Genomic DNA, 54,978 nt, shown 5'->3' with positions numbered 1-54,978 from the left:
AGAGGAGAGAGAGAGAGAGAGAGAGAGAGGAGAGAGAGAGAGAGAGAGAGAGAGAGAGAGAGAAAGACACATAATCCTCTGGCTCAAAGTGACAAGGACATTCATTAAAAAGTTTGGCAAAGGCAAATCTCTCACTAGCACATCTCATCACATCTCTCTCTCTCTCTCTCTTCCTCTCCTCCCCAAAGACCAAGCACAGCCTGTGTGTGTGTGTGTGTGTGTGTGTGTGTGTCGGCCTCTGTGTCAGCCCAGCTCACCTCAGACAGCATGGCGTACTGCCCCCTCCTGGCCATGCCGATACTGAGCAGGTCATAGATGGAGGAGGCGTCCTGGAGGCTGGCCTGACGAGCCTCGGCCTGTTCCGGCGACCGGCTGATGACCGCCTCATTGCTGGCCTGGAGGGACAGACAGGAAGGAGGGTGAGCAGGAAGAGGAGGAGGACGAGGGATAGGAGGGGAGGACGAGGGACGGACGGGAGCGGAGAGACTCGGGCGGTGACGTTTGCGCTCTTAATGGTACGTTCCTTCGGTGAGTGTGATGTGATGACGGGGAAAAAAACGTCTGCCCCAAAACTGTCCTCCAATCTTGGTCCTTACACAATGCTGTGATGACAAAACACACAAACCCTGTTGTGTCTCATCTGAATGCGATGGGAAGGAGATGTGGACGAGTATAAGTAGAGCACACAGAGAGGAAAGAACCATCTCTCTCTCTCTCTCGCTCTTCCTCTCCTCCTTAAAAACCTCAAGTACAGCCTCTGTGTGTGTGTGTCTGTGTGTATTGTGTGTGTGTGTGTGTGTGTGTGTGTGTGTGTGTGTGTGTGTGTGTCTCACCATGGATTCTGTGATGAGCAGCAGCAGCACGGCCTCCTCCACCACGTCTTGAGGACAGAAGCAGCTGCAGGGACACAGGAGGCCAGGAATAGGATCAGAAACAGGAAATCAAACACACACACACACACACACACACACACACACACACACACACACACACACACACACACACACACACACACTCCTCCCCTGGTGCTAGATCACAGGGAGTGTCTTGTTTCTGTCTCACCTGTGGCACTGTAACACAACCTGGACCACCCGGTGTGTATCACTGCACAACCCTCTCTCAGGTGTCTCACACACACGCACACGCACGCACACACGCATGTGCACACACACACACACACAAACCTCTACACAAGCACACACAAAGCACAATCTACATCGAGAGAGTCCACACACGCACACACACACAAACACACACACACACACACACACACACACACACACACACACACACACACACACACACACAAAAGCAATCCCTCCAAGGGTCTACTTTTTGACAACTCCCCCTTAATTTCTCTCTTCCCCTCTTTCACCTCTACCTCTCCCATTCCCTCCCATTTATCACCTCCTTCATATTTCACCTGCCCCTCCTCTCCGCCCACCGCCCCGCATCCCTCCGCGTCCTGAGTCATCCCCTCTCTGGATGGGTCCCGGGTCGAAAACCGACACATTTACGAGACACAGTCACGGCCCCCCTCCGGTGATGTAACGCGCGAGAGGGGCGATGAACAACACGGAAAGCGCGGCTCCTCCTCAGGGCGAATCCTCCGGCTTTCCGCTCCTCGCCTGATCTCAGACATCGATTCAGCTCTGTGCTCGTGACGAGTGTGGGTGGGATCAGTCATACGGGGCTGACTCAGTGTAGCGTGTGGGGTCTGAGGAATGAGCACAGCATCTCCCCGCAACCCATCCTGTTGTGTAGGAGCAGGGGGCAGCTGCAGCACCGGGGGGCCAACTCCAGTTCTTCTTTCCATTGCCTTGCTCAGGGGCACAGGCAGGAGTATTAACCCTGACATGCATGTCTTTTTGATGGTGGGAGGAAACCCACGCAGACACGGGGAGAACATGCAAACTCCACACAGAAAGGACCTGGGACGGCCTGGGGTTCGAACCCAGGACCTTCTTGCTGTGAGGCAACAGTGCCGACCACTGGGCCACTGTGCCACCTTCTCATTATCTTGTCTTGTCTTCTCTTGTCTTGTCTTGTCTTATCTGATCTTGTCTTATCTCATCTTTAATCCCTCCCCCCTTTTCTCCCCGATTGTATCACTTCCCACCCACAGACACAGCCAATTGTGTCTGTAGGGACGCCCGACCAAGCCGGAGATCTGATCTGATCTTATATCTTATCTTATCTTATCTTATCTTATCTTATCTTATCTTATCTTATCTTATCTTATCTTATCTTATCTTATCTTATCTTATCTTATCTTATCTTATCTTATCTTATCTTATCTTATCTTAACTTATCTTATCTTATCTTATCTTATCTTATCTTATCTTATCTTATCTTTCAAAGACAAAGAGTGAATGAGAAGATTTAAGGCAGAATGGAACAAAAGAGAAGCAGAAAACTTAAGAGCGACGGAAAAAAAAAAGAGGGGAAATGAAACGTAGAAAAACAGAGCAAGACAAACCCGTCAGTGATATAGCGCTGGGGTGGTTTGACAGTAGGATAGACGGCGTCTTTGGAGGCGGCAGCTCCCTCTCTGTGGAGCCAGGCAGCGGGCGGGGGACCCAGGGGGGGCCAGTAGCTGTCCTCACTCACCGAGCTCAACAAAACCTCCGCTAACTTCCTTGCTGCAGACTAAGAGACACAAGCAACACACAAATGCTACAAACTGCACAGCGGTGGAGAGTCATGCATCGGTGAGATGTTGCGACACAGCGCTTTGCAGGCACTGGGGGAATTAAGTGTGCTTGGCTGATATGCTTGAATTGCACAAAACAAGCTTTTGTGTGTGTGTGTGTGTGTGTGTGTGTGTGTGTGTGTGTGTGTGTGTGGGTGTGGGTGTGGGTGTGTGTGTGTGTGTTCTCCTGGATCACCACCTTGCTGTGGTGCAGAAGCTTGGTCCCACGGGCTATGCCATCCGGAGCTTGGCTCCTGGTAGGGTCACCCAAGGCGGGTAGGTCAAGGGGGAGGTTCCAGCTGAAGCACGATTCAACAAAGACCTCAACAGCGGAACTGGCGGAAGATGTCTCCAAGTCACAACGGCAGTGAAGGCGGTTAAAGGCCGCAACAGAGGGCGGTCCCCAATCATCTGGGTTCTCCATGCCATTGGACTCTGCCCCCCCCCCTGCCAAGGACCATGTGGTGGCTGCAGGCACATCAGCCACTCCACGTCTCATGTGCAGGTACGCTCCTGCAAGGGAGTCAACCCATAAGCATCCTGGGTCAAAGCCCTGTGGCAACCAGGAAGAGGTGTCAGGGGCAGGACAGTGAAGATTCTCAGCCCCTAGCCACAATCTGGCACACGGGCTGCTGGTCCTGATGGAATACCGGCAGAAGTGCTGAGGGCAAGTGGACCTACACTCCTCAGGCATGTCCATGCCCTGCTATTTAAAATATATGAAAAAGAAAAAAAATCCCTTCGCAACTTGGGGACGCACTCATTATCTCTATCTTTAAGAAAGGGGACAAAGCGGAGTGTGGTAACTACCGGGGCACTTCCCTGCTTCCCACCACAGGGAAAGCTCTGGGTAGGGTCTTGGCCAAAACACTCCTCCCAATATCAGAGGAAATTCTGCCGGAATCCCAGAGCGGTTTTTTGTCCTAACAGAAGCACCAGAATCCCAGAGCGGTTTTTGTCCTAACGGAGGCACCACGGACATGATTTTTACCGCTCGCCAACTCCAACAAAAAGCCAAGAAACCTTTTCAACCGTTGTACATGGCCTTTATAGACTTAACCAAAGCGTCGATTCCTCCGTAAACCGCCAGGCCCTCTGGCTAGCTCTGTCAAAACCAGGCTGCCCTGACAAACATATCAGAGTACTACGGCCACTACATGACAATATGTCAGCTAGAGTACTCAGCAGTTATGGAGACGAGACAGAGTCCTTCAAGGTCCACACAGGAGTTAAACAAGGCTGAGTCATTGCCCCACCCTGTTCTCTGTCTCCATTGCCACCATCCTCCACCTCACGGGTCCCAACCTGCCTCAGGGATTCGAAATAATGTACAGGACTGATGGGAATCTTCCGAATATTAACAGATTCAGGGCTAAAGGTAAAACCACCATCACATCCATCACAGAGCTGCAGTATAACGATGACAACGCCTTAGCGTCCCTGGTAGAAGAGGAACTAGAGAGCATACTGGATGCATTTGCAAAGGCATACAAGCAGCTTTGCCTGGCCGTTAACATAAAAAAGATTCATATCCTCTACCACCCCCCCACCCAACAGAAATATGCCTGCTCTGCCCCTATCCATCTCTGTAGACAACAGCGGACTCAAAAACGTGGAACAGTTCCCATATCTTGGCAGCCTTTTCTCCTCCAAAAGCCAACACCGACATCGAAATACACCATTGTCTCTGTTGTGCCAGGCGGGCCTTCTCAAAATTGAAAATAAAAGGAGGGGCGGGGTTTGAAAACCTCAACTTTCAGGCCAGAACAGAAATTCTGATATACAAAGCAGTAGTGCTGCCTACCCTACTGTATGGGTCAGAAACATGGACCACATATAGCAGGCACCTGAAGGGCCTAGAGGCATACCAACAGCGATGCCTCGGGAAGATCCTTAAGATCAGCTTGGAGGATAAGGGCACCGACTTCAGCATCCTAGAGGAGGCCGACATGCCTACTATAACTGCCACCATCGCAACTACATCAGCTGAGATTGACTGGCCATGTCCTCCGCATGTCTGACTCTCGCCTAAGTCCTTTACTCTCAGCTTGTGACCAGATGCCGTGCCCCAGGAGGTCAAAAGAAGCGATATAAAGATAACCTCAAGGCCCACATCAAAAGGTTTGGCATCGACCTTAGCACCTGGGAAAAAGCAGCAAAAAATAGGGAGGCTTAGAGACTGGCTGTCAGCCTGGAGACTCAGGGGTGCTGCGCTCTACAACCAAGACCTCCACCGTGCTGCTGAAAACAAGCACAGACTCAGAAAGGAGCGAGCTACCAGAAAGGCCCAAACCACATCCTCAACCACTCCTTCACACCCTTGCCCACACTGCCCACAAACTATGGAGCTCCAGGATCAGCCTCTATGCCCACCTGAAGGGCCATACAGACCCAGGAGGACAGTCGTACTCGACTCCGAGTGACCACCGATGATGATGATGATGATGATGACAATGATGCAAGTGTGTGTGCGCGTGTGTATGTGTGTGTGTGTGTGTGTGTGTGTGTGTGTGTGTGTGTGTGTGTGTGTGTGTGTGTGTGTGTGTGTGTGTGTGTGTGTGTGTGTGTGTGTGTGATTTCTCACCTTCCTAAAGCTTTGAGACCCCCGCGACTCCACCACCCTGAGGACCCGACGCAACTGGTGGGCACCCTGTGCCAGATGACTGACACACACACACACACACACACACACACACACACACACACACACACACACACACACACACACACACACACAGGTGCAATATGATGTAATGTATAAGACTAGGCATGATGTGGGAAAATAGTTCAGTAAGGACAGGCAAGCAAATGCACTACAGCAGATCAGTAATCAGATGAGGCTGGATTCATGTCCTCCTATAGTAGTCCCTGTTGTATAGAAACAGTGGAATAGGAAGCTCTAGTAAACAACAGTAACGTTGTTATAACTGCTTTACATATGCTACCCAGCCCAGTGGCTTTGCGGGGATATTTTATTCAGCCCTTTGCGGTACAAGCTGCAGTAAAGCTTCCAACTCAGGAGCAATGTCGACACCTGCTGGTCAAAAGATAAAGTGCATCTGTCAAAGCGTTCTAAAAACCCCACTCTCCATTTCCCATTTTCCTCACTTGCTGTAAAACAGGAGTAGCTAATAAAGCCTGAGGTTTTTACTATGACAGACAACAATCAATAGTCCAGCATAGATCTTGCATGACCAGTGTGGTGTAGTGGAAAATAAAGTCCCATCAACGATCACCATTAGACAACTGTCAACATATGCAACTTAAAACTGTTTTCATGTAGAATATGTGTTTTCTTCACCATGCAGCATCTTCACAGGAAGCACAGAATTTAAGTTTAGATAGATTTGCTTGTATATTCCTGTCTTCAAGTCCCACTCATGTGGCGAATCTCCTGGCGTTGGACTGGTCAGTGGCAGGGGGCCAATTTCAGCAGATGATGTGGCGTACTGCTGTCTGTTCAGCTGGTGTACACCCTCTGCTAGTTGACAGTTTTATTGACCTTTGATTTGATATATTCCATTAATTCCATATGGCTCAAATTGTGGGAGGCAGGGTTGATTGAATCCTAGCTTACTTGACAATACGTCAGCGCTACAGGTACTGGTACGGGCTGTAGACTTACTTGAAGAACCACGTGGCTATCCTGTTTTCCCTTAGCTGACCCTCAGCAGTCTGACTGAGGCTGTTGCGTGTTGTGATTCAGGTTGGAGTGTGTTGTGATTCAGACATTCAACATAAGTCAGCGCTCATTACTGGTTAGGTTGGTACACCCAAAATTACATCACAGACATTTAATTTGATGCTTCAGTCAGTCAGTGTGTGTGTGTGTGTGTGTGTGTGTGTGTGTGTGTGTGTGTGTGTGTGTGTGTGTGTGAAGGGCCAATGACTCACCCTCTCTGCAGCAGGCACAGGTATGCGCTCTGCAGCGCCGCCTGCTGGAAGAAGCTCAGGTCCATGTCTGCAGGAGGAGGAAGCAGACTAATCTTGGCTGTCTTTGTGTGGGGCGTCGTCACCATCTGGTAGTACAGAGTACACCAAGAATAAGGTTTGCATATTTCAAGAGGAACAAAAACACTTCAAGAGGAACAAAAACACTAAAAGTAAGCCAAGACTCAAATGAGCCAGAATTCTTTTCAGAGGTCCTCTGCCTATGCTAGCAGGGAGGCGATAAACCAGTCCTTTAAGTTAGAGATAGACCAAGATCGGCTTGCAAAAACAATTTTTCTGTCACAATGTGCACCAAACAGGAACTATTAGCACACACTGGTGGTAATGTGATCTTTTACCTACGCAGTATGATTCTTCAGTGCAACACTACAACTACTACTACTACTTTCGGCTGCTCCCGTTAGGGGTCGCCACGGCGGATCATCTGTTTCCATCTCTTCCTGTCCTCTGCAACCTCTTCTGTCACACCAGCCACCTGCATTGTCCTCCCTCACCACATCCATAAACCTCCTCTTTGGCCTTCCTCTTCTCCTCTTCCCTGGCAGCTTCATATTCAGCATCCTTCTCCCAATATAATAATCAGTTCATCTCTCCTCAACACATGTCCAAGCCATCTCGAGCTTGCCTCTCTTGCTTTGTCTCCAAACCGTCCAACCTGAGCTGTCCCTCTAATATATTCCTCCCTAATCCTGTCCTTCTTCGTCACTCCTCAATGAAAATCTTAGCATCTTCAACTCTGCCACCTCCAGCTCCACCTCCTGTCTTTTCGTCAGTGCCACTAGAGACTCACTACCAACAGGTCACAGAAAGTTGAATCAGTTCATCTGGACACAACGTTTATTGAGAGAAACGTTTCATCACAAGTGACCTCTTCAGTCTCCACTGACTGCAGGTGTCCCCACCCTTATAAACAATACAGCTGCATAACGACCGAAACCAACGATCGGTTTCATATGCAAATAGGCGTGAGCGTTAACTAGAGCTACAACGGCCACGTGTACTATTCACAGAGGGTTGGGGAATAGCTGTAGCCACAGCATTGTAAGATGACGACAGATGTACTCTTAGCCCCCCCCCCACTCCCCCCGGTTCAAGGATGGTTGTTCTCTCCTCACATAGATGGCCTCTTTGACTCCCCCGCTCAAACCAGCGTCCCTCCCAATCAAGGATGTGCTCATCCTCATCCTTGGAAGAGTGGCCTCTGGCCTGTAGGTGGGTGTAGACCGTGGAGTCCTGGCCTGGACGCGTTAGCTCTCCTGTGTCGTGCCTAAGAGTGCATCTGTCGCCATCTTACAATGCTGCGATCGCAGCTATTTCCCAATCCTCCGTGAACAGCACACATGGCCTTTGACACTTTAGTCGATGGTCACGCCCATATTTGCATATCGCTGGTTTCGGCCGTTATGCAGCTGTGTTGGTTGTAAGGGTGGGGGGGCACCCGCAGTCAGTTGAGCCTGAAGAGCATCGCTCAGATGAGTGATGAAACATATGATAAACATCGTATCCAGATGAAGCGATTCACCTTTCTTACTGAGCACGCATGGAGACACCATCAGCAGATGGTCTTTATTGGGGGTTTCGGGTTTTACATTGTGCTAAGATACATCTCTCTTTAATTTCTCTCTCCCTCCTTTGCCTTGTGCTTGATCCTCACATACTCTCGGACTCCTCCACCCACCCCCTCACCCCCCCCCCCACACACACACACATATCGAGCAGAATAAGGAACCGAAACACAAACATAACTGGTCTCTACCAGTTCACCCGCGTGCTTCCTCGGGTTTCTCTCGTTGAGTGAACCGACCCACCGAGGATCTTTGTTTCTAACACGGCGCAACGACGAGAACCAAGGAGAGACCCTCAAAACGAGGACGCAATACATTTTGAGTGACCCTGACTCCGACGAGCAGGAAACCCTTCAGTTGCGTGAACGCTGACCCACAACTTGAGGAAAAGCTTGCATCACACACACACACACACACAGATTTTGGCGAGCCACCTTGTCCAGCTCCTGCAGGTAGCACAGCGCAGCATCACAGGCCCTGAGGTAGCAGGATAGACTTTCCTCTTCTCTCTCTGACAGGCGGACACGGGACACGGCGGACACCGTCTGATGATCCAGAGACAGACCTGTCAAACACACAAAGAGATAGAGACAGTGACCGGCTGGCCATCGGCAGTCGCTGGCGGAGGACTGTGGGGCGTGGTTGTGTATGACTTTGGCTGAACGTTAGTTCTCGTCGTTTTTGAGCATCGGTCCATCTTGTCCTTTGAATGAGTCACGACCGGAGGAATCCAGGATGGCAGCACCGGAGGTTCATGTGAAGCCACGCGTCTGAGCTCCAACCTCGGCTGCCTTGAAGGCAAACACAGCAGATTTCCAACGCACCATCAAGGGTGTAAACATCCGAGCGCTCGGGTAGCGTAGCGGTCTATTCCGCTGCCTGCCAGCACAGGATTCCCGGTTCGAATCCCCGTGCTGCCCCCCGGCTTGGTCGGGCGTCCCTACAGACACCATTGGCCGTGTCTGCAAGTGGGAAGCCGGATGTGGGTATGTGTCCTGGTCGCTGCACTAGCGCCATCTCTGGTCAGTCGGGGCATCTTTTCAGGGGGGAGGGAGAATTGGGGGGAATAGCGTGATCCTCTCACGCGCTACGTCCCCCTGGTGAAACTCCTCACTGTCAGGTGAAAAGAAGCGGCTGGCGACTCCACATGTATCGGAGGAGGCACGTGGTAGACTGCAGCCCTCCCCAGATTGGCAGAGGAGGTAATTGGCCAAGTACGATTGGGGAGAAAAAAGAGGGGCGGGGGAGGGAGGATGTAAACATCACACCCCTTTCCAAATGCTCATAAGATTTGTTTTTTGGCTGATGAGTACAAAATAAAATTAAATACTGATGACTATAAACTTGACTGTTGGCTAAATTACAAAGAACAATAAGAGTGTTGACCTCTGAACTGGTTTTCTGGGGAAATAGTGAAAGCGGTGAATTTTGGGTTGCAGAGATTATTCTGTCGGGGGTTTTCACGGCGTTCTTCTCTATTTTAAGCGATCTCCCTTCCTCATCCCAGAAATGCGTCACCGGTGCTTGGCAATATGCTTACTAACCATATTGTGTGGTCTAGCTCTAGTATGTAAATATATGGAAAAGTGGTTAAAAAAAATCATGGAGGTGTAAGAATTGTTTTTCCAAGCGTTGAAATATAATGATAAGTGATGCATTTCCCAGATATATCCCTCCCTACATGTGCACTCTGCACCTCCTGCATGCCGAACAGTGCTGGAAGAGGATTTTATCATCAGAGTCAAGGGTCTGAGGATAGACGGTGTCATCCATTCGTCATCGAGTGTATAGATCGATCTGTTTGCCGCGGTGGGTATCTAAATCCCTCTGAGGCTGTAACCATGGTTTAGGGCTGTGTGAATAAAGTTCACTCCCCTTGAATGTCAGGAGTTTTGTACATTTTTATATCAGCTGCCATTTGATTGACGTCAAGCCCGGATTGTGTAAGATCTAGTTCGCCTCCTTGCCGTGGTGGAGACGCTTGCGTGTACCTACTACTACTACTACTGCTACTCTCGGCTGCTCCCGCTAGGGGTCGCCACAGCGAACAATCTGTTTCCGTCTCTTCCTGTCCTCTGCATCTTCCTCTGTCACACCAGCCACCTGCATGTCCTCCCTCACCACATCCATAAACTTCCTCTTTGGCCTTCCTCTTCTCCTCTTCCCTGGCAGCTCCATATTCAGCATCCTTCCCCCAATATACCCAGCATCTCTCCTCCACACATGTCCAAGCCGTCTCAATCTTGCCTCTCTTGCTTTGTCTCCAAACTGTCCAACCTGAGCTGTCTCTCTAATATACTCGGTCCTGATCCTGTCCTTGCTTCTGGCAGAGCTGTGCTGCTCTGGAGCGCATCCGCAGGTGACGGATAGTGGAGTGCTCCCTCAAATATGGGGGACAGCTGCAAAATAAGCAGGCTTACATGACAAATAAACAGTCGCGGACCAACAGTGGCGGTTGCTACCAGGGCGCAGTGGGCCATTGGGTGGCACTGGTGGACCTATAAAAAGCTGCAAAGGCCCCATAACGGCACTGTGACAAGGCGTTTGAAGGTCGCCTTTAAATAGACCTGCTCTACACTGGGCAGCAGCAGTGTAGTACCTGTAGCTGGCGGACGAGCCAAACCGTCTGGCCAGTGGTAGCTCAGGACAACAGGAGACATGCTGGAAACAACGGTCTATTTTTACCGAAAACCCAAAATACGCTTAACAACACGAAAGCAATGGCGGACAGTTGTTGAGCATGTTTTTCGGTGGCCAACATCATAGCTGATGATGCCAGAGGAAGAAGAAGAATCCTGTCCTTCTTCATCACTCATTGCATGTACCAGTGATCCCAAAAGCTATGCCGTCTGGAGCTTGGCTCCTGGTAGGGTCACCCAAGGTGGATAGGTCAAGGGGGAGGTTCCAGATGAAGCGCGATCCAACAAAGACCTCAACAGTGGAACTGGTGGAAGATGTCTCCAGGTCACAACAGCAGTGAAGGCAGATGAAGGCTGCAACAGAGGGGGGTCCCCAATCGTCTTGGTTCTCCATGCCATTGGACTCTGGACACCCCCTGCCAAGGACCGTGTGGTGGCTGCAGGAAAACCAGCCTCTCCATGTAAAAAGCTGTCACACGCAGGCGTCCTCCCGTTATGCAGCTCCAGGATTAACCTCTACACCCACCTGAAGACCCAGAGGGACCCAGAGGGAGGACGGTCATACTCGGCCCCAAGTGACCGCCATTGATGATGATGAAGATCTATACAGTGTAAGCTGTATATGTAAGAGCAGAGCTTACAATATAATCCCTCTTTAGTGTTAAATGCTAGTTCTTTATGGCAGTATGTGAAAAATTAAGTAAATTAACTTTAGTCTACCTGCAATAACAATATATTTTGATTATTTTAATGGAATTTGGGATTATACAAAATATTTTTTGATTAAATGTCACAATGGCACCCAAAAAGGTAAATAAAGCTAAACCAGTAAGTCTTGGCTTATTTAGTGGGGGAACACAGTGGTGTATTGCAGTGCCGCTGCAGTTGCTCGGCGGACGAATTAAGATCGGTGTCTCCTCACTCATTTTGTGCAGCGCTCCATCTTGTGTCCACTCGTCGTCTTCGTTTGCTGATGAACAGTCGCTGTTTTGTTCTAAGGTGTGATCCCGCGGATCATGGCGCTAAAACCGATTCAGATAGAAACGTGTCATTTCTTATTTTCCCTTTCCGGTGTGACGGTTCATCTCAGTGGCGGACACACATCGCTGCTGGGTGAACGCAGAGGAAACAGTGGACAGGGTTGTTTGGTCCAGATGGCGGGCCTGATGTCAGTTAGTGGACTTATTGGTATAGAAATTAGAGAGAGCACTAACCTCCCACACTGCAGGAAGCCAGCGAGGGACAGGGCCCTGGGCCAGACGCCAGGCCTGATCAAATAAGCAGACATCTGCCAATAGATGAGGCATCATCATCCAAATATTCAGATCTGACTACATTCCCACAGCAATATGTCCTAGTTTAACAGAGAGGAGGGGGGAGCCATGCGATGTTGGAGTCATGTCCGCGTCCAAATAAAACATGTTAAAGGGATTCATACAGGATCTTCTTTCTCATGGGGGTGTGGGGGGGTCTCTTTCAGATGGAGTACATAGAAATTCCACCATAAAAATCATCATGATTACCATTTGGTGGGTTTAAAACACAGCGAACCAGAGACAGAAGAGCTACTTTTGCTCGGCTGCAGTTGGAGGAGCCGGCTGAGAGATGACGGTCATAGCAGGAACACCGTGTGACTCGTGGTGATGATGACTATAATGGCGATCATGATGCATGAGCGTGTTCTTGATTCTTCCTTAAATGCGATTGATTATCCGGTGTCACGAGGGCACTGAAGACAATTCCTTCAGACCCTCTTGTGACGTCCGCTGGGCACTTCCTTCGTGTCGACTCCAACGTCTCAGAATACACAGATTCTGTGAACTGTACTCCAAACTTGAACAAAAACAAAACAAAAAAAAAAAAAACCCTCCCAATATATCATCCGAGGGAAATTCCAGTTCTTGCTGGCCCCCTGCACTTTCGGTGAGTCAGTCCGCTAGGCTGAGCGTGAGCAATAGGAAACTTAACCCAACAGTGTTATTCATGGACACAAAGTCAAGGGGCGATGCTGGTCTTTATAACCTTTCCATCAGTATGGAGAAGTGCTCGGAGACACACTGGTTCCAGTGAATCTATTTCCAGAGAGGTCAGCTATATTACATTACTCTGTGTTAATACTCGCTCCTATTTTGCCAGTAATTGCTCGTTAACTAGTCTGCAATACAGACGTGTTCACATGCACACACGTAAATGGACTGGAAGCGTTAAAACACAAAGCCCATCTTTGTCAAAAAAAAAAAAAAAAAATCAGGGCCAAATCTAATTGTCTGATTTGCCATTACACGCTAAATAAGATATAATACATAATCAGCATCATTCACTGGTCAGTTCCCTTTTCATGAACAGAGGTTAAAAATTCAATGATCCTGAGTTAAGACTAGACTCCGGACAAATATAACTGGCCCATCACGATAACAATCTGTCTAATCACACTGCATTTCTTTTCCAGCCACATTTCTTTTTCCTAATTGCATTTCAACAAGCTCTCATCAGCGCTTTCTTCCAAATCCATACAAGCTGATTGTAATTTTAGACCTGTAATACATTCTGGGAAGGGATTTGGGAATGAGATCATCAGACAAAAAACATGTTAAAATTCTGCAGTCATGTTTTTAGGGAGAGCGGTGCCGGTTTACAGGGCCTCTTCTGCCGCTTTGGGGGCAGAGTAGGAGAACTCAGGACCGAGGTTAAAAAAAAAATGACACGAGGTAAATCCAGGACACCTACGGTCTATCTGGTCGGACACAGAAATACAGACTAGTATTATGTGAAAACAGGGCCAGGCAATAATCCAATATTATAGATTATTGTGTTTCAATGGTATCGTAGAGGTGACGAAATTCATATACTGTCATATCATGGTGCATAATTTGGTGTCTTAATGATAATGAGAATCTGCTACCCAAAATGTCTCACACAATCAGATCTTGAAATATTTGAGGGAGTATTATTTGAAAACTAGTTTTGGCTTGAAATCAGGGCCATCTGTAGGGGGTGGGGGGTAGGGGGAATGTCAAGGGCCCAGCTGCGATGGGGAGCCCATGGGGACCAGTAATAATCTGGTTCATCCTAAATATAAACAATGACAATGGCAATACTTGCCATTGAGTGTGAACTGGCTAAAGAGCATGATAGCTAGCTAGCTAGCTAGCTAGATAGACTTTAATCCATGTGGGGGAAATTCATGCTTCTGCATTTAACCCATCCCAGCACACACACTGGAAGCAGTGAGCAGCCGCCGTGCAGCGTCCGGGGACCAACTCCAGTTCTTCTTGCCATGTCTCGGTCAGGGGCACTGACAAAGTATTCTAGCATTTGAATCCTCCTGATGTGGTTGATCTCTGGCTTGTGCCTATGTCCATGTGTTGTTTATTCATGCCTATGAGCTATGTGCCTTGTTGTCTATGTCGGTGTTTGTGTGTTAGCTTCCTGCTCTGGTCTGTACTGCACTTCGATCAATGTGGGCTGTTTTTAAATGTGCTCTGTAAATGAATTTTACTTGACCTTACTATTAATCCCATGCATGTCTTTGATGGTGTGTACAAAGGACTTTCCACCCAGCAAGACAAGGTCGATGGCTGTATAAGAGGCATTGATGAAGGTAAACACTGTATTTTCTACAAAGAAATGTGTGGTGTAAGTGTAGTAGATCTTTGTTGACCTTGGTGTGTTTAAGTGTGCCAAAAAGTTATATTATGGTGTGTGTGTGTGCGTGCATGAATGCGTGCATTCGTGCGTGTGTGCATGCGTGTGTGTGTGTGTGTGTGTGTTTGTCTTCTCCTGGATCGTAACCTTGTCGTGGTGGAGAAGCTTGCGTGTACTAATGATCCCAAGAGCTATACCGTCCAGAGCTTGGCTCCTGGTAGGGTCACCCAAGGCAGATGGGTCAAGGAGGAGGTTCCACACAAAGCGCGATCTAACAAAGACCTCAATGGGGGAACTGGAGGAAGATATCTTCAGGTCACAATGCCAGTGAAGGCGAATGAAGGCTGCAACAGAGGGTGGTCCCCAATTGTCTTGGTTCTCCACGCCATTGGACTCTGGCCACCCCCTGCCAAGGACCATGTGGTGGCTGCAGGTGCATCAGTCTCTCAGCGTAAAAAGCTGTTATACGCAGGCATCCTCCCGCAAGGATCAACCCATAAACATCCTGGGTCAAAGCCCTGAGACAATCGAGAAGAGGTGACGGGGGGAGGACAGTGAAGTCTGACAGTCCCCAGCCACAACCTGGCACACAGATGGTGGGTGTATGATCAGTCACTAAGCCCTGGCACTGAGGCAGAGGGGCTTCTCGGTTGCTGCACCTATGACTGAGCAGCCCTATTTAGGATCCGTTCTGCTCACCCCAGTTGGGAATGGGGCTACAAAAGGCACCCTAAGCATAGTCTGCATCATACCTCCTCTCTGGACCATCGTATCCAGAGGGATCACAACCATGTGGTCAGAAACAGGAACTTGTAGTATATTTTGGAGCCTGGAACATACATGGAACCTCATGAACAATCAATCTAGCGATTGACCTGAATGGTGTACTGTCATCATCGCCTGAAAGCTGAGGAGATTCCAGATTGATATTGACGCACTCTATGAAACCCGATTGGCCGACCAAGGGCAGCTGAAGGAGGAGGAGGGTTGTTACACTTTCTTCTGGGGAGGAAAAGCAGCTGATGAGCTGAGGACCCATGGTGTTGGCTTTGCCATCAAAAACAGCCTTATTTGCAATCTTGCTGAGCTTCTACTGGACATCAGTGAATGACTGATGACAATACGACTGGAACTTGTAAATAACCAAAGCATCACTGTCAGTGCATACGCTCCAACACTTGACTCACAAGATGAAGTAAAGGAGACCTTCTATGCTGACCTGGATGATGTTCTCACCAAAGTCCCCAAGGAGGATAAGCTAATCCTGCTTGGTGATTTCAATGCCACAGTGAGATGAAATTACAACTTGTAGAGAGGCAAGGAAGGAGATGGAAACACAAACTCCAATGGCATCCTGCTGTTAACAATATGCTCAGAACACAGCCTAACCATCATCAACACACTCTTCCACCAGAAGAAAAAATGTAAAACAATCTGAAGGCACTCTCGTTCTAACATTTGGCATCTCATTGACTTCATTATCATCCATCAAAGAGGCCAATGAGAGCTACATAACACCAGAGTGATGATCAGTGCAGATGACTGCTGGACTCACCACCGCCTTATCTGCTCCACCCTGTCCATCCATCTTCATCAGAAAAGAAGGGTACAGAAAAAGCAGAGCCGCCCAAAGCTCAACCTCTAGTGAATGACTGATACCTCCTCTTGTCAACAGTTCCAGACTATGGTCATCAACGTCCAAGCAGTATCCAGATGATATTGAAAGCCACTGGAATATGCTCAGGATTGCAGTCACTGGCACCTGTAAAACCACTCTTGGAAATAAGATGAAGAACCACCAAGATTGCTTTGATGAGAATGACCTGGAAACACAAAGGTTAATCAACATCAAGAGGCAAGCCTTCACCATCTGGAAGAATGACATCAACTGCCAAAATAAACGAGCTGCCAATGAAAGAACAAAGTCAGCCATATAAAGTTGGATCAGGAAATTATAGAACCAGTGGTGGACAAAGAAGGCCATTGAGATCCAATACACTGCAGACTCTGGGTATACCAGAGGCTTCTTCGCTGCTACTAAAGCAATATAGGGTCCCAGCCACTGCTGTCTAATCCCCCTTTGCTCCAAAGATGGGCACACACTACTAACAGACAACAAGTCAAAGAGAGTTGGAAAGAGCACTACTTGGACCTTTTAAACTGGGACTTTAGCCCTTAGATTGATGCTCTCCAACAACTCCTTCAAAAACCCAAAGAGGAGGACATGGCAGCACCACCTAGTCTAATAAAAGTCCAGGATGCCACCAGGAAGATGACAATCAAAAATGTTGCTTGTTCTGATGGAATACTGGCAGAAGTACTGAGGTCAGATGGACCTACACAGCTCAGACATATCCATGCCCAGCTATTTTAAATATGGGAAAAGGAGGAAATCCCTGTGCAACTTAGGGATGCACTCATTATCGCTATCTTTAAGAAAGGGGACAAAGCTGAGTGCGGAAATTACTGTGGCATTTCCTTGCCTTCCACCACAGGGAAAGCCCTGGCTAGGGTCTTGGCCAACAGACTCCTCCCAATGTCAGAGAAAATTCTGCCAGAATCCCAGAGCAGTTTTGTCCTAACAAAGGCACCATGGACATGGTTTTTACTGCTCACCAACTCCGAGAAAAAGCCCAGGAACAGAATCAACCATTGTACATGGCCTTCATAAACTTAACCAAAGCTTTTGATTCTGTAAACTGCCAGGCCCTCTGGCTAGTTCTGTCAAAAGTAGGCTGCCCTGACACATATATCAGAGTGCTATGACTACTACATAATAATACGTCAGTTAGAGTACTCAGCAGTTATTGAGACAAGACAGAGTCCTTCAAGGTCCACACAGGAGTTAAGCAAGGCTGTGTCATTGCCCCAACCTTGTTCTCTGTCTTCATTGCCACCATCCTCGCCCTCACAGGTCCCAATCTGCCACAGGGAGTCAAAATCATGTACAGGACTGATGGGAATCTTCTGAATATTAACAGATTCAGGGCTAAAGGTAAAACCACCCCCATATCCATCATAGAGCTGCAGTACGCCAGTGACAACGCCTTAGTGTTCCTGGTAGAAGAGGAACTACAGAGCATACTGGACACCTTTGTAAAGACATACAAGCAGCTTGACCGGCAATTAACATAAAAAAGACCCATATCCTCTACCAACCCCCAACCAACAGAAATATGCTTGCTCAGCCCCCATCCTTCTCTGTAGACAACACCAGACTCAAAAACGTGGGACAGTCCCATATCTTGGCAGCCTTCTCTCCTCCGGAGCCAACATTGACATTGAAATACACCATCATCTCAGTTGTGCCAGCCGGGCCTTCTCAAGATTGAGTAAAGGGATTTTTGACAACCATGACCTTCAAGCCAGAAGAAAAATTCTGTTGTACAAAGTGGTAGTGCTACCCACCCTACTGTATGGGTCAGAAATCCGGACCACATATAGCAGCAGGTACCTGAAGGCACTCGAGGCATTACCAACAGCGATGCCTCAGGAAGATCCTTAAAATCAGCTGGGAGAATAAGCACACCGACATCAGCTACCTCGACCTCGAGGAGGCCAACATGCCTGCTGTAACTGCCATCATCCCACTAAATCAGCTGAGATGGACTGGCCATGTCCTCCACATGTCTGACTCTCACCTCCCAAAACAAGTCCTTTATTCTCAGCTTGTGACAGGATGCCGTGCCACAGGAGGCCAAAAGAAGCGATATAAAGATAACATCAAGGCCCACATCACATCAAAAGGTTTGGCATCGAGCTTAACACCTGGGAACAAGCAGCAAAACACAGGGAGGCCTGGAGACCGGCTCTCCACGAGGTTGCTGGGAGCTGCAACCATGTCCTCCATTATGCTGCTGAAAACATGTGCAGACTCAGAAAGGAGCGAGTTACCAGAAAGTCCTGAACCACATCCTCAACCACATCTTCACACCCTTGCCCACATTGCCCCAAAATATGCGGCTCCAGAATTGGCCTCTATGCTCACATGAAGACCCACAAGGACCTAGAAGGAGGACAGTCATACTTGACCCCAAGTGACCATCGATGACAATGGTGTGTGTGTGTGTGTGTGTGTGTGTGTGTGTGTGTGTGTGTGTGTGTGTGTGTGTTTGTGTGTGTCTATGCCTATGTAGTCCCCGTTATTGAGTAAATCTCTTTCAGTTTACATGTATGTAATTAGTAAGAAAGAGAGAGCATGTGCATGCGTTGATATGAGTAAAGGAGTTCTTTGTTTTGTTTGTTTTTTTGTTGGAGGGGGGATTTTCAAGGGCCCAGCCATTTCTGTGGGTGGGCCTGCTTGAGATACTTTAAATCAGAATCAGAATCAGAATCATATTTATTGGCCACGGAAGTTTGCACACACGTGGTTTGTGTGTGCAAACTCACATGACGAAAACCAGAGTCTGAAACCAGACTCTGGGTTTTGTGACTTTCTCAGTACATTATTAAAGAGTTCAACGTGATGGACCTCAGTTGGATTCTTTTTCATGGTACTTTTGCATGTTTAAGCAGATATTGTGATACATGTTGCATAAAATTCCCATTGATCATCATAATAATTATATCGTCCAGCACTACTTGAAAACCTGTTGTGTCACTTGCCTTATGTGACTCCACCACTAATCTTTTCATCCACCGAGCAAGACCAATTTATAGTTTACTCAAGAAACTCATCTTTTAAATCACCTGTTTCAGGCTATTAAACAACTTGCTCGTTTTGTAGCTTTCCGGTAAGTTTTGAGAAGCCATGGGCACCTTTAATGATGAATGCCTCGGCCAGCAGGCGCAGGTGGTAGATAGGCTGGTCGTCCTGGGTCAGGTCTTCAATGCCCACCCTGGCACACATGCCCTGGGCGTCCCTGTAGCGGCCCTGGACATAGTGGACCTTAGCCATCAGCAGCAGAGCCTCATTCAAGTACCGGGGCTGGAAGGATGGAGGGCACCAAAAGGTCACTGAATGACAACAGATTGCACCATTTCTTTTTTTTTGGACCCCCCCCCCTTTTTCCTCCCCAATTGTACTTGGCCAATTACCCCACTCTTCTGAGCTGTCCCAGTTGCTGCTCCACCCCCCTCTGCCGATCCGGGGAGGGCTGCAGACTACCCCATGCCTCCTCCGATACATGTGGAGTCGCCAGCCGCCTCTTTTCACCTGACGGTGAGGAGTTTCACCATGGGGACGTAGCGCGGGAGGATCACGCTATTCCCCCCAGTTCCCCCTCCCTCCTGAACAGGCGCCCTGACTGACCAGAGGAGGCGCTAGTGCAGCGACCAGGACACATACCCACATCCGGCTTCCCACCTGCAGTCACGGCCAATTGTGTCTGTAGGGACGCCCGACCAAGCCGGAGGTAACACGGGGATTCGAACCGGAGATCCCCGTGTTGGTAGGCAACAGAATAGACCGCCACGCCACCCGGATGCCCCGGATCGCACCATTTCTATGAAAAGTTTTGCTTAACAATCCCACGGCTTCATTGGTTCACTGATAAACACAGAGGTCAAAAGACGTACTCGAAAAAACTCATGTGGTCCTGGACAAGCATGGCAAAACACAAAGAGATGAAATCAAGAGTTACTTTTACATTCCAGCAAATTCCACTGATGATTTCAGTGTGATGATTTCGTGGGAGATGTCATTTTGGTTTCAGAGTGAAAGAACAAGTTCTAACTCCTGTCAAGTTTACACCAACGATGGTAGAAAAAAATCAACAGTGGCACGCACATCTGTGGCTTTTCACATCGTAGGACTTGAACAACAAACTTCATTGTTGTGCCACCATCATATCAGTCTGCCGCACAGCTCCAGCACCTTTATTTACATGCTGAGCTTATCTAACTCTGCCAGTTTCCCAGTTGTAAATATCCCAGATTCACCTGCCAAACAATTTTGGTATTACTCCATATACAAACTACTACATAGGAGCAAGTAAAATCAATTGATATTTAAAATGTTTTTTTTTTAAGTTCAATACATGTCATAAAAATCCATCCATCCATTATTACCGCCTATCCTGCTCTCAGGGTCGCGGAGATGCTGGGGCCTATCCCAGCAGTCATTGGGCGGCAGGCGGGGAGACGCCCTGGACAGGCCGCCAGGCCATCACACAGGGCCGACACACACACACATACACACACTCACACCTAGGGGCAATTTAGTACGGCCGATTCACCTGACCTACATGTGTTTGGACTGTGGGAGAAAACCAGAGCACCCGGAGGAAACCCACGCAGACACGGGGACAACATGCAAACTCCGCACAGAGGACCGGGATGACCCGCCAAGGTTGGACTACCCCGGGGCTCGAACCCAGGACCTTCTTGCTGTGAGGCCACCACACTAACCACTGCGCCACCGTGCCCCCCTTGTCATAAAAATGAAAGATGTTATTAATTTCATACAGAATGGCTGAAGCTACAGAATAAAGCTACGGATAATAGAGGAAGGGGAGAGGTAGATTTAGACACTGACGGAGAGACGGCCGTGGCTGAGGATGGTGTTCAGATGCCCTTTGGCCTGGGTCAGCTTGGGCTGGTTCCTGTCAATCAGCGGCGTGGAGCTTCTTAAGAGGTCCATGTTTTCCAGCAGACACTCCTCCAACAGGGCCTCGGCCAATAACAGTGTCCCGTAATCATCTGGGGGCGGGAGTCAAAGGTCGCGTTAAAAAATAAACATCATAAGGGTGAACCAGTAGATGTACGGGTGGGTTATGGGGGCGGTAGAGTTCATGTTCAGAGGTCATTTGGCCAAAAAAAAAAAAAAAAAAAAAACAGCCCTCCATATTCAATTCAAAACAACATTTCTCAACATCTCAGCACGAGGAGTGGCCTTCATATACCAGGATCCACATCTCTACTCGTAAACTACTCCGTCCACGTCCCAAATCGCTGCTCATTTCACAGAAACAGTTCCAACACTATAATCATAACATGATATCGGTAAAAGTAAGCTTCCCCCAGAGAGCCGAGTGGTCGGCCTGCCATAAACGTCCCTCGGCCGGCACACAAACCACCGATTAAAACCTTGTTGTTTGTCTTTTACCTCGGTGTGTGTGCGCATGTGTGTGTGTGTGTGTGTGTGCGTGTGTTCTGACGCCAAACCTATGACCAGTGTTTATGATCCGTCAGTTTTATCAGCATGGCCAAGGGCAGAGAAACAGTATCAGCGGAGGGGAGGAGAGCGATAAATAGCAGCACTTGTTTCGGCCCCCGTGTACAATGTAAGCTCTGTAATGATTTGAAAATAGCTCGGGCCAAGTCTTTTGGAAAACTTGCAGCACCCCAATAAGATAAGCCAGAGCGGTGCCGAGGGGGGAAATAACACAGTTTCGCCCTAATCAAACACTAGCTGCACTTAATACTGTCTTTTAAGGCCATGCCGTGAGGATTTTTATTCGCTCGCATCAGCTCGGCCCCTGTAAACCGTTGCACGCGGCGTAATTGAAATGTATCTTGATTTTGGCCCCTGCGCGTCACTCTTTCCATAGGCCTGTACAGACTCCACGTCACGCCAGTTGCAGAAAGAGTAATGTGAACTATCTTAATGGCAAGTGCCGCTGATTTAACACCTCGTTGCATCTGCAGTCAGGGGGAAGCGGGGCCGTGCTGGCAGCAGGTGGTCACTCCATCCCGGCTGGTCGTGATTATCGGCTGGTTATTGACACAATAACAGGGTTGTGCGGCTTGGTCCACTCATGCCACCTCGGCCTGTATTTACTTTGTCACGGTGCGGGGAGGAGACGCGCTCATTACCGACTCACCAAAGTTGTGTGCCCAGGCACACACTGACAGTCAGGATCTGAATCAGATTAATTGGCCGAATATGTTTCCACACCCGAGAAATTAGCCTCCGTTTGGCTCAGCGTTAGGCCGTACACAGTGTGCCGCAACAGCAGAAAGGCTGGGGGGGGGGGGTAAGGGAGGTGAAACAATAGCAGTAATGGTCCCACTACCCTTATAAATGATTTATAAATGGTTAATAATTAGGTTATTAATTAGGTTGTAAACACCTTATAAATCATCTATAAACAATTATAAACAAGTTATAACAGTTTTCATACATCAATGCCGGCTCACTATTTGGCAAGGCCAAGTTACTGGTGCATTTTTTTTAATCTGTCTATTCTGATAAAGCTCATATCTTGCGAGTTACTTAGCTTACTTTATCTTGTCCCTTTGTCAGTCAGCATGTTAAACTGTCACCTTCGTCACATATTATGTAGGCTCACTATTTGGCAAGCAACAGGTCACCAATGCCATTTTTACCTAACGTGCTATAACAGCTTATTAATGATTTATAAAGTGTTCACAAACCTAATTAATGAACTAATTATAAACCATTCATAAGCCCATTATAAAGGTAGCCTTGTGGTAAGGCAGTACAATAATAATAATAATAACAATAATAATAATAATAATTATTATGTGCTCATATATATGAGCACATCATGGTATGAAGTTAAAGGAAATTTGTATAATAATAATAATAACAATATTTATTATTATTATTAAGCATCATATGAGCGCATTATGGCATGAAGTTAAAGGAAATTTGTATAATAATAATAATAAACAACTCTGCTGTGCAGAACAGGGCTGTAGTCAGTGTACAAGAAGGGCAGGGTCTTTTTTTTCCCCCAAAAGAGGGTCTTTTTATTTCTGCACTCAGTATACCTTGTGCAAGCCAGACTTTGACCCACTATGGCAGCGAAGCACCGCCGTATCGTATAGTGTATTCGTTGCCATACATTTATGGTATACTAAAACCTGTGGTAATTTGTATATCAGGCTTAAAAGCATCCTATGAGCACGATAAGAAAAAAACTCCCCTGCATGTTGAATACGAGCTTCTGGACCCCAAATGTCAAGTAATTTCAAGGGCAACAACAGACCTTGATGGGATCTGAAAACCTCTATTGTAACGACGGTAGCAGCAAGCAGGTCTAATGGAGGTTAAGCGATGACAATAAAGACACACCGTGTTTGCCTTCTAGTGCGGTTGGGCGACACAAAGTTGAGGCAGCCGCCGGCGCTGCCGCCGCGGCTGCGGCTGCGTGGACTTGAACGCGGAGTACAAAGTCCAGCTGTTGCGGAACTTGGTGACGGAGGGCCCGGCCGAGACGGATGCCTTCACACACGCCAACAGGTGCATGTGAGAATACCGACCACGACACAACACTCACCCCCTTCATGCATCCGCGCCGCCGTCAGCTGGTCTACCATCGCAGGTATCTTGTCCCACTGACACTCGGCTCTGTAGCGCTCGATCTCCACTTCCAGCCGGTACTGCGAGAAGGAGACCCGGGATGCCATGCCGCCTCTGTCCCGGCCGTGGGTGTACTCCCCGGACACGATGGGAGTAACTGCGGACTGCCGGGGGGGGGGGGGGGGGAGACGGAGGGCAATAAATGTGTAATCTGTGAAGTGGCTACAGGAGGCATGTCGTGCACAACCCAGCGGGTCGCGCAACACGTGGACAAATCGCATTTTAGCGTCGCGAAGATGCCTCGAGACGCGGTGCTAAAGTTAAGAGTCAGATCTCGCGCAAGTGGCAATGTTTACAAACAAACGAGACAGGTTACGTTAAGTTAAACGAGCTTTTTCCACGAGTGGAGATGCATAAAATGAAAGTTAGTTTAGAGTAGCCCAAACTGTAAGAACTGAGCCCAGGTCATTATTGTGAACCCCTTTGAGTTTTAATAAATGTTATCGTTCCTTTTTTTTGTCGTTATTTTTTTTGGCTGTGTTAGAAATCTGCACATTGTTTTGCATTACTGTATTGTTCTACATGTTTTTTTTATTTTATTTTATAGAAGTAAAGCTTGATTGAATCTGTATACAAGAGGAAAAGAACATGTCCTGAAACGCCGAGCCCTTAATCTCCCCCTTTAACAAGATCAATTACCGGGATTAAGAAAATAAAAATGCAAATGGTGGAAGTGCAGGGAAACAGTCGACCCGCGAATGATAATAATAATATATAATAATATAAACAGGGGCAGTATGCAGCGTCAGGTCTTTCGCTCTTTAGCTTCTCGGATAAGCAAAACAGAAAACCGATTGATCAGAGAGTCGCTTCTTGATCGTGCAAGGTGGTTCCGCGGCATTAGGGGGTTGACGCCGCCTCGCCACCTGGCTCGAGTTGGAAACAAACACACCTCTCCGGTTTTGCATTGCAGCTATTCGTCTGTTGCACACCATAAGAAAGCAGTTTAGCAAAAAAAATGTTCTTTTTAATCGTTACTCATTACTTTGGGCTCAGAGGGAAAATAAAACAAGTCATAAACGAAACAAAAGTTCGCTTGACACCTGTCATTTCTGTATAATACCTTGTCGTAATGGCAGACGGGTGCACATTCTCATACATCCCACTACGATATTGGGATACACAGGGGGGGGGGGACACACCTCTTATTTCCCTCGCTATGGGTCACTAAGGGGGGGGGCAGCTAGGGTTCTAATATGAACTACTTCAATTGGAGATAAAAAAATAAATTCATAAGTTAAACCTCAAGTAGTTTTAAAAGCGATTTGGCGGCGTCGTTTTCTCTCTGCAAACTTGACATCTTTTGCTTGTCCAAAGTCAGCGTTTCTCAATTTGGGTAAACCGTCGCACATGTCGCGCTTGTAACGTGGAAGACCGCCACCTAGCCTGGGCCACACCCACCCCGCCTCTGACGCAATCGGAGATAGCCAATCACATTTCGCTGTCGTGTCCCATACTTGAAGGGTGGGGAAACCAATATTTTTTTTTCCCGAGGATGAATCCGGTGAAAGTTCCCGCCCTCAGGCGCTAGGATTGGCCAGATCCGCCTGTCAGTCAACTTTCCGGCTTCATCCTACGAAAAAAAAATATTCGCTTACCGTACGCACACAGTTAAGTTGGCGCAGTTAGTTTGGTCGCAAACGTGGCTAATGGCTAACAGTTAGCTCGCAAACGTGGCTAGGGTTAGGGTTAGGGTTGTTGCGCGTTCGCATCGGCCTTGACTGACGGGTAGATCTGGCCAATCCTAGCGCCTGAGGGCGGAAACTTTCAAGTCTCATCCTAGAAACTAGCGGCCCAGGAGGAAAAAAAAAATTATTCGCTTACGGCAAGCTGCTTGGGTCAAAACAGGCAAGGAACGGTCCTCTCGCCAAGTCACTAAACCGCTACACATAATCGGAAAACAGGTGAGTTTATTATTTTGTTGGGGGGGCGTATAGTTTGGCTTTTTTAAATGTCACACCTCTGCTACTGATTAAGTGTACCGCCGTGATTTCAGGAATAGCCTTGATAGTATCAATGTGCGAGCGAATATCATTGCAGTTAGCCATATGGCTAACGTAGTTTGTGTGGCTTGTGTTTGTACTGTTGTCTAGTTGCCCACCATCATGTCATCAAAGGCAAGTTACACGTAACCTTAAGATATATTGTCCGTATTTTCATTGATATGTATGTGTGTTTAGATTGTTCAGCTCCCTTGCTATGAGGGCAGATAAAAAGTATAACCATCAAGTTCATTCATGTCTCCATCATCAGCCTTTTAACCACATCCATCTATTCGTCTGTCTGTCTGTCTGTCTGTCTGTCAGAATCATGAAAGGCACAAATTCCAGTGGCAGATATGGAGTGGGGTGGAAAAGTCTGCTCATCCTTCTCTCCTGCTGTTCCCTGTGTGTTTTTTCCCACGGGGAACCACAGCACCAGGAGCATCCGCAAGCCACAGATAGTGCAGCTCACACACCCAACCATGCACACAGTCGCCTGGACAAGAACATGGTTCAGGACAAAGAGTGAGTAAACGCCTTATGTTCGACTTCACTGTCTGATAGCGAATGCATATCAGTGGCCAATTCACACTGAACTGTGAACTTTGAACACTGTCAACAACAAAGGGACCCGCTAGCTACTAGTGTTTCCAGATAGCTCCAGAAACTGTAGAAATGAGTGGACTGTGTGTTAAGTAATTCATAGGTTTTGGGAATTTGTGGAGTTGCGTTCGAAAGACAGAAAATGTATAATTTTCAGACAATCTTCAGTAAATGCACGATTGCACACTTCATGTAGTTGAAGATCCATATGGTTTATCAAGATGGAGATATCAAAATTGGTTAATAAATGTCAATGTGTCAATTTATTTAAAATGTTAACTTTGTTTGAAAATAGGGATGAATGAACCAAGGTGATATGGCCAATTTGTTAATGGCTAGCTCAGTAAATAACAAACGTTAATGCTGTGTCTTCGGATGGCTAACTTCAACTGACTCATCTCATTGCCTTATCCTCTGTCCTAAAGCCACATCATGGAACATTTGGAGGGAGTGATAGAAAAAACAGAGAAAGAGATGACACCTCAGGAGCTTCAGCTGCACTACTTTAAGATGCATGATTATGATGGCAACAATTTACTGGATGGGCTTGAACTTGCAACAGCTATTACCCATGTTCACAAAGAGGTAAGTGTGTTTCTGTGTGTGAATTCTTACCTGTGCGCATTGTATCCATCTGCTTCGAAGTTCTTACAGGCGATGCTGTCTGATCAGACACATTTTCTTTTCTCTTTTTTTCCAGGAGAGAGGAGAGAACAGCCAGCCGATGAAAGAGGAGGACCTCATAAGTCTAATTGATGATGTTTTGAGGGACGATGACAAAAACAACGATGGTTACATAGACTATGCCGAGTTTGCCAAATCACTGGAGTAAAGGATCAACACTTGTGAACCGCTGAGACTGTTTTCTTGGTTTCTACAACCACATCAAGGAAACTATAAAGAACGGAGGTGCAACACATCATTACTTGCCATATGAGCATACATGAGAGCTGAACTGAAAAGCCATGCGTGGAATGATCAGTCTGAGCCATGAAGTCATTGGCAGTTATGTAGGTGGCTAACTTTTTGCGTCAATATTGAAGTACAGTGTTTGTAAAGATAATGTCAGCTCTTGAATTTTATTTCAGTCCATTTTATTTCAACCTTTTGTCTGCAGCCAATGGGCTGCAGACAAAAGGCAAGACCCACTGGTCTAAAAGAAGTATCTGAGAAAAGTGATATAATGGATCGGTCTTATTCTTCTTCTTTTGGCTTGTTCCCTGTTTCCCAGGGGTTGCCACAGCGGATTTGATAGTTTCCATTGGTACCTTGTGAGGGCACAGAACCGATGGCAGTCTTGTCAATCCACATAATGATTTGGCAAAATTTTACGTTGGATCCCCTTCCTGACACAACCATTAATCCTGTGGAAGGGGGCACATGTATTGGTAAATGGTGGCAAAGCAGGTGAATAAATAGGAAGGCCTGCTGCTGCCGTGAAAGTGGTTTAGTTTGACTCCTTTGTATGCTCGCGTTGCACAGTCAAAGTTCAGCCTCTTCCTTCTTTGTAGGGATTAACTTAACCGACTCACCCCGGCCTTTTTAAAAAATCATTGCATTTTTAGGTCCAGGCACTGCTGTAGTGTTTGTGTCTTATTCTTCATGTGGTGCTATGCAGAGTACAACCTGATGGCTCATTAACATCCACATGGAATGTGATCAGTTAGAAATAACTGTAATTAACTGCCAAATGTCAAATTTTGTGCTGTCGAAATGCAGGACTTGAATCAATGCACAATCATTTATGGGAGCTAGTACACCCTGTGTTACACCCCCGCCATGGACCAAAATGACTCATGAGAAGTTTATTCACTTTTCGAGAGAAACGGCTGGTCCTCATAACAATTGAAGTGGCCTTTACTTGATCAATGTAGTGTAATACAGCCTACGATGCAGTGTGCATAAAGAGCAGTTGCTGTCCCTTTTTGGACTGATGAAGTGCTTTTGAAGGATTTTGTTCGAGGAATGACCCAGGTTACTTTAAGAAAACAGTACTTTACTGAATGTCAGAAGCAGGGACGGTGTATTACATGCTAGAGCAGAATAATGATGCCAGATACGTGATTCTCTCTATTTTCCTACTGATGACATTCAGTGTAACAAAGATGCTTTTGCTGCCTCCATCCTGGTCATCCCACTGGTACAAGCCATGTCCCCATCATCTGCAGTGTAATTTCTTCACCCACCCCATGCTGTGAGAGCTGATGCTCGACATAGATCTGTTGTCATTGAGTTGAATGTAAAGAGGTGTCATGTTGTGCGTTGTTAATTCTTTATCACTGGATCAGCTAGACTCCTCGTACACTGGCAGACCATTGGTTGATGCTGCTGCCTTCTGCAGGTTTGGCATGTCGACTTTGTTTCATGGATTTTCAGTGACGCGCTCGGTAGAATTCATCCTCGTACGCAACAAATGAAGCCAGCATTAATTTACTCTTTAATTTACTCTAAATATAAGCTGCCTCTCAAATGACAGACGTGGCTTACTACTCGTCTACTGAGTCTAAATATAGACTTCATCTTTACGAATTCATATTTTTGTTAAATGCTGAGTAATTCAGGGTCGTTGAATACAATTATGTAGCTGAGTTAGAGAACAGATGCAGCCGTGTTGTCTATGGAAAGTGATGCATAAAATATTATCCGCAAACTCTCAATCTCGGTGGGTTTTTTTCTTTTCCAAAAGATGTTGTCTGAATTAAGGTTATCCTCTTACACAAATGTTGACCACTCATTGCGATAAAATGTAAACTTTTATTAAATGCAAATGCAAATCTTCACGTACACAACAGCAAAGAAGTTTAGATGTGCGCATTAAGATTTGATTCACAACTTATCTGTCCTGAAAGAATTGTGTTGTAGCGGTGCACACTGTGCCTCCTGCAGGAGAGTCCACACCTCATTTTGTCCAGAGTGTGTGTGTGTGTGTGTGTGTGTGTGTGTGTGTGTGTGTGTGTGTGTGTGTGTGTGTGTGTGTGTGTGTGTGTGTGTGTGTGTGTGTGTGTGTGCTGTATGAACAACTCAGTCCTTTGAAAATACAGGTGCAATCTGGGGCGTCCGGGTAGCATAGCGGTCTATTCCGTTGCCTACCAACACGGGATTGCCTGTTCGAATCCCTGTGTTGCCTCCGGCTTGGTCGGGCGTCCCTACAGGCACAATTGGCCGTGCCTGCAGGTGGGAAGCCGGATGTGGGTATGAGTCCTGGTTCACTGCACTAGCACCTCCTCTGGTCGGTTGGGGGCGCCTGTTCGGGGGGGAGGAACTGGGGGGAATAGTGTGATCCTCCTAAATGCTACGTCCCCCTGGGGAAACTCCTCACTGTCAGGTGAAAAGAAGCGGCTGGTGACTCCACATGTATTGGAGGAGGCATGTGGTAGTCTGCAGCCCTCCCCGGATCGGCAGAGGGGGTGGAGCAGCGACCGGGATGGGTCCAAAGAGTGGGGTAATTGGCCAGGTACAATGGGGGGGGAACACAGGTGCGCCTTCAGTGAATTGAATCAGATATTTGTGATGGTAGCTTAAGGGGGAGACCATGAACTACACCTAAAGAATATTTGAATTAGACTGTAGCAGTAAAAGTGGAGTATGGTTTTGATCATGTATCATTGGTACTACATATGAGACACAACTACAAGTCCTCTCAAGGGAGAGGTGATGGCAGGGGTATACAATGCCTGGATTAAAATTCACTCTCTATATTCTAATTTTTTCCCTCATATATATAAAGGATGTGTCACCTTGTGGTATCCTTAGCTCCAGTGAGAGGAGGGGTCTAAGGCAGACATGGAGGCTAAGGGGAAAACAGAGGAGGACAGATTGGAGGAAGGAGCTCCGATGTTCCTCAGAGGGCTGTACCACTCCTCGTGCTGGCGCTGGGTCTGTGGCTGTGGCTGGACTGCGGGGCAGGGGCACTGGCTGACCGAGCCTGGGAGGTGGGCGTACCCACCGGTGGGCAGCACGGGGGAGAAACGGGGAATGTGTGCCAAGGACTGCGGGTAGTACTGACGACTCATACCTGCTGATGGGACGCACATGCCGCCCAACAGCGCCCCGTGCCCTGGCATCATACCCACCTGCAGCACTTTCTGGGACGCCCGCTCCTGCTTGCGTTGCTTGGCTCTTCTGTTTTGAAACCACACCTGTTGAGACCGTGACACGTCAGTAAAAGGACACATCAGCTGAATTCACAGTGCATCCAACAGTAGAGCCCGGCGACAACAGGCTCGTCTTTGCTTTTTTTGCAGTTCTGACAAAGAGCCCAGTTCTTACATGAAATAGATTTTGCAAAGTGCATGTTACACGGTACACATGAGCACAGCTCAGTACTCAGAAAGCAGATACACCCACATCCTGCACACCCCGCAGGAACCTTTACACCTCTAGAGCCCAGAAACGGGCGGGCAGAATCGGCACAGACCCCCCCCCCCCACGCCCAGGACACAGTCTGCTTGAACTCCTACCACCTGGCAAGCGCCACAGAGCAGTCTCGATGCATGCCCAATAACCCAGGTAAGAAAATCACAGAAGGGTGAATCGGTTCATCTGGACACGTTTATCGACCGATACGTTGCATCGCTCATCTAAGTGACCTCTTCAGTCTGAGCTGAGAGCACAGTGCACAGAGCAGCGTGCACCAAAACCCCCAGACATACATAGGCACAGTTTTTTTTCCCCACAGGCCATCTCTCTCATGAACACTTAACAGTGTGGTGCAGGAACAGACACTTACTATGTAAATATGACACTTTGTATATAGCCCCCTCTGGTCAAGCTGTCTCACCCACATATAGCTACGATGTGCACTACCTCTTTAAACCAGACGTGCAATACAAATATTTGTGCAATACAAATGTACAATTTAAAATGCACATACAAATTACAAATTATAGCCGTTATTGTTGTGGTTGTGACATATGTATATAATATAGTATGTAGTTGTGAGGTGGATGGTAGGTGGAATATATATATAGTGTATACTTCTGGTATATAAGGTAATATAGTGTAATATAGTGGGAGTATGTAGCATTGTATATGGGCATGATGGGTTGTGGAGTTGTGGTATGGTATGTGGTATAGTGTATGGGCAATATAGTATATAGGCAGTATGGTATACTATGTGGGCATAGGTTGTTGATTAGTCAACCATAACACAACTCTGTATAGTAGTGACATACCTGTTGTTCATACATGCTTGCCTCCGATGTCCTGTTTATTTTTTCTGGGTTTTTATTTATTTATTTATCTATCTATTTATTTGTTTGTTTTGTGTGTGTGTGTGTGTGAGTGATGTCTGCAAGTGTAGAAGCTGCTGTGTACCGGAGTCAAATTCCTCATGTGCCCAGACACAGTTGGCCAATGAAGTTGATTCTGATTCTGACGGCATGGCAGACCTGACGACATCCCCAGAGAGCACCGGCACAGATTCACACAACCGCTTGACACAGATATGTATAGATGATTCCTGTGTGGTTGACTCCTAATGCACAGTAAGTGACAATGTAGGGCAGTCAAGTAAACAGGAAGTGGTGAGTGGATGACAAGAGAAGTTTGTCATGGTTGCGAGTGACCTGGTTCATCATGTGCCGCTGAACATGTTTTGCCTCTCGTGGTTGTGGCAATGTGATATTTATGAAATTAGGAGTGGGGAGATGTGTGTGTGGGATTTTTAGAAGTTGGTTCACATGGCTTTGCAGAGATATTTCTGCCACCCTGATCCCTTTTTTTTTTTTTTAAATGTTTAGGTGTAGTCCATTAGGCAGTATAAGTGCCATGTTGTTCCATGAATGAAATTTTTAAAAAAAAGTTATTTTTTATTTTGATATACTCCATTGATCCCCGTAGGGAAATTACACCGCAGTTAACCCATCCTACCTGTGTAGCTAGGAGCAGTGCAGCCGCCGTGCAGCACCCGGGGACCAACTCCAGTTCTTCTTGCCATGCCTCGGTCAGGGGCACAGACAGGAGTATTAACCCTAACATGCATGTCTTTTTTTTATGGTGGGAGAAACCCCACTGCAGACATGCAAACTCCACACAGAGGACGACCTGGGATAACCCCCCAAAGTTGGACAACCCTGGGGTTCGAACCCAGGATCTTCTTATTGTGAGGCGACAGCGCTAACCACTGTGCCACCCAAATTTCTTTAATTATGTAATGGACTATTGCTCTAATGGAGCCAATGTATCCATTCTGACAGTGATGCATGTTTAATGTTTCTACTCTAGATCCCTGTATGGGCCAACTTAACACATACAGGTATCTACAGTGAGAGCTACAACCTCATAGGGCATGGGTAATCTGTTTTGCAGACATTTAGATTTAGTCCAGGAGCCTTTCCCACCTGTATGCGAGCCTCGTTGAGCTTGGTGAGACGTGCCAGCTCCTCGCGGTAGTAGATGTCTGGGTAGTGGTTTTGCCCAAAGGCCACTTCCAGCTGTTCCAGCTGCTTGTGGCTGAAGGTGGTGCGGTGCCGTCGCCGGGCCGGGGAGGGGTAGGTTCTGCCACGCCTGCCCAAGGCACCAGCCACGGAGGTCCCGTACGGCGGCCCTTTCCCGACCGACTCTCCAATATCTATTGTCAGGGCGAGGAAGAAAGTTGAATGGGCGCTGTGAAAGCCTTCCTTTCTACCAAACGTGTGATTTGGGAGAGAATTCTCCGGCTTGAGTTTCTCGAGCCCGGCTCTCCGTGCGTTTTTCCTAGATTGGTGTCATACCAAAAAAAAAGTGGCCCGAACGTGTGAGAGCACATTTCACCGATGACTGTGTCAAAAAAGAGGGATTACGTTGACTTGGTGGTTCCCACTGCCGTCTGGCAACCTGAGAGCTGAAGGGGCTTAGCTGCTAAAGCCAACCTCATGAGAAAAAGATACCAGAGCCTCAGGGATTTCACCATGCTAATTAAGAGAATAGCCAACAAAGTGACTAATTTGTGAAATTGGTGTAGAAAGTTGATATTGTCCCCTCAAATTACAATAGAAGAAGACAATGCTAAAAGTAGTTGAGCAAAAACAGAGTTTGTATTCTGGTTTTCCTCACACATCTCACTCATATTTTGAAAAAAACTTTTTTTTTTTTTTTTTGGTTGCTGAATCCAAATGCAGAGATTTTCATTTGATTGATTCATAAAATTAGGGGAGGGATTGGGAACTTTTTGCCCTTAAAAGGTGTGCATCGTGCTTCAGTTACAGAGCTTTCATTCACTGTAAAGTACGTAGTATAACGTTTCATTTTATATTGCATTTTGACTCAATTCACCGTCTTTATGAGGATGTCTGTATGACTCCAAACCCTAGCAGCTAATTAATAATACACAACTTACATCACCCTCATGTGAAATAGAAAAGATGGACTCACCCACGCTGGAGCTGACGGTGACTATATCGGGGTATACCTCTGCACACTCTTGGGGGTTCTTGGTGGCATCTCTTGCTACTTTCACTTGGGCCATCGCTGCAGGTCTGCTCCCTAATGGGACGATAGCGTCTTAGAAAAGGCACCAGTATTTGGCTGGGGAATGCACTAACTATGACATCACATGCCCATTTCCCACCCATTTGGTATACCTTTACCTGACTGTGTGTGTGTGTGTGTGTGTGTGTGTGTGTGTGTGTGTGTGTGTGTGTGTGTGTGTGTGTGTGTGTGTGTGTGTTTGACAAGCAGACACTAGATTCTCTGTTTCACAAAAATTATGAACTGTGAAAATGATACCTTGTATACATTTCATTTACAATTTCTATTCCTTTATGTGTGTATGTGTTTGACAAGCAGACGTTCGACGTTTATCATTAATTCTCCAAGTTTCACAAAAATTATGAATTATAAAAAAAACACAGACATTGAATGTATTTCATTGCATTGGCGCTTAAAAATTATTTCGCTTTCTGTGTGAGCAACGCTGTTTATAATTAATTACCTGGCATCGGCGCTAAGATGCAGTTTAGTAAGTGGCCACTAGATGGCTCTACAATATCAAGCCGCAGGTGAAGCCGTTTAAACTGGGCAAACGCTTACATGCTAATTTCAAAAGTTTCACCTGCACAATCATGCTCATGTCCATCCATCCATCCATCCATCCGTTACCCAGACTGCTTACTCCTGCTCTCACAGGGATGCTGGAGCCTATCCCAGCAGTCCAAGGGCAGCAGGCAGGGAGACACCCAGGACAGGCCGCCAGTCCATCACAGGGCCGACACACACACACACACATTCACACCTAGGGACAGTTAGTACGGCCGATTCACCTGACCTACATGTCTTTGGACTGTGGGGGGGAAACCGGAGCCCCCGGAGGAAACCCACGCAGACACGGGGAGAACATGCAAACTCCACACAGAGGACGACCCGGGACGACCCCCGAGGTTGGACTACCCCGGGGCTTAAACCCAGGACCTTCTTGCAGTGAGGCGCCAGTGTGCCGCCCGTACTCATGACCATGCTGCTCATGTCCTCACGAGTTTATTCATCTGAGACTAAAGGGGACCATTGAAACTGACCATAAGAATTCATTTACAGCCTCTGCTGTGTCGAATTGTGTGTTTTGGACATAACTTGATTGACAAGGCAAACTAGTTGGAGGGCCCGGTCCCAGAACTTTGCATACAGGGCCAGAGGTTACTTGTTACGCCACTGGTTGCACAGTTTTGTAGTCACTCTTGACTCTAGTCGGCAGGCGCCCGAGTAGCGTAGCGGTCTATTCCGTTGCCTACCAACACGGGATCGCCGGGTCGAATCCCCGCGGTACCTCCGGCTTGGTCGGGCGTCCCTACAGACACAATTGGCTGTGTCAGCGGGTGGGAAGTCCGATGTGTGTAGTTGTCCTGGTCGCTGCACTAGCGCCTCCTCTGGTCGGGTAATTGGCCAGATACAACTGGGGAGAAATTTAAGAAAAAGAACTCTTGACTCTAGTCGGCAGGCCCGCCTACAGAAATTGCTGGGCCCCTGGCAAGGTCCAGTGAACGCCCCCCCCCTCCCAAAATCTGCTTTACTCATCTCAGCGCATGCACATGCTCTCTCTCTCCTACTGAACACATTGATGTAAACTGGAAGAGACTTACTTAGTACCGGGGGGCTACACACACACACACACAACACACACACACACACACACACACACACACACACACACCACAATAGAACTCTGGCACCAAGGCCAACAAAGATCTGCTACACTTACACCACACATTTCTCAGTAGAAAATGCAGTTTCTTACCTCGCGGCTTCATCGTTGCCTCTTATACATCCATCTTCCTGGTCTAACCGGATGAGAAGTCCTTTATAACGTCTTTAAAGTCCATCTGTTTTGCCAGTTCACACTCGATGACAAGTATTGCCATAATCATTGCTTATATTTAGGATGAACATTATTGCTAGCCCCCCCCCTCTCCCCCCGGTGGCTGGGCCCCCAGAAAGCGTTCCCCCTTTTCCCTCCCCACTCATGGGGCGGCCCTGCTAGTCGGCACTATGGCTCTCGGGCCTGTTCCCATGTTGCTAAACTCAGTCCACGTCCAGAACGGCTCTCTCACACGACTGGATAGCCTACTGGACCCGGGCTAAAAAAAGGTGCCGGTCAGCACTGAGTCATGGCAGGATAACATGAAAAGGCCCGTTTGGATACTTGTGGAGGAGCAACTGGCATTTTACTGGGTGGCGTGGATATCTGTTGTCATCAGAAAAGGCACATCAATTTATCATCGACTAGAACTGTGAACAATGGCATTTGTTGGTTTTTTTGTACATGCACATGCCTGTGTGTGTGTGTGTGTGTGTCTGTGTGTGCGTGCATGGGTGCATCAGACAACAACTGTAGCTGCTTGGAACTAGAGAAGCTTGATGTGTGCATGGATCTGCATGGATAGACACAACAGTTTGCGGGTTGCTAACTTGATACACGTGTTTGTTTGTGTGTCTGTACGTGCGTGTGCACGCGCGTGTGCATGTGTGTGTGTGCGTGTAAGAGAGAGCGTGTTTGTGTGTGAGTGATAGTACTGAATTCCAAGTAGTCCCTCTCCATTTAACTTATCATGTAACATGGCTGTCAAAGGACATCTGAGCCGAGCGATAGGTGTGACTCCCAGAACTAATAAATCAGAAGTTTAAACGTTGTGAACAAAGGTGTTACAATGAGTATATATAGGCCAGCTTTGTCAGCTGTTCAGAAGAAAACCCTGAATATAGTGGCCGAATAAGCAGCTGAGATGATGAGCGGGATTGGTGCTTGCTTGGAAATGCTCCCACTGAAAACACAAATTACCCTTGAGATTTAATTCACTCAATGCAGTTTCTTGAAAGAGTCCCCTGCCTTGTTCTGGCTGCTCTTTACGCACAGAGGTCTAATTCAATTCGTTGTAACACACTGTCTTATGAGGGCCAAGTCCTGTGTGTCCTGGAAAAGCTTCATTCTTTCCTGCATGGAGCATGTGTTTGTTTGTCTGCCAAGTCCTTCACACATCCCATATTCAGCTCACATGTTTCCTGTCCCAAGGTTTGCTCCGGCCAGCGAGCGCCCTGCATAGCAAACTGGTCATGTCTGCCTGCCTGCCTGCATGTCTTTCTGTCTGTCTGTCTGTCTGTCTGTCTGTCTGTCTGTCTGTCTGTCTGCCTGTCTTTCTGTCTGTCTGCCTGCCTGCCTGTCTTTCTGTCTGTCTGTCTGTCTTTCTGCCTGCATGCCTGTCTGTCTGCTTGTCTGTCTGTCTGCCTGTCCACCTGTCTGTCTGCCTGTTTGTCTGTCTGTCTGTCTGCTTGTCTGTCTGCCTGCCTGCCTGCCTGCCTGTCTGTCTGCCTTTCTGCCTGCCTGCCTGCCTGCCTGTCTGTCTATCTGTCTGTCTGCCTGCCTGCCTGCCTGGCCTGTCTGTCTATCTGTCTTTCTGCCTGCCTGTCTGTCTGTCTCTGTCTTTTGTCTGACTGCCTGCCTGCCTGCCTGCCTTTCTGCCTATCTGTCTGTCTGCCTGCCTGTCTTCTGTCTGCCTGCCTGTCTGTCTGCCTGACTGCCTATCTGCCTGCCTGCCTGCCCGTCTGCCTACCTGTCTGACTGCCTGTCTGTCTGTCTGCCTGCCTGTTTGTCTGTCTGCTTGTCTGTCTGTCTGTCTGTCTGTCTGTCTGTCTGTCTGTCTGTCTGCCTTCCTGTCTGTCTGCCTGTCTGCCTGACTGCCAGTCTGTCTGCCTGTCTGTCTGTCTATCTGTCTGCCTGCCTGCCTGTCTGCCTTTCTGCCTATCTGTCTGTCTGCCTGTCTGTCTGTCTGCCTGCCTGCCTGCCTGCCTGCCTGCCTGCCTGCCTGTCTGTCTATCTGTCTGTCTGTCTGCCTGCCTGCCTGGCCTGTCTGTCTATCTGTCTTTCTGTCTATCTGCCTGCCTGTCTGTCTGTCTCTGTCTTTTGCCTGACTGCCTGGCTGCCTGCCTACCTGTCTGTCTGTCTATCTGCCTGTTTGTCTGACTAACTGCCTGTCTGACTGCCTTTCTGCTTGCCTGCCTGCCTGCCTGTCTGTCCGACTGCCTGTCTGACTGCCTTTCTGCCTGCCTGCCTGCCTGCCTGTCTGTCTGTCTATCTGCCTGTTTGTCTGTCTGACTGCCTGTCTGACTGCCTTTCTGCCTGCCTGCCTGCCTGTCTGTCTGTCTGTCTATCTGCCTGTTTGTCTGTCTGTCTGCTTGTCTGTCTGCCTGCCTGTTTGTCTGTCTGTCTGCCTGCCTGCCTTTCTGCCTGCCTGCCTTTCTGCCTGCCTGCCTGCCTGCCTGTCTGTCTATCTGTCTGTCTGTCTGTCTGCCTGTATGTCTATCTGCCTGCCTGTCTGTCTGTCTCTGTCTTTTGCCTGCCTTCCTGCCTGCCTGTCTGTCTGCCTGCCTGCCTTTCTGCCTATCTGTTTGTCTGCCTGCCTGTCTGTCTATCTGCCTGTTTGACTGCCTTTCTGCCTGCCTGCCTATCTCCCTGTCTGTATGTCTGCATGCCTGCCCGTCTGCCTACCCGTCTGCCTGTCTGTCTGCCTGTTTGTGTCTGTCTGCTTGTCTGTCTGCCTGCCTGCCCGTCTGTCTATCTGCCTGCCTGCCTGCCTGGCCTGTCTGTCTATCTGTCTTTCTGTCTATCTGCCTGCCTGTCTGTCTGTCTCTGTCTTTTGCCTGACTGTCTGCCTGCCTTTCTGCCTGCCTGCCTGTCTGTCTATCTGCCTGTTTGTCTGACTGACTGCCTGTCTGACTGCCTTTCTGCCTGCCTCCCTGTCTGTCTGTCTATCTGCCTGTTTGTCTGTCTGACTGCCTGTCTGACTGCTTTTCTGCCTGCCTGCCTGTCTGTCTGTCTTTCTGCCTGTTTGTCTGTCTGTCTGCTTGTCTGTCTGTCTATCTGTCTGTCTGTCTGCCTGCCTGGCCTGTCCGTCTATCCGTCTTTCTGTCTGCCTGTCTGTCTATCTGCCTGTCTGTCTGTCTCTGTCTTTTGCCTGACTGCCTGCCTGCCTGTCTGTCTGCCTGCCTTTCTGCCTATCTGTCTGCCTGCCTGTCTGACTGCCTTTCTGCCTGCCTGCCTTTCTGCCTGCCTGCCTGCCTGCCTGTCTGCCTGCCTACCTGTCTGTCTGCCTGCCTGTCTGTCTGCCTGCCTGCCTGCCTATCTGCCTGTCTGCTTGCCTTTTTGCCTGCATTTCTGCCTGCCTGCCTGTCTGCCTGCCTACCTGTCTGTCTGTCTGTCTGCCTGCCTGCCTGCCTGTCTGTCTGCCTGTCTCCTCCTATCTTTATCCTCTCAACCTGACTGTTCGTCTGCCACACTGTCTACATTTCGACCGGTCTGTCATTCGGTCTATCTTCTCCGAGTGACTCTGTTTATGGGCGAGGGAGGGAGTCTAACCTCACAGAGAATATCAGCTGAACACACAGGTCGTTTGCTGGACGATGTTTTCCATCCTGACATACAGTATAGAATATATTTTTGGCCTTTGCAGCCGCTGTGGGACTAGAGATGGCCGTCGGTGTCAGGTCTGTGCCTTCCCTGCAGACCCACCGAGGCCTCGGTGTGCCATTTAGCACACCGCCATGCAAAACAAAGATGCACCAAATAAAGATGCACCGAGCCCTGGCTATGGTTCTCCCACTTTGCTTTACCCTCTCTCTTTTATAAACAGGCCTCTGTGAGAGACAGACGCCTGGTAAAGTCAGATATATATTGGGTTGTATTGTGTCACTACACACAGGAAAGATGAAGTGGCCGTTTCTGGAATGGATCACGCCGCCCCGAAGCATGGCTGAACGTATAAGCGCATAGCTGGACCTCCTGTAGAGGACGAGAATGAGAGTTAGACCACCAGTGGTCTCGGCGACATTGGCATAGATTCATCTCAGTGATTTGGAGGAAAGAAAAGGAACATTGGGTTCTTTGTAACCCATCTTCTCTCCCGCTCTCTCTCTCTCTCTCTCTCTCTCTCTCTCTCTCTCTCTCTCTCTCTCTCTCTCTCTCTCTCTCTCTTATGCACAAACGTGTAGACTCACAAAAACATGACAGCAGTGGTATGCATGTATGTACAAACACATGCATGTGTGTGAGCAATTACACACACACACACACACACACACACACACACACACACAGAGAGAGAGCTCCAGTTCTCAGATGGACCACTTGCGAGTAAATAAATGCAAGTCATACTGCACTGGGCGCTCTCCAAACATGACACACATGCGTGTCCCGTACATGCGCAGGCCGCCGGGTGGTTTGCTGTCGTGTCCAACGTGGACACATGGAGGAAATTCTTCCCTCCCAATTTCCTGGGACTGAACTGGGAGTGACCTGGCTGGCAGACACACAGACCCGATGGAAGGAATGTAACCCAAGCCCCCCAATCTCCCCCCCCTCCATCCCCCCTGCTCTACCCCACCCAACCCCACTCCCCCTGCTCCCCAATACAGCAGTGTTGGCCCAGCCGTGTATGTGTGTGAGACAGACAGACAGACAGACAGACAGACAGATAGTGTGTGCGTGTGCGTGTGTGTGTGTGCGTGTGTGTGTCCGGTGGGGGCTAAGACGGAGAGAGCGAGAAAGAGAGGAGAAGAGGGGGAGAGGGCAATTGCCAAGTGGGAGATAGCAGACCAAGAAAGACAAGAGACAGTGAGAGGGATAAAAGAAAAAGAGGGAAGAGGGGGGAGGGAAGCAAGAGAAAGAGGTGTCTTATCTCACCCATCCGTGGACCCCCTTACTACACTATGAATATGTATCTGTCCGGTGTCTGGCACGCGTTCCTTGTTTTAGGGATTCATCCCTTTTGGAGCAGAGCTTCCCGAGCCTTCCTGCATTGTCCTGGCAGACACGTCTGTTCTCTCCCCTTCTTTCACTCTACTCCTTCTCTTCGGCATCTGCCCAAAGATAAGCACAATACGATACCGCAGAAAAACGATTACGATCAAGTGACGATAAAAGTTGCGCAAAGTCCATCAGAGACTTGTCAACCTAACGGGAAGCGGTCGCGGTTGTTGACTTTACGGATGCTGGAGGTGAGACTGTCAGCGACGCGTTCAGAAAATGCAAACGTCGACGCCGCGCACAGCCGTGCGAGGCGACGTTATTCGCATTTTCGCATAAAACGCAGCCTATCAGCAAACCGGGAAGTAATTATGCACATTCGCGTGCCAGTAACCGCAGGTTTGTCTGCCAGCAACGACAGAGTCTTGGCGTCATTTCCGAGAGGCGCAGCGCGCTGCTCCTTATCGTGGCGGCTAATGGAGCCATGTCGGTACGGCACGTGTACGGAGAGAGATAACGGTGAAACCCGCCGTGGTTCCCTTTGATGAAGAGCGATGAGCCGTGCTGGTTTATTCTGAGTTATTTCGCCCAAGTTTTGCTAAACGTACTAAAGAAAGCCCAAGACGTTAATGGTGGGCGCTGGGCAGGCTGGCTAATGGTGGCGCTGGGCAGGCTGGCTAATGGTGGCGCTGGGCAGGCTGGCTAATGGTGGCCGCTGGGCAGGGTGGCTAATGGTGGGCGCTGGGCAGGCTGGCTAATGGTGGCCGCTGGGCAGGCTGGCTAATGGTGGGCGCTGGGCAGGTTGGCTAATGGTGGGCGCTGGGCAGGCTGGCTAATGGTGGCGCTGGGCAGGATGGCTAATGGTGGGCGCTGGGCAGGCTGGCTAATGGTGGGCGCTGGGCAGGCTGGCTAATGGTGGCGCTAGGCAGGATGGCTAATGGTGGCGCTGGCCAGGCTGGCTAATGGTGGCGCTGAGCAGGCTGGCTAATGGTGGCGGTGGACGCTGGGCAAGCCGGCTAATGGTGGGCGCTGGGCAAGCTGGCTAATGGTGGGTGCTGGGCAGGCTGGCTAATGGTGGCGCTGGGCAGGCTGGCTAGGGCAGGCTGGCTAATGGTGGGCGCTGAGCAGGCTGGCTAATGGTGGGCGCTGGGCAGGTTGGCTAATGGTGGGCGCTGGGCAGGCTGGCTAATGGTGGCGCTGGGCAGGCTGGCTAATGGTGGCGCTGGGCAGGATGGCTAATGGTGGGCGCTGGGCAGGCTGGCTAATGGTGGCGCTGGGCAGGATGGCTAATGGTGGGCGCTGGGCAGGCTGGGAGTAGGAACCATTGTGCCCATCATGACTCAGCATGAGCTGTGCAGCGCTGCCCTTTCAGCACCCGCGCCTGTGGCAGGACTCAATGTTCACTGCTGTCATTTAAGTTAGCCAGCCTGTCATGTTACCCAGTGCCATGGGAAGTCTCGTCTTTCCAAGCCAGGAGTCATGTAACAACAGAATGCCGACCTGGGTTTTTTTTTTTCTGGTAAGGATTATTCCAGAAATTCAGATCATATAAAGAAACGGAGGTTTAATTTGTTACGTTTCCATAAAAATGTCAGTTTCATTGGCCAGGGACAGGGGGGGGGGGAGAGAGAGAGAGAGAGAGAGAGAGAGAGAGAGAGAGAGAGAGAGAGAGAGAGAGAAGGAGGGAGGAGAGAGAGCGAGAGACACAGGGAGAGGGGGGAGGGAGAGAGAGAATGTGAGAGAGAGGGAGAGAGAGAAGGAAGGAGAGGGAGGGAGAGGCAGATTGTGTGTTGGAGAGCTAGAAGTGGCCAGTGGCAGCCTGCCTGTGTGGGGTTTTCGAGGTTCAGCAGTTGGCAGGAAAGGTCTGGTGGATTTGCAGAGCTGTTGTCTGGATGCCTCCCCTGTCCAGACTCCCATGGCGGTATCCTCTTCCCTAGACTTCTTTATTGGCTCCCAAGACCACCTGTGGTCTTCGCAGACACTCCCCCCCCCCCCCCCGAAAGAGCCATGATTTCCCCCGACAGTTCGACTCAGCAGGCCCCTTTTGGCGTCGGGGAGCGCGGTCGAGCTGGAGGATTGACGTGGCATATAGGTCTCTCTGCAAGTGCACGTGCACCCACCCACACATGCACATATGCACGATAGGCCCACATGCGCACATGCACATCGGCTCATCTTGCAACATCCTGTTAGGTGCAGAATCAAAGTCTGGGATTAATCATCCTCTCCAGTACAAAATGCAAAACCGCAGCCTGTCTCCCCAAACAACCCTCGGAAGACATATTTTCTCCGTCTCTCCGTGAACGCGGGAAGTCTCGGGTTTGGCCAGCAGGTTTGGGTGCAGCTGAGATGTGAGACACCTGGTTGCCAGGTAGCCAAGGGTGACGGGTATCCGTTGTAACAAAGCATGTGCCGCCCGTCTTTCAGGCACTGGCAGGCATCCGAGGCATGGGTGCCATAACCGCCCCCTGCAGCCAACCCTCGTTTAACCCCCCCCCCACCCCACCCCACCCCCCTCGGCCACACCAACAAACCCCTTTTATTCACCGGCCAATCATTTAGGGCCACACAGACTCATACAAGACACAGAACATAGAACACATGCAGGCTATGTTCTCCCCGATAAGCTCACATGTGCACTTGTTACATAAGCCCTCGCAAGCACACTTCATGACCTCCGGACCGATATAGGTTTTCACCGCTGCTACGCTGCATATTGTTCTCCACCTATTATTAGCCTCGGTTGCAAGGTTTGCAAAAGTGAAAGCATGAATGGCGGAGGTTGAATTTTTATTCTTTGCCGGATTATGGAAAAAAACTATGCCGTACCAGCTAATAAAATCATCAAACGACTATTTAAATTCGAACGGACAGAAAACTCCGGCATCATCTTAGCGTTTCCATTTAACGTTTCTCAGAGTCCTCGTGGAGGGAGGGGGGGCGCTTTTCACTGAAGCACTTCCAAAGTGGAAAGCGAATCTCTTTCCAACACCGCTATACATTATACATCACATGAAGCTGCCTCCTCGAAGTTATTCGCCAGCGTACGCTTCTGAATTGTCCTCTTCATGCATGTCTTATGGGGATGTTTCATGTTTGAGCCCCGTCCTCTGTTCCACCCATCAGATGCTGACATATATACACATGCACGTGCCCAGACATCCACTCCTCTCATCCCCAAACCAGGATCTTATCCAACTACAGTCACATCCAAACCGTATTCCCACACTTTATCTTCACCCAGGTCCGCATCGCACCCCCGGCGCCGCTCACTAGCATGCTGCCATACATGCATACATCCTCCACTGGGCCCTTTCCCTCAAACCGGGGTCTGCATTCAGACTTTCGGTACTTTTCTTCGAATAGATTTGCGGAAAATCCCCAAAATTGGGGAGAAAAAGGTCTCCCCAATTGCGCTTGGCCAACCACCCCACTCTCCCGAGCCGTCCCGGTCGCTGCTCCACCCCCCTCTGCCGACCCGGGGAGGCCTGCAGACTACCACACCCCTCCTCTGATACATGTGGAGTCGCCAGCCGCTTCTTTTCACCTGACAGTGAGGAGTTTCACCAGGGGGACGTAGCGCGTGGGAGGCCATGCTATTCCCCCCCGTCCCCCCTCCGAACAGGGGCCGCCCCGACCGACCAGAGGAGGCGCTAGTGCAGCGACCAGGACACATACCCACATCCGGCTCCCCCACCCGCAGACACGGCCAGTTGTATCTGTAGGGATGCCTGACGGAGCCGGAGGTAACACGGGGATTCGAACCGGCGAGCCTCGTTTTGGTAGGCAACGGAATAGACCGCCACGCCACCCGGACCCCTCGAATAGATTTTATATGGGTTTCATTAGCCGCTCTTGTGTAAAGTGCACTGCACTGGATCGCGTTTTTACGAACAAACGTTACAAAAGGTGCAATGTAAGTTTGACTGAGCGACTGACTGATCTCGGCAAGCACCACAATTTCCTCTTGGGCCGAGTCCTGTTCCAGCCTTCTTCTGCAAGCGCACCGCCAGAAGCGGGCTTAGCCAATTATCCGAGGGGATCACGAACCAGAGGAAAACATATCATCTCGGTATTACTGCCAACATTTCACCGTGTTTCCATGCAAACGTGTGACATGTGTGGATAAACCCACCTGGAGCCTCCCGGTTCTCCCGAGGCCTCATCCCGGGGCCTCATCCAGAGGCCTCATCCCGGGGCGTCATCCCGGGGTGTCATCCCGAGGCCTCATCCCGGGGCCTCATCCCGGGGCCTCATCCCGGGGCCTCATCCAGAGGCCTCATCCCGGAGCGTCATCCCGGGGCCTCATCCCGAGGTCTCATCCCGGAGCGTCATCCCGGGGCCTCATCCCGGGGCCTCATCCCGAGGTCTCATCCCGAGGTCTCATCCCGGAGCGTCATCCCGGGGCCTCATCCTGGGGCGTCATCCCGAGGCCTCATCCCGGGGCATCATCCCGGGGCCTCATCCCGGGGCCTCATCTCGAGGTCTCATCCCGGGGCCTCATCCCGGGAGCGTCATCCCGGGGCCTCATCCCGAGGTCTCATCCCGGAGCGTCATCCCGGGGCCTCATCCTGGGGCGTCATCCCGAGGTCTCATCCGAGGTCTCATCCCGGGGCGGTCGATTAACGAGCACCGCTTCCCTGGCCCTGTGAAGGCTCCTCGTCCCGCCGACAGCAGCCACCCCCCAGCAGCTGGAAGCGGGGATGGGAGCACACAGCTGGGGAGGGAGAGAGCAGTGTCAACACGGCTTAACACCCCCCCTCCCCCCCCAGCACAACAGGCAGCGAGGGAGGGTTAGAAACCCCCAGCAAGAGAGCAAATCAAGATCAATGGTGGAAATGCATCGCTAATACCCAGTACTCTATAAAGACAGATTAAGGTGAGAATGCTTATGGCATCAAAATAGACTCACTGTGTGTGTGTTTGTGTGTGTGTGTGTGTGTGTGTGTGTAAATGGGAACAATGCGGCCATTTATAGGACCAATGCCACAGTCCGCAACAAGGGCCCTTAACATATTCGCCATGTGACCATCTCCGGCTCAGAAAAGGTCCAGTTAGCAACCTCACATCGAACCACTCCTCTCCCACAACACCCCCCCCCAGCCCTCAACGCAACGGCACCCATCAGATACATGCATCTAGCGCTGACTCTTTTATATTTCTTTAAAAAAGGAAAAAAAATGCAGCAGGCACCGCCGCCGCTAATGCAGCGCCGCGACAAGCAAGACGGCGTCGGCGTGCACGCGTGCGCACACGCGCTTGACAAGACCGGCGTAACCTGTGACCGGTCAGGTCGGAGCCGGGCCGTTACCGAGGCCCGTGCCCCCGACGAGGCGATGATGTCACCCCGAACCCAAGAACAGGCAGGGCTGGAAAAGAGAGGCCAGAAAGAGAGATTGAGAAACAGTCCAGCGGAATAATTATATGCGAGAGGGAGTGAATCAGGAAATAGCTTTTGGTTTGGGAAACTCGGAGTTGGAGGGAGTGCTGCCATATGCTAAATGAAAACAGGATTTAAAAAAAAAAAAGAAAAAGGGGGGGGGTGGAGGCTGAGAGAGAGAAAGAGAGAGAAAGCCGTGGAAGCCAAAATGTGACTTTTCTTATCCTCTTTTTCTTCTTCTTCTTGCCTAGTGTTGGGAGGGTAACCAATGGTCCGCGAGGAGAGAGGCCCTCCACCCCACCCCCACCCGCCTTTTCAATTTCTTCATCCAATCCCTCTCTGCAGACCTCTCCTGCACGCCTCCTCCTCCTCCTCCTCCTCCTCCTCGCTTTTTTTTTATGCGCAGTTGGCTGGCAAGGTCTTTCCTCACACTTTTTAATGGGTATCTTCCCAATCAGGTTTTTATTGCAGGAAATGTCAGCGCACCACATTGCGTGAGCTGGAGGAGGCGCTCCATTCTTAGCTCGGCACCGGTCTTGCCAGAGGGTGGGGGGCGGCAGGGGTGGCGAGGAGTCAGAGTTGGAGCGGTGGCGTCAGTTCGGTGCCAGCATTACAGTCCTGGACGAGTTTCGCCCCCCCCCCCTTCTTTTTCGTAACAATGGCGGAGTCGGCGGAGAAAAGGTTCAAGTCACTGGGAAAAGATAAATGACCCCCCCCCTCCTTCCCGTAAAAAACACACACACACACACACACACACACACACACACACACACACACACACATACAAAAAACTAAGGCCCACTCCAGCATCATCCTCTCTGAGTCACGCCATTACTAAGACTGTGGCGTGACTTAACAGGAATTTTACTCAAGTACTCCCACCCTTCCAACCAACCCTTTGACTCCTTCTGCGAGAACGTCGACTCCTCCACGTGACGGCCTGCCTTCCTCACCTCTCGCGCCTCCTTTTGGCAGTATCCCCCCTCTCCCCCCCCCCCCCCCGTCCTTCCTCTTCCCCCTGGCAGCCCCCTGGGTTTTTTCCCCCTGAAAATAAGCTCGCGGTTTCGGCCTGTGGTTTAATTGAAATAATATTTGCTGTGCTGCGCTGCCTCCTCGGCTCTGTTCTGCCTTAACAACGGGCATTATTTTTAGCTTCTGCGCCACATTCTGTCATTTCCTGTCGGAGGGCTCGGTGCCCGTTCACTGCACTCTATCCACAAGCGCTCTCGAACGCCGCTCCTGTGCCTCGCTCTGCACGCTCGCGCCATTTCTCCTCCACCCAGACATAACACTGGGTGAACGTTCGTAACGCTATACCCACCACGGGCAGCGTCACTTGAACCACACAGGAAATATATTACTTGGTGTCCACTGGCACAGAGACTCAGTGAACCCTTTGTGGAGCTTCACGGGGCATACCGACCCCCACGTGGCAGGTAGACGGCCTTCGGGTCCTCATATAAGGGCGAAGGGACAGTGCAAGACATACCGTGGACGGTAGACTATACGTTCTATTCCACAAATATACATCCGCAGCTGTGTGTGTTTGAACAGTGCAGCTGCAGAAGGACATCTATGGGTGACCAGATGTGTGATGGTCCAGTCTACCGGTCCTACCGCCCGGAGGGAGGGAGCCGACATGTTGGTGGGCCTTTTATTTTTGGGAGCTCTATAAGGAGAGCCGTAGCATCATCTCACACTCGAGACTATTCAGAGGACTGTCTGGGGAGGCAGGAGACCTCTGTGATCTCTCCCCCCACCCCCACCCACCCCACCCCCCCTCAAGTCTATCTTGGATGTTGACACGCAGCGATGGAAGAACACTGCGTGTCAACATCAAGACACAAATAGGCGCCCGAGGGAAATTATCTCCATTGAGTCCGGCGGAGAGAGGCGAGTCAGTCGACGGTTGACGCTTCGAATCGGCAGATTTTGCCCGTGAGGGTGTCTGCCGTGGTTCCCCGGCGAGCCCCAACATCTTCAGGAGACCTACCGACGGCGGTGGAGACTAAACAACCCCAATAATGTGGGGCGAATCCCAGGCGAGAGAGTCTGGAGCCGCGAAAATATGCTCCAGTGTCAAAAGAGGGGTGTCTTCAGTAAGCCTTCCCTAGTGTACTCAGCATTAGACAACGGCTGATTTGGAAAGTCTGATTTTTACAGAGGCATGTATTTGTCGGACAACAGCGGTTTTAAATGCAAAAAGTACAAAACAGCACGCGATAGCCTTGAAGCTTCACACTCGCAGGCTTTATTTTTTTTTGTAACGTTTCAACCCTCTATGAGGGTTACGGTTAGAGGAATTGAAACCTCTTGAAAAAGGGAAAATAAAGAACCACACACTCCAGCTCCAGATCACGTCGTGATATTTAACAGAACGACGCTTCGGCCCAGAGCCTCCGTCTTGGTCTTGTGACGCTTACGAAGGCTCTGGGCCGAAACGTCGGTCTATTAAATGCCCCTCCATCTAGCGCTGGAGTGTGTGGCTGTCTGCTACTGCAGTTGCTCTCCCAGAATCTGCACACCATTAGAAGCAATTTGGAGTCGCCCCCCCTCCCCCCCCCCTCTTTTATGAAACTTATTTAAAGCAACAAGGAACAGCAGATGATTGATCAACACAGTTCAGCATGAAGTTATGGCCTATGCAAGATCTGGACTTGGGAGTTGCAAATCAGCAAAATTTGAGGTAAAATACACAAGTACCCTAAAATAGTAGCTCGAGTGCAGAATTTCAGTGAAATCAGCAACTTTCTAACACTGCTGGTGTGATTAAGTGCTCATAAAGGTTTAAAATAAACATCCACAATGAATTCTATACATATGAGCAGTTCACGTCGTGGGTGACCCGAGTCTGCGGCAGCTCATGGCTTGGAGTTGTGGTTTCGGGGCAGAGTTGCTCCTGTTAGAGGAGCCAGCTGCAATAATGGCAGAATTGCTCTTGTCGCAGCCAATGAGTGCATCGCTACCCGGTGAAAGGAGGAGAAACCACCCACCGTGACTTGATGCATGCTCATTAATCCAGGTAAGGACATCAGAAGAAGGTTGAATCAGTTCATCTGGATACAATGTTTACTGACAGACGCGTTTCATCACTCGACTAAGTGACATCGTGGGTCTGCCTGCAGGTATCCCCACCTATATAAACAATACAATACAGTGCCTAACGACCCAAACCAACGACCAGTTTCATATGCAAATATGGGGGATGACCATTAATCATGTGTACTATTCACAGAGGATTCACATGTCAGGCCAGGACTCCACAGTCTACACCCATCTACAGGCCAGTGGCCACTCTTTCGGGGATGAGGATGTGCACATCCTTGATAGGGAGGAACGCTGGTTTGAATGGGGAGTCAAAGAGGCCATCTATGTTAAGTGGGAGTGACCATCACTGAACAGCGGGGGTGGCTAAGTACATCTGTCACTATCTTACAATGCTGTGATTGCAACTATTCCCCAACCCTCTGTAAATAGTGAACATGGCCATCGAAACGCCAGTTAACGGGCACCCCCATATTTGCATATGAAACTGGTTGTTGGTTTCGGTCATGAGGCGCTGTATTGTTGATGAGGGAGGGGATACATGCACTCAGTTGAGACTGAAGAGGTCACTTAGATGAGGGATGAAACGTGTCGGTCAATAAACGTTGTGTCCTGATGAACTGATTCAACCCTCTTTGAACGCCAACCATGAGTAGATAAGCTAATGAACGAGCACAATGCACTCCAAATGAGCACATTATGTAAAACTTAAAGGAAAGCTAAGAAATCTAAGAAGATCTGGGGTGGGGGAGGGGTGGTTATGGCCTTCACTGGGCTCACACACACACACACACACACACACACACACACACACACAGCTAGGGACTTAGTAGAGCCTTAGTACAGCCAATCCTGTAACCAAAACTGTAACCATTTCGGTTTAATTCATTTTGACTGAGCTCCCCCAGCCATGCTACCCTGCCAAGAGTGCTGTTTTATTTTGCCTTCATGTACCAGCGTGCATTGCACATACGTTTCACAACGATGCAGATTAGAAGACAAACATCTCAGCCAATCACCTTCGCGGTTCTTTCGTTGTCCATTGACATCAATGGACGGTGAAACTAAGCCAGTTGGTACAGTGATATGGACAACTGATACAGGCATACAATGACACAGGCAAATATTGTGTACATTACAGAGACGTCACCACTAAGACTAATATGTGGAAATAACGTTGAAAATCACCGAAATGTCCCTTTAAGGATATGTCTCAGCTTTATGTTTTTGGTTTGCTGGTTTGTGTTATAAAAAATAAGGTTTGAATTAAAGGGGAAAAAATCAACATGTGAGTAGTATGGTACTGTACATAGACTTCAATCTTCCACTTCCAGCGTGGGAAGATGGCGCCGCGAATTTACGTTTGCAGCGGCCTCACCCAGTACTGGTGTGGGAAGATGGTGGTGTGAACCTACGTTTGTGGCGGCCTCGCCCAGTACTGTCCACGCAGTCTCTTTGTCCACGCCTGCATCTAAGTTTGTCTTCGTTTGAGGGCTGGGAGAGCTGGCGCTGGATCGGCTGAGAGAGCTTGGTCTGCTGCGTCCTGTGGGCCCAGGGACCATGGCCCTGAAACACCGAGGGCGGTCTGACAGGATGAGGAAGCAGGACAGGCTAAGCTAACTGCTAGCCCATGCAGACAAGCAGTTCGGATAACACCGAGGGCGGTCTGGTAGTGGCCTCGCCTAGCATTGACTGTGTTTTTGGTGTCATCGTGTGGCGTCCGGGAAGGTTATCGAAGGTGTCTGGCTGAGAGAGCTGGCATTGGATCAGCTGGGGGAACCTGGTCTGCTGCGTCCGGTGGGCCCAGGGACCACGGCCCTGCCTGGAGCTGCACCCGAGGAGGAAACACCAAGGGTGGTCTCACAGGACGCGGAAGCAGTGCAGGCTAAGCTAACTGCTAGCCCATGCAGACCAGCAGTTCTGACAGTCCCCCTGGCATTCGCTCTTTTGGAAAGTGATATATATATATTTATTTTTTTTGATATGTTGGATATATGTTCTTGTAGTTTGGATATGTTTTAGTCTTTGTGTTGCACTATGGGGGAAGCGATATTTCATTTTACTTCATGTGTGCAGGTGCATGGAATGAAATGACTAATAAATGTTCCTGATTCCTGAGAGACCAACAAAGACCTCAACGGGAGAACTGGTGGAAGATATCTCCAGGTCACAACGGCAATGAAGGTGGATGAAGGCTGCAACAGAGGGTGGTCCCCACTTGTCTCGGTTCTCCATGCCATTGGACTCTGGCCACCCCCTGCCAAGGACTGTGTGGGGGCTGCAAATGCTTCAGCCACGCCACATAAAAAGCTGCCACACGTAGGCATCCTCCCATTATGCGGCTCCAGGATCGGCCTCTACACCCACCTGAAGACCCAAAGGGAAGACGGTCATACTCGACCCCGAGTGATCGCCAGTGATGATGATGATGACTGTACATAGGGCAGGCAGATTTTCCAGGTCGTTGACAAGAATGGTGAACCCTCTTACCTGGCTGAACCCTGGTTGTAATTCGTGTCCTGTGTGGCAAACGGCTGACTGAGTCCCTGGGTTTCACTAGCAGACCAAAGAGGCTGTCTAAATGTAGAATGGCCATCTGAACCCCCCCCCCCCCAAGCTGTCCTGGGAGAAGCCCAGGGGCCTGGATGAACTGAACAGCCTCTAGCCTAGTTTGTGGTACTCCCTTCACTGAGTCACTCTGCTAAGAAAGCTGGCTGGGACAGGAAGCCGCAGAGACGCTTATTTCACTGTCATGTCTTGATCGGCCTCCGTTTCGCTCGCTGTCTCTCGCTCCCATTTTTTTTGTTGTTGTTGTCCAACTCAACGCCAAGCAAGCACTGTAATGTTAAAAAACACAGGAACAGAGATGGCGATCCTCTTCAGTGACCTGGCTGCAACCGCAAAACATGCTTTATAAAGAGTGCCTGAGAGTTTAAACTACTTGAACATCAATTTGGCTTAGTTTGTTCTGATAAACAGCTGATAGGCCACTGGCAGAGCGGTCCAGATCAATTCATCTGTTGTTTCTGGGGGCTTAGACGCTAAGACTGCTTTGCAAATACTGTTAACCCCAGTGGCCTCAGTGTCCAGGGACAATTCTTTTTTTTTTAACCGGACTAATATATTTTTATATATCTATATTTTTAGAGTACTGTACATACTGCATTTGGTAACCATGCTATGCTTTTTTTGGGGTTTTACCATACCAGTTATAAGAAACGGGTGGGTTGAAACGACCCAAAAGCAGGCATAGTTATTTATTCATCTTTTTTTTTTTGATGGAGAACCCAGTTTGGGTTAATGAGCAGATAGCCTCTCATGCCAGACAGGGGAGCCCCCTCGTCTCTGCAGCATTAGAATAGTGCTGAAGAGGTTGACTGGTTTAATTGACTCATGAACAGATTAGAGCGTCTTCTTTCGTGATTAATGTTACAGGTGACTAGTATTCCTAACTCACCGCCCTACCAAATATAAAAAAAATACTGCTTCACCGCAAGTCCCATGGCGCTACCAATAGACCCGTGTGTGTCCGTGGCGCTGCCCACATTGCTGCCTCCATAATGGTGCACCAGCCACCACAGCGCCCATAGCTCAGCTCCAGGCCCCATAGCTTCTTAACCACACCGCCTCTACTTGCACGGGGAATGAGGGATTAAGTATAATACTTGCATGTCAAGTCTGGAACTCTAGAGAGGGAGAAAGAAGGAAGGAATTTGTCAGGACTCCATAAACACATACATGGAGTCAGATCCCGATGCCAGCGCTCGGAGAGAGGAGATCTTTCCGGAGTCTCGCTGAGAAACAGGGAAGCCGAGGGTGAGAGTTAGCCGGGCTGCTGAATGAACCCAGGGTTTACAGAGAGGCCAGCCAACCAGCAATGATACACTACACTGGAAGAGGAAAACGCACGGAGTGGGAGAAATGAAAAGTGGTGGAAATGAGAGAGAGGCAGTGAAGAAGAGGAGAAGACACTAAACCCCTCAATCTGAATGACATACAAGCTAGACATGCGCAGCTCCCAATGCCAGTCTGCAACACAATGAGTGGTTATGACCAGCTAGATGGATGGATGGATAGATAGATAGAGAGACAGACAGACAGATATGAGGGTGGGAAAGGATAAGGGAAGGAAGGACGTTCAGAGAGGAAGGCTGAAAGACAGAGTGGGAATCAGGGAGTGAGAGAGCAGGAGTGAGACAGAGGGAAAGGGGCGGGGGTGTAGAGGAATTAACAGGACATGCCCACTGAAATTTTCCAGTCTCCCTGCCAGAGAAGAAGAAGAAGAAGAAGAAGAAAAAAAGAGGTCAGTCCAGATGCCGTTCAACATTCACATGTGGTCCAACTTTTCTGGAGACTGGAGAGAAGAAGTAGAGGAGGAGGAGGAGGAGGAGCGTTGAAGATGGAGGTGAAGGCAGTGGGTTGGTAGGAGAGCACGAGAGGTTGAGGAGAAGAGCTGGTTTCAATGTTCCCATGGGGGGGTTACTTGACTAGATTCGATTCACAGATGCTCGACAGGTGGGGATCTTGCTCTCCTGGGGGGTCGAAAAGGGGCATTAACGTTCACCGAAAAGTGTGCAAAGATTAGTTTCGCCCACCGTTCATAAACGGTACGCGTAAACAACGCCATGTCCAGCTGTGGAGCAATTTGCCCATTCGCCTTTACACAAAGTTCTGCGATGGCGAACTTTGACCCGCGAGTTTGTAACATCAGCCGACGGAAACCCTTTCGGACGACCAAAATGTCCCACTACCGGGAGCTCTACAATACGGTTTTGCCACAGTATAGAAACAGAATACAAACAGAAAAAAGCAGCTCGGCTTCCTGCCAGCCGCGAGACGGCACTTTTACAGTAGCATTTCTGCGCGACTCGATAAACAGCCGAGAGTTTTAAAAGTTATTGGCGCCACCCTGCCCGTGAGTATGCGTTCATCACGGGCGCTATTATCATTGGCTAAAGGGTGTAAAGGATTCGGTGTCAACCACCTCAGTCGGCCCAGCCGCAGCTGAACTCACGATCCATAGATTTACAAGTAGCACGGAAACACAAGGCAGAACATGGCACAGATAATCTGTCATCTCTCGGGAGCTCCTCGATGGCCCGTAGGCCTCGTCTCCAGATGACTGTATGATCGGCCTATTTCTTTTGGCTCGGGCACCCGCGGCGTGGTTGGTTGGCCACAGAGGAGCACACTTGGGGCTCAACTCCCCCTTGGTCTTCTCAGCCACTGGGAGGTGAGCTCCGGAGCAGGGGTGTAAAATACTGTCGGGTGGATATATTTCTGGTATGAAATATGGATGGGAGCCTGCGTGCATGTGTGCGTGAGTGTGCATCTGTGCGAGGTTAACTGGAGGTCAAAGCTCACTTTGCCGCTACAGACTTGGCGGCACTCCAACGGTGGAAACGCAGCATCTCTCTCTCTCTCTCTCTCTCTCTCTCTCTCTCTCTCTCTCTCTCTCTCTCTCTCTCTCTCTCTCTCTCTCTCTCTCTCTCTCTCTCTCTCTCTCTCTCTCTCTCTCTCTCTCTCTCTCTCTCTCCCTGCTGCTTCTCCTTTCCCCGGTGTAGTTGCGTGCAGATGACATGCAGGGAGGCATGTGGTGTGTATCTCCCTTGAGCTCTGGACTTAGTACACTGTGTGCGGGGAGAAATGTGGACTCCCCAGCAGGAGAAGTGAAGGAAATGAAAAGCCTAACTGCTTCACAAGTGAGAAACATCAGACAAGCCCGAGAGAGAGAGGGGGGGGGGGGGGGTGAGTGAGAGAGAGACAGTTGAAGGCAAGACCTGCACACTGCTGCAAACTCTGAGAGAGCAATACATGGAAACCCGCCTATCGGCAACCATTAATTACTATACCACTGGTGTAACAGAACATCCACGGTATACTTACCATGCTAAATAGTTTTTTTTTTAATTAGATGCAAGTCAATCAGCACTCGTTAAATATTTTTGTGACTATGATTCTGACAAATGTCACACACTGCAAAAGATCAGCTGAACATGAGG

General features: G+C 49.2%; 2 protein-coding genes across 3 annotated transcripts; one reads left to right on the top strand and one right to left on the bottom strand.

Moving 5' to 3' along the window:
- Nucleotides 1-23,616: 23,616 nt before the first annotated feature.
- On the top strand, nucleotides 23,617-28,995 carry mcfd2 (multiple coagulation factor deficiency 2, ER cargo receptor complex subunit). 2 transcript variants are annotated; one of them, XM_056291664.1, is made up of 4 exons: nucleotides 23,617-23,722; nucleotides 26,067-26,267; nucleotides 26,771-26,930; nucleotides 27,046-28,995. In XM_056291664.1, the coding sequence occupies exons 1-4, from the start codon at nucleotides 23,619-23,621 to the stop codon at nucleotides 27,175-27,177; spliced, it is 597 nt and encodes a 198-aa protein (XP_056147639.1). In that variant the 5' UTR covers nucleotides 23,617-23,618; the 3' UTR covers nucleotides 27,178-28,995. The 2 variants fall into 2 exon arrangements, with proteins under 2 accessions (XP_056147639.1, XP_056147640.1); XM_056291665.1 differs by lacking the exon at nucleotides 23,617-23,722 and adding an exon at nucleotides 25,405-25,664.
- Nucleotides 28,996-30,094: 1,099 nt separating this feature from the next.
- On the bottom strand, nucleotides 30,095-35,661 carry prop1 (PROP paired-like homeobox 1). The gene is made up of 4 exons (XM_056292388.1): nucleotides 35,554-35,661; nucleotides 33,699-33,809; nucleotides 32,687-32,916; nucleotides 30,095-30,484 (listed from the first exon to the last, which is right to left on the bottom strand). Exons 1-4 carry the CDS (start codon nucleotides 35,564-35,566, stop codon nucleotides 30,095-30,097), a joined length of 744 nt encoding a protein of 247 aa, XP_056148363.1. The 5' UTR covers nucleotides 35,567-35,661.
- Between the last annotated feature and the right edge of the window lie 19,317 nt (nucleotides 35,662-54,978).

The sequence above is a fragment of the Lampris incognitus genome, chromosome 13 (assembly GCF_029633865.1).
Source record: "Lampris incognitus isolate fLamInc1 chromosome 13, fLamInc1.hap2, whole genome shotgun sequence".
Taxonomy (NCBI): Eukaryota; Metazoa; Chordata; class Actinopteri; order Lampriformes; family Lampridae; genus Lampris; species Lampris incognitus.
Note: the sequence above shows the minus strand (reverse complement) of the source record. Positions and strands in the feature narration are given on the sequence as shown.

What these genes read in the sequence shown, in the direction of transcription:
- mcfd2 (XM_056291664.1), top strand. Translation starts at nt 23,619, where the DNA reads ATGCCTTCACACACGCCAACAGGTGCATGTGAGAATACCGACCACGAC. An exon ending in CAGCTGGTCTACCATCGCAG is followed by an intron (nt 23,723 to 26,066) that starts GTATCTTGTCCC and finishes TCTGTCTGTCAG; the next exon opens with AATCATGAAAGGCACAAATT. An exon ending in AACATGGTTCAGGACAAAGA is followed by an intron (nt 26,268 to 26,770) that starts GTGAGTAAACGC and finishes TCTGTCCTAAAG; the next exon opens with CCACATCATGGAACATTTGG.
- prop1 (XM_056292388.1), bottom strand. An exon ending in CACCGTCAGCTCCAGCGTGG is followed by an intron (nt 32,917 to 33,698) that starts GTGAGTCCATCT and finishes CCCTGACAATAG; the next exon opens with ATATTGGAGAGTCGGTCGGG. An exon ending in TCAACGAGGCTCGCATACAG is followed by an intron (nt 30,485 to 32,686) that starts GTGGGAAAGGCT and finishes CGGTCTCAACAG; the next exon opens with GTGTGGTTTCAAAACAGAAG.